The sequence below is a fragment of the Calidris pugnax genome, unplaced genomic scaffold (assembly GCF_001431845.1).
Source record: "Calidris pugnax isolate Ruff unplaced genomic scaffold, ASM143184v1 scaffold31, whole genome shotgun sequence".
Taxonomy (NCBI): Eukaryota; Metazoa; Chordata; class Aves; order Charadriiformes; family Scolopacidae; genus Calidris; species Calidris pugnax.
In genome coordinates this window covers 8,465,067-8,537,155 of record NW_015090786.1, presented here as the reverse complement: position 1 = coordinate 8,537,155, position 72,089 = coordinate 8,465,067, and the positions used below count along the sequence as shown (strand labels likewise).

At 37.6% G+C, this 72,089-nt stretch overlaps 2 protein-coding genes across 2 annotated transcripts; one reads left to right on the top strand and one right to left on the bottom strand.

Moving 5' to 3' along the window:
• Positions 1 to 30,082: 30,082 nt before the first annotated feature.
• On the bottom strand, positions 30,083 to 38,072 carry NDUFAF5 (NADH dehydrogenase (ubiquinone) complex I, assembly factor 5). Its single transcript, XM_014966327.1, has 11 exons — positions 37,638 to 38,072; positions 37,446 to 37,486; positions 36,514 to 36,577; positions 35,848 to 35,895; positions 35,636 to 35,739; positions 35,048 to 35,087; positions 33,119 to 33,316; positions 32,536 to 32,596; positions 31,175 to 31,258; positions 30,713 to 30,795; positions 30,083 to 30,582 (listed from the first exon to the last, which is right to left on the bottom strand). Exons 1-11 carry the CDS (start codon positions 38,070 to 38,072, stop codon positions 30,496 to 30,498), a joined length of 1,245 nt encoding a protein of 414 aa, XP_014821813.1. The 3' UTR covers positions 30,083 to 30,495.
• ESF1 (ESF1 nucleolar pre-rRNA processing protein homolog) lies at positions 37,949 to 69,856 on the top strand. The gene is made up of 14 exons (XM_014966433.1): positions 37,949 to 38,077; positions 38,620 to 39,316; positions 40,040 to 40,392; positions 41,168 to 41,281; positions 42,113 to 42,213; positions 43,799 to 43,951; positions 45,401 to 45,515; positions 46,479 to 46,617; positions 53,335 to 53,496; positions 61,246 to 61,367; positions 62,718 to 62,808; positions 67,308 to 67,375; positions 68,219 to 68,365; positions 68,925 to 69,856. Exons 2-14 carry the CDS (start codon positions 38,620 to 38,622, stop codon positions 69,222 to 69,224), a joined length of 2,562 nt encoding a protein of 853 aa, XP_014821919.1. The 5' UTR covers positions 37,949 to 38,077; the 3' UTR covers positions 69,225 to 69,856.
• The last annotated feature ends 2,233 nt before the right edge of the window (positions 69,857 to 72,089 follow it).

Genomic DNA, 72,089 nt, shown 5'->3' with positions numbered 1-72,089 from the left:
TAATTTGTATCACATTAATGCACTACTGTTACAAGTATAAATAGCTCTATAAAAATAAGATATTATATATGTCTAAAATGTTATGTATTGAAATAAAGCTTTTTAACAACCAGTGACATTCCATTAGAATGCAGCCTGACTAAAAACAAGCACAGCAATACCTGAATAAAATACTACATTTAGCTTTAATAGTTTTCATAAGTACTAATCTTTGATATAAGCATCTCTTTGAAGTACTTGTAGGTTTTAACATAACAAAAAGAAAGGAAGCTATATGCAAGATAATGTTAACTTTTAATCCTTAAAAGCACACACAAAAATAGCTGAAAATCTCATTTAGAACTTGAAGATGAGGGAAGGTGGATTGAGAAGGAAGAGGCTTCATAATAAGGCAGCAATTTGTACTTCTCTAGCAGCCATTCACAGTACAAACGTCAACTAAAAAATTCAAGAAATAACTTGTGGCGGTGTACCCTCACTCAGCTTTATTACAGAAAAACAAGCACCCAGCATGCTCAATAAGAAGATAAGACACATGCATTGAAAGATTCCAGTACCTAAGGCACCTTCCAATACAGGGCTGCTGTCGGATGCACAGCACCCTCTACAGCGAGAGCACTTCTGGCTGTAGCACCCTACACAGGAAGAATACTCCTCCACTGAAACTTCTGCAGTACTGTTGCCAAATCCTTTATCAAGTAATAACAACACTGAGCAATTTTATTTCAGCTAGTGACAAACATTTGAAACCACCACTTTCAGGGCATGTATTTTTCCTTTTTAAGTAAGTACTTACTTATTCCCCTGAACAGCTCAACTGACTACCAAGGTGCACAGCAGTTGTGTAGCACACACACAGATATGTGTACATACTCTGTCCCTCTTCTTTGTCCTCAGAGGAAAACTCCATGGGACTGGTAGAAACAAGGCCTTCAAAACTCTGTACTTTCTACTTAGAAATCAAGCTTCAGAACAACACAACTCCCAGCAGAGGAATTACTGGTGATAGAATGGGGGGAAAATGTTTTTTTTCTCTTCTGTTTAATCCTCAAGCACAATTTCCTTTACACCAAAGACAACTACCTTATAGTTCTACATAAAGTTTGAGTTGGCAGTGCTGATATTACCAAGAACACTGGGTGTCAAAAGAAAGAACCACTTCAACCTCGGTCCCTTGTTCTTACCCCATGCCATCCTCTCCTCGCACTGGCACAAGGGTTGACCTGGGTGAAGAAACAAATCTGGGTTTTCAGTAACCTGGCAGTACTTCACTGCCCCGTCTTCTTTAGGTTTCTGCAGCTTTCAGTGTAAATCCAACTCTGCCTTTAATAAATGCAAAGGGCTCCAGGAGCCCTCTCTCTCACCAGAGGCTTTATGCAAGCATGAGCCAGACATTTTATCTCTACAAGTTAGCTTCCAGTTCATCTTTTTTATTCCTTTAATGTTATTAGCCCTAACCTCATGTTAATATTATTGTTACCAAGTAATAGTCACATTATGTTGAAACTACTGCTCTGAGAGTGTGGGAGGAGAAACAGAACTTGAAAGATGTCTGTTGCCAAAAACAATGCATTGTAGTTAGCTCGCAGCCACGGAATAACAGCTATTGCTGTTCAGACCAGTGCTCTGCATTCTCTATCACTACATTTAAAGGCCTTGGGAAACATTCACATTAAATGAGTGAATTTGAACCCTACAATCTTGAATTAGGCTCTACCAATGCCAACAAAACAAATCATGTGAAATTTGAATGCAATGGAAATAGCAACTCCTGAGATATTCTTCAGTTATGAAGGCCTTCTGCACATAATGCCACTGCAGCTGTGCTGCTCTGTGACATCTTGGAGAAAAAAGGTTTTTATAAAAGCCAGGCTAAAAGTACTAGTTTAAATTTTCCTTTTAAGTGTATAAAGCTTTAATTAGCACCACTCAGCTTGAAAGCTTATAAATATTTGAATAGCAGTAAGATGTAGTTTACTTTTACATACATCTTAGCATAAATTGGGGTCATGTGTAATTATCAAAATGACAGTATCCTTTTTGAGATCATTTTAAGAGGATCACTTTCCCTGATCAGTGTTGGGAATAACTAATTTTAATGAGAGCCACTGAACCTTTAATGTGCTTCCTTTTTATTCTTTAAAAGGATTGCTTATGTTCAGAGCTTCATTCATATTAGAATAGGCTGTTCCATGTCACTTTGACAACTACTAGAGTTCTGTTTTATTCTGGGGTTCCAGAGATAATTGGCAATGTTTAACTAAATATTAAATATGATTCCCCATGAAGGTTTTAAATTTTGAGTGAGTGTACAATGTGAGAGTTGTTTTGATTCTTATTTCAGATGTTCTGTGCTACCACTGAAAACTATATTTAGCTGTTGAAGTTAAAAGTTTGTCTTTAAATGCTACCAAGGTCGAAATGTTTTCCTGTGGGAAATGTTTTCCAGTGGAAAAAAACCATTTAGCTACGATTTAAAAATTTAAAATATTTTAACTTATGACAATGGAGTCTTTCTGATTTGCTCAAGTTTTTTACATACCAGATGTTATTGACAAGAATTTTGGGCTGAGTAAAACTCCTTTGTGACTACATATGCACAAACTACATGAGTTACAGGGATTCCCTTAAAAATACTGCATCGTTCCCAGTTGCTGTTTTCTGATGATTCATACAAGATTCATGTCCCATTACAACTTGCTATAATTTAGTGTACCTCCAAGTCCAGAGCCAGCCAACGTTATCACTGTGAACACACCACCGGGGATCTCATTACGAACAGAAATCAAGGCACTCCAGATTCTGTTAATTTCATTCATAATTATCAGTGGCTGAGATCCTCAACTTTGTACGTCTGTTAATAGCTTCCTGGATGTTTCTCACCGTAGTGTTTTGTATGGACTAATATTTAGTCCAGCCTAAGCTAAAGTGTTTTAATTGATGCCTGATTTCAAGAAAAGGGGGATTCTCCAGATGCCAAAGATGTACCTGTATAACCATGCTTATTTGATGCAAGACACAGAGTAAAGAAAATGTGAACTAAACTTAGCAGAACTCCCTGTCACTCAAGAGGGTATTTTAACTGATACTACTATATTCCTGTTATGCCTTGGTATTGCTCTTATCAAGGTTTTGCATTTTGGTTGCATAAATTTCCTTGTGAAGAATACTTTTTTTTTTATTTGCTTCAGATCCCATGGCAACAACAAGATGAGTAGACAGGGTTTCCAGTTCAAACTAAGCACCAAACACAATCTCAGATTTGTTATACATCTGGGAGGTAGACATTTGAAACAAATGCTTCGTGTAGAAGGTCTATATCCTGCATGGGACAACTTCCAACTTTCATTGAGGTAACACATCTGTTTCTTAAAGTATTCCTTACAAAAATATTCAAGAAATACCAGACTGATCCAACAGGAATTCACAGCACAAATGCTGAGATTTTACATCATCAGTCTAAAGAAACTGCTGTAACATTCAGTTCACTATAGACATTAACATAATTGCATATTACAGATACCTTCCCCTCCTGCTTTCTGTAACATCCTCACATATCCAACATTGCAGTGAAAGTCAAGTTCAGCAACTAAAAACCTACTCCAAATGCTTTGTTAGATCTGTATTTCTGTATTTCTAAGTAAGGATAATTGTTGAAATAAAAATAAATAGTTGGGAACTGTAAGCAACTTGATATATTAGAAGCCTGTCAAAATAGTAGGTAAATGCATTATTACTACAGGAGTTTTTCACATCTCTTGGATGAAGATAGTTGGGTTTAGAACAAAAGCACAAAGACAAGTCATATAGCCATTTGGCAGTGGGTGCCTTGTTTTTGACTCCAGCAGCTGCATAAGCCTTAGGTAAGCTTGCTAGGCATTGTCTGTTTTGCCTCTGTTTTGTTTTTGTTTTGTATGCTTTCCTATTTAGGAAAAAGGAAAGGACTGGCATATGTGATATGCTGCAACTTGTTGCCATCCTTCTGGGTTTAGGATGGAGGGTCTTGCACTGCGGAATCATCTGTGCTCTGCTCTTACCAGAGTGCAAGCTTTCCCATTTGGATTTAAACAGCGTATTCTTCAATGTTACTACTGGTTACCCGGGGACAGAAGCCCTCCTTCCAGCGGGCACGGGTTATACTACTAGCTGAAGAGCTGTCACTCTCCAGTGTGCCTCCCAATGCTTAAATGACACTCTTGATCCTATTGGAATCGTATTCAGGATGGGTTAATTTAATTTTTTTCCTTTTTGTTCAATTTCTGTCACAGTAACCATGGTGATAAGCTCTGCAGGAATTAACAGAATAATTTCAAATATATTAAATAGATAATGTTACCCAATATCCATTTTCATGTGTGCCATCTGTCAGATACTATCTCAGAATACTGTTAGTGTTGAGGTCCAACAGACTTCCGTAAATACTATTCAACTAATTGATCCATCTACTAGCAGTATTAGAAGACATTTGCTACTACTTAAAGTATAGTATTTCACTTTTTTTGGACCAGTTCCAAAGTATAGCATTGCATAGGGGAAGTCCCATAGCTTTCTATTTTTTTATTAGTTTAAGAGGAGAATTAAATCATAGAACGAGAGCACAGTTATTGCAGTTCTGCTGAAAAGGTTTTAAGGATTTATTTGGCAGTATCAGTAGTAGTTCTACAGACTGCTTCTCCATTTTATGTTCTTTGCATTACTATACAGTGTGGGTTTTTTTTTCATAATACTATTGTGCTATTTGCATTCACTTGGGTAGGTGACTGTGGTGAAATGTAAATATAAAATTATTCAAGGAATGCATACATACCTTGCTATATTTGGAATGAAAAATGAGGAACAGAGTTTGCAAACAAGAAAACAAGTAAGCTAGATATATCATAAACAGAATACAGGAAAAAAAAACATTCTTTAATCACAGGCAGCAAGGCATCATTATCTTGGAGTTAAGGTTGCTAAGCAACTTAACTGTTCTAAAACCTACACTGCAAAAACATTACTGTTAATGAACTGTAAGTATGATAATGTCCAAAGTAACATAGATTAAATGGATAACATTATATTTCATATACTCCCTTATCTGTACAAACCAGGTAACTCATAGCAGAAGTATGTAATCTTATACCCAGTTTTCATGATATTATTTTTTAATTGTGTTCAACCATTTATTGCTGAGCAATAATACGGTATAGAAAATACAGTCCTAAAGACAATGCATAATGGATAGTAGAACAAATATCAAGTGAGATCAAGCAGATATCTAGCAAAATTTAAGAGACATTTTCACTTATCACACATATTATAGAAAGCGTCTTACCTGGGGATCTCCTGTGTGCTGCTTCTTATTTCACCAGTCCTGTAGCTGTAGAATTTGAAGACCTTTTAGGAATTTTGGTCTTCAGAACTCAATCCTACTTTTCAATCCAGGTTCATCAGTTAATTTGTCTTAGAGGCATAACAATCACTCTTGGAAACGATTAGCAGAAAGATAAAACAAGTAGATTATAATAAATCCCCCTAAAACACTCTGTGGACATATTACATTTGTCCCAGTAATTACAACTTGTGTTCCATGTATTTACTTAATGAGGACTTGATTGGAAAAGAGCTAAACACATCAAAATGGTGACTAGAGAAGTTCATCGTGTAGCTCTTATTCATAATAGAATAAGTCAAGATACGTGAATCACAAAACAGGAGTGGGAGAGAAAGGAAACTCTCTTTTGATTCGCATCAAAACAAAATCCTGCAATTTCAGGAACTACCACCCTGGCTTCCTTCAGCATTGCCCACATCCTCGCACATTAAGTTTGTATGGAGCTGACAGTGGTGTCCCCAGAGCTTGACTCTCACCACTTGGAGGCTGTGGCATTGAGCTCTTCCCAGTGAGCAAGCTGCTTAAGACAACCATTAGTCGTCCCGGAGCAGAGCTGGGTGGGCTGCAGCTGGACACAGCCTTTCTTGTACCACATGCTCCTGTTCCTTACCTGCAGTCTGTATTCTAGGTTATTACCACAAGTCTTGTGGGAAAATAAGGCAAACACATGACAGTGTTATCCCATGAAGGTTATGTCTCAGAAAAGAATTCCAGAAGTTCAAATGATGGTATTTAACACTTCAACATTCGATTGCTTTATCTGATGAAATATGAAGGTGTATTGGGTCGGTGTTCAGATTCTTGGGCACTCTGTTCTGCAGTCCAGACTGTAGGGATAAGTGTAACACAAGTAAGAGTAAATGCATTTAAAGTTGATTTAGAACTTAAACAACCTCATTTCACTTATAGCTTTGAACCATCCTGGTTGTAACAGTACTTACACTAACATTCTCTCTTAGCTGTAAGGCTATGATTATTTTTAAGCTATGAACTATGTAACTCTTCAGATTAATTTTTCTGGATCCTCGTTGCCTCAATACTCATCCTACGGGCTTTTACTGTGGAGCATTTTTCCTCAGCCAGTTCACTGACCATAAAGCATTACAGCAAGACAGGGAGGGGAAGACATTAAACATCCGATGAAAGATTTCTGCTGACTTCAGTAAACATGAGATCAAGCAAATAACCATGCATCAAACTAAGTTTTGATTAATGGGTTTCAGTGAGAACATATTTCATAAGTAAAGCTTACAAAAAGAAAACATCCATTCTTGTTTCTCTGAACTACCTTTTAGAGGATGGAGCATGGAGTTAGAGCACCTTAGCAGCGATCTTTTCTGTTGGTTCCCAGCAATGACCATGAGCAAGAGAACTATTACACCAATTTCTCATATAGGAACCACAGAAGAGGTCAAATAACTAACTGTTCAGGGAGCATCGGCTGTCTTTATGAAACCTTAAACTGGATACAAGTCTTCTGCATTCCAGCCAAATGTCTGAGCAAACAGATTAGTCTTATCAACATAGGAACAGCTCTCTCTTTAATGGGCATCAACTGTCTGGCCTCTCTAACCTATCTTCTTTAACCACACAGCTTTGAATAACTTGTTTTGACTGTTGTGCCATGTGTTGTCTCAGGCAGTTTGAACTTCCAGAAGCTTTGGCATGAGTCTAGCCTTCTTCAGATAACACTGATTTGAATGCCCCTTTTTCTTCTTTTACTCTTGTGCTCAAAAGGAAAGACTATCAATCTCTTGTGATATTACTCACTCAAATGTAGGAAGTTTGGTTAATTTGGACTAAGAACTTTCCAAATACATGACTGGAAATCATTTGTGTTAATAGCTGTAGACTGTCCTCTGTGGATTTTTTTTTTCCTTCTTCAATATAATTTATAAAAACTACTTATAACTAAGCTCATTGTTCCACCTTATTTAAGAGCTATTTAACATAATGGGTTTCCTGGTTTGCTCTCTACATGCTCAAGGAAGGAAGCCCATGAAAAGAAAGAGAACTGTCATTTTGATAGCTCTGCAGTAATGAATAGTTATTGCTACCTCTAGACTACTTAGGTAAATGACCCATCCAGTGATTACCACATCTCTGGAGCTGATTGAACCTGTGATCCCTGTGTGGTCTCCCCTCAAGGGCACCTGTTTAACTTTCAAGCAGAAGCAGTTATCTTTCTCTGATCAGAATCTGTTCCTTCTCTTCCTCAGCAGGGTATTGACCCGAAGACTCCTTGTAAATCATAGTGATCGTTCTCCACTGTTCTGATTGCAATTCAGCACCTGCAAAACTCTTCCTTCAGAGGATAACTGAAAAGCAGCTGATCACTGCCTCACTTTTCCAGAGCAAAATAACAAGATTAGGACAAAAGCGCTAGGGAAAAAAAAACAACTAACCATCAACAGATAAATGACTGTAAATGACTCATATACATACTAATCAAATCAAGATTTGTATCAACTTTGCTCACTCCTGGATTGAGAAAGAATTTCTTTCCAAAGCAAGGGCTCTCTCTCCACTCATTTTGCCTTTTTTCCTTCCTTCTTGAGACAGAAGAAACAAGCATTTGGGGCTGAACTAAATCCACCACATACTCGTGCAGTTCTGTTTGCTCTTCCCTATGGAGTTCACATTTCAAAGGAGTGGGATACCACACCTGGCACAATTTGGTACCTACCCCATGACTGCATCCCATTTCAGAGAAGCTGATGCAAACTGCCTTGGATGGCATCAAGTGGAGAGAAGAAAAGGCACCTGTTGGCCCAGCACCATTTGCCTCCTTCCCTTGTCCCTGCAAGTCAGACCTGCTCATTCCATCTTCTGTGCGCCAGCTTTTTTGTCAGTAAAACAATTTCACTCACCTACATTTCATTCAACGCACCCCACAGACAGACACCTGGGGCAGCAGCCCCTCTTGGGTTCATCCTATCAGAGCTCTGACACTGGATGGTTTTTTCCCCTCTTTGCTGTGACACTTCTTTGTCACACATATTAGGGATTTGTATCAGCTTGTAACTTCAGTTCCTACAAGAAATCTGTCTTGTTCAGCCAGGAACTAGAAGGTTTGTATAATGGGAATTCACTGTTCCTCAGGTGCTCCGCACTCCCATAGCATCTCACATAGCAAGGCTTCTTTTGAAACTTCTGCCTGGCAGCCTGCTCCTGTCTCCCGCAGAGAACCTGAAAAATACATTTCTTTTCCTGTAATTCCTTTGAGACATTTCCTGTAGTTCTACAGTAGACAAGATTAAAAAGAAAGGAGATGTCATGACCAACAAGGAGTTCTGTACTAGGTAACAGTTTAAGCTGCAATTGTACAATAAAAGATTGTTAGGATAGTAGTCGAAAAAAACAGCATGCCATGTTGCAGTCATATTTAGATATTGTCACTCTTAACTATGAAGCTCCCATGGCCTTGGTGAAATGTCTCTCAAGTGCTTCAGCATGCTTTTTCTTTATACTTAACTAAGATTTCAGAGTTCAAGCTGTTGAAGTTCTCTTTCTCATTTCTATTTCTTCCTCATCTAACATCCCAGCATCATCTTTTTAAACTGTACAAGTGTTTGGGGTTTTTTTTTCCCCTCTGAACCTTCCCTCTTGTGTGGGATGGTGGGCTGCAAAGGGTACATGAATTATGCACTCATCTTTCCCCTTCATCCATTTTAAACATTCTGAAGAACTGTTTCTTCCTTACAAAAATACATTACATACATAAAATGAAAATCAATTAAATCAAAGTTTAAAAAAAAAAAATTTTTATCTACAAGAATGTTTTACACACTGCTATTTCCTTGGGTACATGGAAGGAGGTTTGCTAGAATATCTGCTGGAGCTGTTGTAGATTTTTATCCTTCTCATCTCATAATCATCATCATTAATGTTTTTAATTCCAGATGGTAGCTAATGAAAAACTTGGAATACATAGCAAAAATGACATATCCCGGATTCCATATCAGTTTCCATTACAGGCTTGATCTGTGAGTTCCCAGCCCGTATGATTATGTGATTACATCCATTTCTGAGCCATTGCCATCAGCTTACTGGACTACATCTGGTTCAAGGTTGCCTACACAGGAAATAATGGCAATGTTTTTGAGGTCTCAGAAACATTTTTATTCTAGAGTAGATCCAAAACTTGAGGTTTTGCAGTTGGATTTTTTTGTTTGTTTGATTGGTTTTTAATGATGAAGATAACTTACACAGGAGGAACTTGGATTTCACCACCAACCTATTAATTCTTTTCCCATTCTTCATCAGAATTTCCGAAGTGTGCCTAGAAAATCTTTACTAAATCAAATGGGTATACTTCTTCCTGCCTATGAAATCTTTAGTAAACCAAATAAGTATACTCCTTCCTGAGAAATGTTTCTGGTTTGAGTAGCTGACATATTCTAAGAAAAAAAGTAGCAGAGCTTCCACCAGACAGAGTTTGATGCATTTTGTGCCACTGTAGACCTGCATCTCAAATTTCAACTGTGCACTAGTGCTTTAAGCCAATAAATGAATCTGACTGTAGAATTTTGCAGCTTTAATGGCTTCACATTTGATTATACCTGCACCCTATTTAGTCTTGCAAAGCATGAGAGAACCACATTTAAGATTTCATAGAATCGAGCTCAGCCAGCAGAGCCATAGCTCATGAGACCCGTACTGCTCCACTGACATTATAAGCAAAATCTGCTCAGCCATTTGAGTTACGAGTTCCCCAAATACTTTTTTCTTTACAAATGACTGTGCCCTACATTAGCTGCAAGAGTAGGTGTTAAATTTCATCATACAATTTAAAACCATAGTATTGCGATTTATTTAACAGAGCTGACTAAGCTTCCTATGGGAACTGGTGAGGAGTTCCATTCTACAAGTGGCAGGTGGGGAGAGCCACAAGCAATGTTGACCCTGATACTGAAGTATTAACTAGAATTTTCCCTAATCTCAAGATTATACTGTACTTTACAAAAACACGTAGCCATGTTGTACCTTGTCATATATTTTAACTTTAGAAACAATTTCAGTAAGCTTCATAAGAAACTGTTCTTATAATGGCTGAAACCGTATTTTACCATTTGAAGTTAATAAAATCAACCTGAGTTTTCAAATATTATTCTGTTTTCTTCTAAGATAATTTCATCCTTAATGTAACATCAGTAGAATGTCAAGTTTACATGAGTAAAAGGAAAGCATCTTTTGCAAACCAACAGTCCTGAACTAGTTCCATTAGTGTAGCAACAGTAAATACAGAGCTCAGAGAAATACCCTACTTTTTGGTAAATATGATCATTATTTCTTATTTCTTGTTGGCTTTGTATCTGCAGCCACATGAAGGGCAAACTGTTGAGAATTTGCAATGTAAGCCCTGCCACTGACTGTTTTTCAAACTTCTAGTTCTTACCTTTTGCCTCACAGGGAGCAAAAGAGTGGAGCCTCTGTCTGCTTCTCGCATTTTTAGATCCAGCTTCTGTTGTGCCATTAGCAAAACAATCAGTGTGATGATTTGTTAGAGGCTTTTCGGTAGCTTTTCGCATCGAGCCAATATACTTGGGCACACAGGACCAGGAGGCAGGCCAGTTCTCCTGAATCATGCTACAACAATAATAATAGAGCCAAGGCATTATTTCTTAACAAGCCAACCTATTTACGTATCTTATGAATCCTATTTACATATCTTCCCCCATTCCCCCATAACAACCCACTCTGTGCTGACTTGTTCAGGAACTTTGCCATCAGTAAGAAATAATCCTACATGAAGATACTGTCCTTGCTTTTCTGAAACATCCTATAATTACCAGGAGAAATAAAGAGTATTGGAAATATTTTCTTGTGCATGTTTATTCTTGTTACCTGACAAGTTAATGCAGTTTCATTATATTTAACATGAGCTGGCTGTTCTTATACCTCTGTTTTACTATATACTGCTATTTCATGTCAACTTCAGGTCTTACAGTTTACAAACAACTGCTGTTAGGTTAAAAAGATTGAAGATACACTAGTTCAGGTTGAGCCTTTAACTGCTAAGCTATGCATTGGGTAACAGAGGGGGACACTCAAATATTTTGTTAAAAGCATTCCAGGGTGTGGGTCAAAAAGGGAGCAGCACAAAAGCAAACACTGATTCAGGTATTTATGTGGATATGGTTTAGCCCTCTGCTCTAACAGAGTTTCCTGAGTTTTGCTCAAGATAGTAACTGTCACACAGAAAGAACCTTTGATTTTTATTTTTTCAGTCATTCAGACCTGTGTTTCAGGCACAGAAAAGAACAGAAACCAAGGAATCACCGGAAAGTATTGAGCCACTGGTTTCAACTGGATCTCATTCAGATCCATGGACTCATTAGGCACTCAGGATATGAACTTCTTGGGCACAGATAAATGTGTTTGCACTACTACAACAGCATCTCTCACAGAAAAAGTCATGGGTGCACTTTCAAAGTAAATCTCCTGATTGTCCCCACCTATCTGCTTTGGTTCACCATTTTTGGTGTGCAGTAACTAGACTGCTTTCAGATGAAACTAAGTTGGAAGTGCACTTCAAACAATTAATGGGCATTTAATTCACAGAATGAGTTCTTAATCAGTCAGATGTAGCCCTCCCCACCTTTCAAAACACATATAGTGAGTACACTGAGCCTGCAACGCCACCTGTTTGTTTCTGCAGACCTGTATCCCCTGCTCCACACTATTTGTTAACACAGACACAAGCTACAGAACTGAAAAGCTCACAGAAGAGCAGAGCAGATCGCGTTTGAAGAGTTTTTGTAGCAGAAGCTAGTTCTTGTACTTGTTTTCACTGTGCTAAGAATAATGAGACGCCGATCTAGATCCTAAGAATTGCTAATACTGCAATAGTTATAAAACCCAGAAATATGACAAAAAGATAGCAACCTGCAAATCTGGAATCCCAGTGGCTTCCAGGTCTCCAACTAAAGGGGGACTGAGGCTGCCAGACAGAACAAAACTAGGAGAAAGTTCTTCCTCATTTCAGTGCTGTAGGAAAAGCAATTAAATCAGAGAGTGAGTCTCTTCTCTTTCCATTCCTGCTGTCAGAAGAAAAGATGGAACAACTTCTGACTTACTAGGTCAGCACAGTCCTCAGGGCTTTGCAAAATAACAAAGATGCAAGTACTTTCTTATGCCTAAGGCTTGCCCTCTCAAAAAGACAAATATAAATCATACACACATAAACATATATATCGATTATATTTTATACTTTGCTGAGCACTTTGGAGATATTATCATCAGCTGGGCAGAGCAGGGAATGTATTTTAAGTGGCAATACCTACAAACACTAATGTTTTCACAAAAAGTAATGCATATTCCATATATACCACTTCACTGCAACAAGCATTTCAGATTGCTGGTTTGTATGGTTCTAGTAGAGTTAACCTGACCTTGTTCTTCAGAGAGAAGTCTTTTCAGCTGAAATATGTAACTGTTCTCATATGACCTCAAATTCAGGCACTTTCCACCTCCCACACTAAACTATAGCTATGTTGTCTTCATGAATCTCTGTTGAATGGGACTGCATGTGCAATAATCAATTTTTTGCAAGAAATTAGAGATTAAGCACCTAATTCAGGGAAATCCTTTTTTGTGCATTTTAGTACTTTTAAATCCATATAAAATGAATTGAAAATGTACAATATATCAAGCTTGTTTCAGCTTTTGGGGGTGGGTAGGAAGACTGTTGTATTTTAAAGAAACCTTTCCACTGTTTAACAAAGACAGCCAAAACAGGGCATGCTAAGGATACAGCATTTGGGAAAAGGTACATATTATTTTAAGGATAATTTGATAAATTGCCATAATTAAGGACTTCATAATGGCTAGGTCTAATGCAGGTAAATAAGAGTAGTATGACACCTGCTCTTTGTTCTTTTTGAGAAAATGCAGTAGCTTGACTCAAGCACTGGTGACAGAATGGGCTGATTGCCACTACATCACAGCCATGTAGGATGGAAAAAGGTACAAAAGAGTAAAGGGCAGAGTTGAGCAGAACAGAGACAGCACGTAGGCATAATGGGAATTGTTTTCTTACGTGTGCAGTAGTACACTAGCATTCTTCTCACCTCTCCTTACCCTTGATGCTGGGAAACAGAGTTTAGCTGTTACAAGTCATGTAATTAGTGACTCAGCTTGAAGCCAGATAAATTAGCATTATTGAGAGTATTATCCAAAGAAATCTATCTAGGATACAGATTGAGATAACTAGCAACATACACTTCATTTATACTTAAATCATACCTGAACCAAACTCGGAGATGTGCTGTGTATTTGCCAACTGCTTAACTCCAGATAGAGGACTGAGTTACACTGAGCAGTTTGGTTACACTGAGCTCAGCACTTTGCTTGTATCCCCCAACTCCAGGCATTAACAGGGGCACCCTGATCAGGAGTACAGCTACTTTGCACTGCCTTATGGTCAATATAGGGACAGAGGTGCTTTCGAGGGTGACGCAAATCTTAGATGAGGATCAAATCTCCAGAACAACTAATCCCTCTCTTATTTCTAGAGAGTCTTAACTAGAGAACCTTAGTTAAGTGACCGATGTTAAATGGGTTGAAATCAGATCTGGGACTCCAGAAGTTCATATGAAGAAAGGTTTGGGTCCTCAGTGGTTGCCTTGATCAAATTTTAAAGCCTGCAAGAGAATTTTTATAAGTAATTCTCATAGACTGATTTGTCCCTATGTAGCTAGTGGAAGTAGAAATGTTATACATATATATCTGTTATACTTAATGAATTAATACATAAAACCTACTGTATTTACATTGTTTTTTCTTTCCTTGAGCTCTACTAATATTTAAGTTTGCTGGTGTCCAGATAACTCATATCCAACAGAAATCTCTGAAGGAAGTCATTACTACTGAAATAATAAAATAGGCAAAGAAAGAATTCTCTTGAAATGGAATTCAAGTGGAAAAGAACAGAGCACATTTCATCTGTGGCACTTTTGACTTTACTGTCACATCCATAAGGGTAAGATATACTTTTTATTTTGACCAGATGTTTCTGGAAAAAAACCATCAACATCAAAGTAGCACTTCTGTCTTTAAGTAGTTCAGAATTGCAGCTGAAAAGGTGTCGTTTCTTATGTTTTTAATATAATATTTCAGTATATTTGATCTGCACTTAATTACAAGAGAAACCATATAATTCACTTAATGAGAGAGTTGAATATAGCAGAAAAGGGTACTATAATATGTAATGAGTTTTGGTAGCTGCTTATATTTAGGGAAATAATAAATTCTATCCAAGGAGCTGAAGAATTTCTTGAAAGAGGAAGCAAATTCTCATTGTATGCCTGAAGTTTGAAGGGCTATTCGCTAGGGTACTAACCATCTTCAGAGCCAATAGCTCAAGATCTCATTAAACCATAGAATAGATTATGCATATTAAACCACTATGTTTTGGCTGATTGCTCAGATGTGTTGCAGAAGTGTAAAATCTCACTTAGTTCTACTGATAGGTTTCTGTCCAGCTTTGCCAAATGTGCTTTTGAACTGGAAAGCTGCTCTAAGAACTTCTGTACTGCACATTTTCTTTCCCAAATTGGTGAAATCAATCCACCTATGGTTTGGTACTGCAAACTGCGGTTATTCTGTCATCAAAGGACTTAATCTTGCATCAGTTCACAAAATAAGATGTAGTATAAAGCCTTAAGCATATTATAAATGATGGACAGGTAGGTTTTCACATCCTCAGGCTGTACAACCATACTACTCATTTACATAATCATCGTACATGGATATTCTTTGCACCAAAAGTTATCTGCCATGTATAGTTTGTATACCTACAATCAGTAAAGCTGTGAAATAAAAAAGTTGTCTTTAGCTAAATCAATCTTTTCCAGAAAAAAACAGTCATCTTTTTCTCAAAAAATTGAAGGAAATTAAGCATAAAAATTGAGGGAAACAGGTAAAAAGATGTTCCTTGTTAAACATGTAGTACTTAGTTCAATCAAATACTATTTCAAGAATAAGCTGCTCTAAAAACACTTACTTGATTCTTCATCCAAGTGTGTTAAAATATAATTTGATCACCATCCGTTCTTGGATAACTTTTGACTCCGAAGGGCTACAGCCTAATACAGCAATCCATAATCAATTCAGCAGCCAGAAGGTCAAGATTTAAGGCTAAAGGTAAGGCTCATCTTTGTAAAAAGTGAAATAATTAACCATTGCAAATAAGGTCTGTAGTGGGTTCTCTGGAATTTGAGCTCTTACATCAGGATTAAATATCTTTTGGGTCCTTTACTGAAGTCATTCAAGTTTCTTTGGTATTAAGAATGGCGCCCCTGTGAGGTGATGGCACAAAGATGGATATCAACCCCCTGAAGTAGTCAAGACCCCAGGCACAATCAACACAAAAAACCCCAAGATATTTTCAAGCAAACAGGACTCCACTGGAGCATTCAAAAACTAATGGACTGTATCGTATGAAGTTGCCAACATGAGGCAGATTAAGTACTTCCTCACCTGTATCTTTAAATCAATCCATAATAGTAACTCCTACTGCTGGACTTAACTTTTCTTTCTAGTTAGTAAAGTATTTACTCCAAACCCAGAAACATGCTTTCTCACCTGCCCACTAAAAACAGGCAATTTTGCCTTTGACGACTTCTCAAGTTTCATCCCTGTGTGTGTTCTTGCCTTTGTCTAGCAATTAGTATGGCATCTTTGCTCACTTTTATTCATTTATTAGCAAAGCACGCAATTACCAGGGTGGGCAGGCGAGGGGGAGAGGCAGAAAAGAAAATAACCTTTCAGACCAACGGGATGGAAAAAGCACAACACAGGAAAGCAAAGAGAGCCAGACTTGCTAGGTCTCATAGCAGTTGCCATGGCACTGTCTCTGACTTCTTGCTGCAACGGCTGCAGACTTAGTCACTCTCAGGCAGGCAGAAGCAGCCACAGGAGTCACTTTTCATCCTCTCTAGAAGAAATTTATTTTCCCCTCACCTCTTGGTTCACAGTGCTGAGCAATACCGAGCTTACCCTGACTTTCACATAGAGCAGAATCAGCCTACCCCACTTTCCACACTGCCTCTTCTCTCATTTTCAGTCTCAGATTTACTACCCAGCCTGTCCCAGTGAACCTCTCTCCAAAACTCAGTGTTTTGTATAGTGAAGTTATTACTGTTGCTCCACTAGTTTTAAACCTTTTGAATCTACAGCATAATTTCCCCTTTCCTTCACTGAAATTTGACTTATCCAAGCAACCAGGAAGACACTGACAAAGTCCAAATCTTATCTTCATAATATTTTTTTAATCTTTTGGATGATTGCACCTATCAATCTCTATAACGTCAAAGAAGAAAGGAGAAGTAATAACTCCTCTTCCTACAACCTAATCTCATTGAATAAGCTGATAGAAGACAAATTTCCTTTTCCTGCAGCCTGGAGGGGAGGTCTTTGGGTGCATTTTGTCTCTTTCACCTAAATGACATCACCTAGCCTCAGTATTTCCAAAAGTCATTGTTGCCTTTGAGTGATCTAAATCTCTGCTGGCTGTACTCCCAGCTCCCACTTTTAGCAGTAGAATGGAAGGTGTGCCTTGACACCTCCAGCTAACAAAAAAAAAAAAGTGTTTCAAGTTTGTTAGATCTCTTTCTCTTCTGTCAAACTTTTTCTTTTCTTCCACCATCAGAACACTCAAACCTATTTCTCCTTCAGCTAAGCTACTGCTAAATCCCATCTGCTTTCCTTTCACGTTGTTCTCTAAATCTGTTTTCCTCTCTCTCTGATCCTGAAACCATAGTAGATACTTTTGACATCACCCCTTTTCCTGCTTGTCGCCCTGCATTCTTTGGTTTATCAGGAATAGAGCTGCTGCTGCCCCCTGCCCTTGGCACCTGGTTTTGGCTTTCCTTTATCTTTCACATCACATTCAGGTTTTTCATTCTCAGCTTCAGGGCTCTCCAACTCTCACCTAAACTGACATCTAAGGCTTTAGTTTAACCTATGGTACCATCTGAGTTCTGCACTCCAAATGCCCTGTTTCTTAGTCTTTTTCATTGAGGTCTGCCTGTACTTTGACACCTTTATCTAATACTATTCTTCTCTTTGGAATAACCTCTATTTAGGTTTTAGGCTGACTTTTTCTTTGTCATCTCACTTCTATTGATTAGAAATCATAGGATTCCTATCATAGAAAGTGTAATTCTTCATGTATCTTCATTTTAACACCAGGTAAAAGGAAGAAAACTTTGGGAGGTTCTGCAGGAAAACAAGATTAAAACTTTTTTCTTAGAAATGCTTTCTACATTTGAAATCAACAATTATCACTCCTACATTTGCAGAACCGATTAGATTACAGTTTATCACAGCAACACTCAATCCACGTTCAGTTTGGTGTGTATCAACGAACATGATTTAGATCCTACCAGGAATAACATGAGATCATGGTGAAGCTGAACATGCATAAAATTAACAAGGACAAACCCAGTAATTGATAATTTGAAATTTTAAAGCTGATTTATTATGATGATTTAAAAGGCTGGGGGAAGCAGTCTTGCATATGAGGGAAAATTAAAAAGGGAGGATAAAGTGGCTACAAAGGACAGGTACACACTGAAATACATGTCATTAAAAAAGTCAGTCATGTCCAAGTCTTTTGGCTCTTTGGTTCTCTGATGCTGCATGGACTATCCTCTCCCTTCGACAATTCTCACTTAGCGTTTCCCCAAAAAATGAGGTAATTGCTGTAGAGTCAGTATCAAATAACTGGGCCAAAAGGAGATGGGATGGTTTCAGGGTAGCCCCTGTGTCATCAACTAAGTCAAGTCTAGCACAGCTGCCTTCCTCTAGGGAACATGGGGAAAACAGACATATCTTTAGCCTGTCTCAACCATCTATCCCCTCCAACTTTTATATTAGTCCAGCTCCAAGACCTATTTGCAAGGGCAGATCAGTCATTTTAAAACAGAACTGTAAACCCAGAAAATCTGAATCCAGAGTTGTGTTCTGGATATATGTATAGTATTCTAGCTCTACCATTCAATGAGGAAAGGGAATTTGCTGACTCCTCACTCCAGTTAGTCTTATGGAGCTAATGTAATTATGATAAGTTCAGTGGGAGTCCATCCACTTTCAGTTTTTTTCCCCGAGTTTTAAGTAGTTACACCTGTGTAATCCCATGAAAGCAGTAGTTTCCCTGGCATAGCTGCAAACACTACTAGTTTAATAATACTTTGAGTCATGTCCCAAAACAAAGGCTTTGCCCTCAGAAGCCCCTGTACTTTCAAACTGAATATATAACTATAACAAATATGCTGTTCTGGACAGCTTTCATTCCATCTGGGGGGAAAAAAAAAAAAAAAAAAAAAAAGAGAGGCAAAAACTTTCGAGCCACTTTACAAGCTTTGCACTTCAGAGCCTGCACAACAAGGGGCAAACAAGAAACTATGAGCAAGATTAATTGTTCCAGTTCTTTGTGCCTCCTGTTCCTCCTTTCATCAGAGGCACCACTCATCAGGAGCCTGCTGCCTTCAACTGGAACTTCCAGCCCTACAACTATCTAGGACCACTTAGAACAATGGCATTGTTTATATACTGGCCATAAATGCCAGCTTCACTGTTTGCAGCTAAACCCTTTACTCCCTTTCAGAGTAGCATATGGGAATAATCACTGCCTTTATAAAACAGAAAGAAATTCATCCAGCAAAGGCAAACATAGACTGCGATAACTCAGTAATCTGGAGGTCAAAGTTCCAGACCTGGGCTCGTGTGTGACCTAATGTCAGATTTTACATGCAACTGTGCAACTAATTTCTGCAAATGTAATAAAAAAAGCTGAGCTCAAGCAAGCCACAAGGCTTATATCCACATCTGATCATGTTCCAGATAAAAAAAAAAACAAAACAAAACAAAAAAAACAACACAGACCACAGTTGCGTTTCCAATTCAGAAATTTCTAGTTTGTTTTTAGTTCTGGCTGTTGCAGAAAGTACTGAAAAAAACATCTACAGACTTACATTTTTCAGCAAATTTGCTTTAGTCATACTGGGGCACTTCTTACATTGACTTTCCATGAGTGCTCAAACAATTGAGTTTTCCTGACATAAATGCCTGTGGAGAGGGAATGAATGTCAAGGTCTTAAGCCAAAGCATTTGTGGCAACCAAACTTATCATTCAATCCAGAAATGATGCGCACTCTTTCATTTAGTAAATGAAAAGAAACACACACACCATTGTGATTTATGATTATCTCTAAGCAGCACAGCTTGAAAATGACAAACTAGCAGAGAGTTGTCTACAGTATATAAAGGGGAAGGCAGGGCATGAAAATGGAAAAATACATATGGAAATCTGAATTATTAAATAGGGTAAAAAATTTATATTAAATATGACTTTTTACTATTTTTTTTTTAATCTTGAGTTGGTAATACCTTTAAGTCTTTGTCACTAGTTTTGAATGGGAGCTTCAATATACAAGTTGTGAGCCATCTTTCTTTCCTTAGTTTCCTTCTCTTGTCTTTGCTATTCTAGTTCTTGGTCAAAGGGGCAAGTCTTCATGGTTATCACACACGTTCATCTACTACAGCTGTACCTTTTCAAGTTACACTTATCTTCCATCACAAACTTCATTCACCTGTGGTCAATTTATACCACACTGTTGAGTAAAATTTACCAGAACAGGGATTTTCACACTTTGTTTTAAAAATAATTATGCGTTTTTGCCTTGTGAGAAAAAAGTTAAATATAATCAGCAATATAAAGTTAGGTGTATTCCACAGAGCTGGACAAGGTGCAAAAGAACTTAATGCAAGTGACAATAATTGCAAATATAGACACTTAAAAAAAAAAAAGAGTAATCACATTCTATATTTCTGCAAAATACATTATTTTGCAGAATAATAAGAACACAACAGATGTATGTTTACTAAAATACAAACCGTACGTGGCCCATAGAACATCAATTTTAATGTCCTCATTACTGTTAAATTATTTTCCTCTCACATGTACCATTAGTAAAAATATTGTAAGTTAATGGCACTGTCGTAGAGTGTTGGGTTTTTTTTATTTAAATCAAGCATGCTCAGAAAGTCTGTTCCAGAAGAACACTGCTGAAAACACAATTAGTAGGAAAACAGTGAGATTAGGTTTATGTAAGATTTTCAATGGGTGGTTGATGGGGGTCACTGTAGGTCCCTGTTGCATGAAGAGGAGCGCACACACGCACAGCTGTGTGCCAAGGCTGGAGCTGCAAATCTTGAACTGTAACTCCTACGCGACCAAAACCTTGTGAGAACAACTCCACAGAAAAACTCTCACCTAAGTTATATGAACGGAGATTCTTTTAATGTTCCCAGCACTGCAACGCTGAAGCATCTTTCCCAAGCAGTATCTCCTTAACAACTTTCTCATTTTCACTTAAAAGTTAGTTGTGTATGGGTATTAATAACTTTTCCCTCCTTTAGTTTTAACTTACCTGTTACATAAGAGAAGGCAAGTGGAAGACAGAACTGATACAGCACAGACATGTATTTCAATAGATATTTACATTCACCACAGAGTAGAAGTGTTCTACTTCCAGTAGATGGTGAAAAAAATGTGCTAAAAAAAAATATATCACAGAAGAGAAAAACCAAGTATTGGACAGCAACACAAATATTCTTACAAATAATGTTGCTTTACTTACTTGCCCATGCAGCCAGGTTCCAAACTTACCCATGTGTCCATTTTTAAAATCTGAAACTTGTTGGGAAAAAGGGCTTTGTTTTGTGCTTACATCTACTTCTAGTTCGTCAACCGCAAAGCATTTTACAGGAGGAATACATATTTTAATTTCCACTTTATTAAGGTCTTTACTCTTTAGCTGCTAGTGAAGAGAGAGATGCACTGATTTAGTGGATAAGACATGAATACACTCTCTAAAGAGATTTATTTAAAACTTTGACCTACCTTTTCAGTGACCCTCTCCAAACAAAAGACCTGAACAAACTTCTCCTGCATAAGAATTTCTATTTTAGAAGAGTACAGCTCAGTTTGAGGGAGGCCAGCAATGGACTGCTTCATGCTTTTCTCCCCTCACTGAAGGGTTCACGCTGAGTTCAAGAACTAGAAAAAAACCACTTTTTTTTTTTTTAAATATTAATGCCTGCTTTTAAATAATATTTCTTGAATAAACTAAAGTTAGAAGTCCCACAGGATTAAGAATCCTTGGGTCTAACCCAGAACACAATTGTTAATCCAAGACCAATATGAACAACCAAAATTATGTACTTAGGAAACTGAAAAATCACCTTTCTATAATGTACACAAATAATACATTTCAATTAAATAATTAACCTTGCCCTGAGTTAAATCCTAGAAATGTAAAGCTACATCTTTTAATGGACGTACAAACAAGTAAATTGAACACACTGCCTGTTTTGTTTGGTAGGCTGCTAGCCACAGAGTATACTTAGTGGTCCCCCAGTCCACAACAGCAGCCCAGGATCAGGCACACTACTCCATTTGCTCAGCATTAAGGCAAAAGAGGAAGGCAGGCAAGGGCGCTGTACAAAATTATGAGGGAGGAAAAAGTGTGGTAGGGCATAAATCCCTAGGAAAGTGAGTGCCACTAAATTGGTGTTCTAATGCAGGAGAAGTAACTTGCTGCTACTTTCACAGTCACAGTTATAATTTTATTCATTGTACTTAAAAGTACTTTTGTTACATCATTTTGTTAAAACGGATGCACTGTTGAAGTAATTAAAGCATTTTCATGAACAAGAAGTCAACCATAGTCTTTTACATTCAGCCCTGTTTCCAGCAACGCCTGCTTGTATAGAAGAGGTGAAATCAAAAGCCCATCATGGAAACTTACTTTGAAAAACTCAGTTCTATTCTTCAAGTCTCATGGTTTTTTGTTTGTTTATTCATTCTCTTGGGAAGAGGCAAAGTAGAGTAAACATGTTTTACTAAGTATGTATTATCATGGCCAGGAATTTTCACCACTTCAGTCTCAACAGATCGCTGCAACTTAGCTATGTCCTCCTCAGTTTTCTTTACTGTACATTATGAAAATATGGTGACAAGGAGAATTTCCTATCATAAACATCAGTTCTAGAAGGGATTAAAAGTGTCCTTTGGAGCAGCTGCCTGAATCAGTTTGAGAATCAGTAGCGCAACTCCAGCACCCCTTCCCCTTTCAGTAGGGTACATTTTTTAATCTTTATCATCTATGTGTATATTCTTCATTTAGAAGAACTGATCCAATTATTCTTATGAGGCTGCACATACAGAACTAGCCTGATACTAGCCACATCTTAACACATATTAGAAGTTTGAATATAGTCATTAATTCCATGTTAAAAAGGGAAAAAAACCCTACTGCTTACACAGATTAAAAAAAAAAAACCACCTTTTTTTCTTGAAGGAACTTTCAACCTTTCAACTCTACTGCCATCCCTGTTTGAGCCAATACTTTAAAAACTCCTTGTGCTGAACAGATTTGATTGGTATTTTACAGTAATGCATTTTGTCAAGGAAGCATCCAATGGGAGCAAGTTACTATATAGACTCAAACATTCTTCTAGTGTTTTCAATGTCCACACAACAAGAAATTGCCAATTAAATTTATAGACCAATTTTATGCTAACTGTACTCATTACAGTCTGTGAGGAAACTAGGTAATTGGGTTGTTATACTTCTATCTTTAGAAGGAAATTAGAATTACTGCTTAGTTAGAATAATTTAAAATGTCTGACTGTGCCTGTTCTAAGCATCCATTAACAAACACTGGCTTCTACTCGACTTCCCACTGCATTAAACAGGCCATTTCTGCACACAAGACAAAGTAGCTAATCAACTGGAGGTTGAAAATAAATATGCAGGGAGCAGGCATACAAACTGTAGTGTTAAAATACATTTGTCTTATGCCAAGATTAATTTGTAAATTCGTCTCAAGTGTTATACTTACTAAGTCATGTTGATGCGTTTTCAAGATGGTTAACTGCTAGAAAACAAATAATATTTACAGTGCAGTTCAACGGAATGAGTTATCCAGCAATACACAAAAGCAGAATCTGAAAAGATAGGTGTACAGAAACACTTGAATGCTGCAGTACTCAGTACCGTAACATCTAACCCAGACCCTTTCACAGCTAAGGGACTCTAACTTTCATGCTCAAGATTTCTACAACTATGCAGAGTCCCTATGTGACTATTCAGAGCCCTAGGACAGCCAGTGTAACAAAGCCAAGCTGTCCAGTAGAAAATACCAGCAAGATGTGCAGAGACAGAGTAATTTGGTATTTGTGAAGATAATATTAACTCTCTGCAGAAAGCTGCAGGGAAACACTTCCCTGCACTTACGAAGCCTTTGTGTTCATAAACTTGAATCTTTTCCTGAAGTAGAACAACTAAGTCTATTCCAAACACATCTCAGAGGCCAATAAATAATCATACTATTATCTTTTAATTCTGTATCTTTGAGATAAGTAACCACAGAGTTATAGAAGCTACAAATTAAATTCTATTTTCTGAATAAGGGATGATTAACTCCCAGCTACCAAAAATTACCAGCCACCGTGCTGTGAAATGTCCTGAATATAGATGCAATCACCCAATCCATTCAGTGTTCAAAGCTCCATTTTCCATACAATAAAAATTCACTGAGCCAGAAGGAAAGGAAAAAAAAAAAAAAAAAAAAAAAAAGAAAAACAAAAACATCAGAGGCCAATAAATAATCATACTATTATCTTTTAATTCTGTATCTTTGAGATAAGTAACCACAGAGTTATAGAAGCTACAAATTAAATTCTATTTTCTGAATAAGGGATGATTAACTCCCAGCTACCAAAAATTACCAGCCACCGTGCTGTGAAATGTCCTGAATATAGATGCAATCACCCAATCCATTCAGTGTTCAAAGCTCCATTTTCCATACAATAAAAATTCACTGAGCCAGAAGGAAAGGAAAAAAAAAAAAAAAAAAAAAAAAAGGCAAACCAAAACTGTAACCCATTCTTTGGAAAGCTCACATATAAATAAAACAACAAATGTTTTAGTCTGTTTTGTGAAAGGTGGTAATCGAAGATAAGTCATCCACGCATCAAACAAGTGCTCCAAGTCTGCTGTGACAGCACCATGGCTCCCCCTGAGAATGCCTTGTAAATTCACTCCTGTAGGCAAAATAATCTAAGGATTGCTTTGTTTGAGGTGTGACTAACAAAACCTCTTGGCAGCAGCTGCACCTCTGCTATTCCTTGGCATTCCAGAAATAGCTATAGGTTAACTGAAGAAATTCACAGACACAAAAATTAGGCATGGATAGGATGTTATGTAAATGCATGTTATGTGGATACTAAGCTAAGATTTTGGTTTATATTCTGAACATGGCTACCTGTGTATTTCACCAATTAAATTTTGCTACAACCATTGTCTTGGAACAGTGATATTACTCCTCTAAGACTGGGCATTCTCCTGTCAAGTCAGAAAAGATACTGACTGGGAATATAATCATCAAAATTACAGTGGTTCTTTATGGGAATTACACTTTTAATTAAAAAAGTGGAAACAACTCTAATATTAGGAAATAACCTCAGAAGTCCTGTATCGAATATCAGTAAGTTCTGCATCAAACTAAAGCAGTGAATAATTCTAGAACTGAAATAAACTACTAAATCTTCACAAAAATAAAAATATAGTAGAAAAGAAGTGGAAGACTTCTTCTGAACATCCCTAAAGTAGCTTTTGGTAACAATAGATGCATCGGCCACCTGGGTGCTAAAGCAGTCTATACTTTGCAGTCATGAGATGACGGAGGAGCTAAAAAAAGGGTCATTGCTTCCATCTGTCAGTGGCTCAGGTCAGAGAGAAGAAAAGAATTCAGCAATTCCAGTATCAATAAAAATTTGGAGTTACTACCAGTTAGATGTACACTAGATGTAATTACATGCTAACCATTAGATTCCCTTAGTAAATGGTTCATTATGGATAGTATTTCCACAGAATAAGTAATTTCTTAATATTGGGGCACTTATAAGTTTAAAGATTTTAAAATATTGCATGCACTAAGTAAAACTGTAACTTTTTTTTAGATTGTTCATTTAGCTAAAAAGGTGGTATATAAAGCAGAAATGCATCCAATGCATTTCTGTCCCTGTAGTTTTGTCATCCATGAAATCAGAAATTATATTTGATTAGAAGTATCAAAATCTTCATGGTAAATAAGTTTGTTCATAAGGGTAGTTTTATTCTTTATTTTGTGTACTCACACAAACTCTGGGTGCAATATCAAAAGAATAGGTCAATGACCATAAGTCACACAAAATGTGCAGATCCCATCCTCAAGTTGCACATCTACGTGTAAAAAGGCATAAGGAATCCCTACAGAATGCAGAAAACCAAATGCATGAATTGGAATTCGTTAGTGCTGTAAAAATGAAACCTCCTTCTTTTACCCATTATCATTAGAAAACTGCTATATTGTGATACATTTTGGCCTATAATGAACACTTCGAGACCCAGTAAGATTCCCCACTATTCATCATGACTGCTCCAACATAAAATTCCAAACAGAAACATTTTTTCTAAGAAGGACTTTGTCTCTTTATGAATGTACCTTGTACCCTAAGCAGCAGCTCCAAATGGTGAGGGAAATCCACATAGCCATCCCTTGGTAAAAAAGCCTGGACAACATCAGCTGCCAAGATAGAAATCCAAGTGCAAAGTACCAGTGCAATGTGCCTGAACAGAATATCCAAAACTGAGAGGGTGTTTGCTCAAAATCTAGTAAGACTGTAAAAGTGAAGACAACCATCAGCCACATTAAACACTGATCAGGCAGTTACTAAGACACCTTGGGTGGCAGGGGGAAGACTCAGCTTAAGATCAAGTATAAAAAGCAATAAAATTCCTAACAGTGAGGAGAAAGAAGCAGCCAAAACCTGGTCTGACACCGAGAAGACGCCCTACTGGCATCTCAAGCTGTTGAGGCCCAAGGGAGCACCCTCCCCAGTCACCAGGAACAGCCTTTGTTCTGGCCAGTGGGCTGACAGCACAGGGGACAAGCAGCAGTGTCTGGGTGTCTGCACATCCCCTCGTGGGGTGCTATCCCAGCAGCTGGGGGGGTTAGTGGAGCGTAAGGAACAGCACAGGTACACGTGCAGCTACAGCACCCACATCTCCAAAGGAGACACACATAAATAGGGTTAACACGCCCCTCAAAGGGTGGGCTCTTGTAACCCAAACCTCCTGTTACAGGGATAGAGATGAGCATGTAACTGCAAACTTGTGGGGGAACTGATGCAGAAGGGCGTTTAGATATCTGAAGGTGTGTTTACGAAGGTTTTGTAAGGGTCTAGGACAGTCATTTATCTGTTATATTGCAACTATTACTCCTAAATGTATAGCTCATGGACTAACAGTTAATTACAAGTCAACAAACGACTTGAATTTTAACTTGATTTAAGCGAAGGGTTGTTTTCCCCTACAACAAGCACATGGACTCTCTTCAGTGTTTTCTACTTCACATTAATATGCAGCCTTCAGCAAAACTTACCAGTCTCAGGTAAGTTTCTTCTTCTTTTTTAGTTCTTTTTCCTTCACCTGAGGGCACCTAAGATATTCAGGAAAACAACCAACCAGCTATACAAGTCAGATTTCCCTCAGTACTCAGACTGATTCCAATCAAACTACTACAATATCTGTAGTGCCCCAAAATAACGTCTCCAAAACCTGGACCAAAACAGATTGTCTCTGAAAAGTGAATGTTAAATTCTTGGGTTAGAGAAATGAAAATTGTAAAGGTTTAACACATATCCTAGCTTTTTTAATATGGTTTCTTGAATAAGATACTCTAGTGAATTTAATCCACTAGATCAGATCTTTGCATCAGGAGATTCCAATTAAACACCATATGAAAAATTAGTGTGTTTCTCCCCCTGAAACTGACAAAGTTTAGTTTTAGCTTAAAGACAACATTGAAAAAAGTGTAATTCGTATTGATCTTTTTCAACCAGGGTAAAAAAAAAAAAAGTTAATTTTCTATGGTTTGCTTCTGAACATCTGCTGATGACATTTTTACAAATTAGAGGTAATCAAGAATCCTTTCCCCTGTTTTAACCTCACAAATTCTCAGTCTTCTGAAAGTATAGGAACTGCGAAACCTAACACTTGGGTTACAAAATGTAGGACCTCATTATTATCCCTATATCCTAAGCAGACGTGCATAAAACTCTACATTGACAGATCTTGTAACCAAAGAGACCAAACAAGCCTACTCATTGATCCGCGACTTGGACCCTGAGAACCTTTTGGAGGCTCAAAAATATTAATGTTCATTGAGTATAGATGTACTGCTTCTAAAAATTTGGTTTTTGGTATTTATGGGCTCTTAACTTTTGATTAGTCAATTATCTCCCAGAATTCTTTTTCCTTTATTCTGTAATTAAGATTAAAGCATTCTGTATTATGCATCAGGATTTTTAAAACTAAGCTTAGAAGAGACATTATGTCACCTTAGCAATTACTTTTTAGAAGTCACCCTGCAAAAGCTCATTTTAACATGCACTTAGGGTTTAAAGTAATTTCTAGACTAGCAGCTGGCAACCACATTCTTCTTGATTACAATTTCAGAAAACCATAAAGACTTAAAGCTAAGAAACCCAAATAAAATATAAGTCTTATGTGACAAAAACACCCATTCATAGTAAACTAACTTTTTTCAAATCTATTCTTATAAGTGTCATACAAAGCAAGCAGCTAGAGGAAACCAGAGTAATCTAGAAATCCAAGAAGAAATACTACAGGAAAAAAAAGGCAATTAAAACCACACATAAAAGGCTACTATTCAAATGTAGTCAGCCAGGGAAATGAACCCCTTACCTGTCAGTTGCACGCCCCCTAATTCTAACCAACACTGCTCCAATGCCATATTACTCCCCACTTCTACTACTCCCCAGCCCTTTTCCAAATTAATTGAATATACTTTTTTTCTTCCAAGTGGTAGGAGGAAAATTACTCCTCCATTTCTCTGTCCAGAAGGTACCTTCCCCCATTAACAACAAAATTCTTACCTACTTTACTGTTTGTATATTCCATCCATGGAATCAAAGAGCTGGAAATTTTTCTTTTTCTCTGTAACTTAACTGAGCACTTGAAACAAGCACAGTAGGAGCCCTTCTCCAATTAACATTTACCCAGCACATTCCACCTCCTCATTCCCTTAACACATCTGAGTCACAACCACCAGCTCAAGCGACTGGAAATTAACCTACTAAAGCAAAAATGCATTAAGTTACACAGTCATTTGACACGTAACTGCATAGAAACCTACATTTGGGAAAGTAGAGAGTTTCCCCTTTAAAAAAAATGAATTTTATTGAAGACAGAGAGGACATGTAGAGATATGCAGTATCTTAATACAAGATTCAAGTCCATTGATGTACTATGAAAAAAAAAAAAAAAGGTTTTCAGAGAGACAATCTCTTCTTTTAGATTTAGTCTTAACATTAAGGGTTATAAAGCTTATCAGACCACTTACAGCCTCTTGTCCTTTTCCCAGAAGGGTTACTCTTCTAAGGAAAATGAAAGATGAAGTAATTCCCCTTGCATAATAATAAATTAGGCTTGTAAGCAAATGCAGGACAGATGATTCCTTCACCCCCTTGTCAGGATCTTTTGTACCTTCTGCGTCCATTTCTTATTTAAAGTCAAAGCCTGGTAAATTTAATAAACCCCAAAATCAGACCTTTAAATTGGTCTTCTAGTCAGCTGAATACTGGATGAATAGTTTCTTTTTAAACAGCATTTCTCTTATTTTGAAAACTGAGTATTGGAGGTAACTTTAATATCTGTATTTGTCTTGAATCATAATTCTATAATCCCTAACAGAATACAAAGGCTTGTTCCTACCTTGCCTACTTGGTCTGTGCCACATCATTCTGTCAAACTCCACCTGCTGGATAATCCTCTTACAACAAGCCTAGAGAAGCTTTCGTTTCACCAGTATTGATACAACACCTAGGTAGAATGATAAAACTGATTGAACAGTAAACCTGATTATATATATTCTTCATGCTTTTCCTCTCTCCCACTCTCTATCAGTTCTATAATCAAGTGAAATCACTGGGTAGATTATTTTTTTATAAACACCTCAGGTTAATGGGCCATATTTGTAACTAATACCAATTTCTGGTAATGCAGTTAGATACAGGACAAGTCATAGCTCCATGTCACAGCTAAGGAGAAAAACTTCATGCTTTTCAGCCTCAGATGGTAGAAACACATGAAGTAATGTGCAAACGTAATCTGAATAGTTTTGGTGTAGTTTTAGATGCTATGAGATAAAAGAACAGCTTAAAAAATGCCTTGGAACTCCAAAAGAGTACAAACTCCAGAGAATGCCAATTCTAAGATAACTGGTTACTTTGAAACGTACAAATCCATCTGAGAGCTAAGTGACTCTGCTGCTCCTTTCACTAAATCAAGTCAAATCATGATATGTACCTTCTGTTAAAGCTACAATGAAGCAGCCAACTTTTGCTATGGCTGAGCTCTACTGCTCATGTCCAGAAGTAACTGAATTTGAGGGCTGTAGGTGAAAGGTAGCAATCCAAGATATTTTTGCAATACAGAACTTAACCACTTCCTTATACGAGTCAAACATTCAAATTTCTGATAACTGACAGTAACTTTTTACCCATAATTTGTAACCCACAAAACCATAATAAGTTAGATCTGTGCATTTACTGCTATTTTCTCTTACAATATGTCTTACAACACACTTGCCAGCAAGTATTATTCTTTATTACGATCTACCATCCTTAAGGAATAATTCAAAAGCAATGCAGGGTGATAAACACTCAAGACTTGCAAATCATACCTGGAGTGGTCTGTGATACTGAAATACTAGAAGAGGCATTACATTTGAGAATAGTAATTTAATCAGAAGTTGGAAAAGCATATATTCACTTAAAATACTGCTGACATGTTTCTCTAGAAACAAAAATTGAACACCGCTTTGCACAGCTGATATAGCACAGGCAGTAAAAAAACCCCAGAAAACCCTTTTGCAAGAAGATTATCATTTCCGAATGTCATCACAAAAGAGGGACAAGTGAAGACTGTCTGCAATGAGAAGCTTTATGGAAGCTTCAAGACAGCTATTATTTCTGATGAATAACTATTTTTTTCCTCTTGAAAGAAGTCCATCTATTTTTGCCAGATCTCCAAATGAAACTGTTGCAGAACCTCTCTGGGCTGGTCTTGCCTAAGAAAAAAAAGAAGGAAAAAAAAATACACAGGGCTAATTTTAAGTGAAAATATTTTGTAAAAAGCTTTAGAAAGAATCAGTATTTTCAAAGTACCTTCAAACAGAAAATAGTTCAGCTTCATATTACCTGTGATTCATGGAATTTCCAGCCAATCATGTAGTAGATCTGAAACGTGGCAGGTACTGAGCCATCGCTATTTCCATACATTTCTGTTAGGGCAGGAAGGGAGAGAAAGAAAAAAAAAAAGTACACAGAACATCAGTTCCAAGAAATATTTAGTTTTCAGAGCATTAGAGATAAGTATGACATATTCATCATAATGACTCTTGGTGAAAGATTTGGGACAATAAAAATATCTTATACTGGTGCATCAACATAGTTCAAATCCTGTCATTATAATTAAGGTTAAAAATATCTGTGAAATAAGATATTTTGTTATATTCCAAAACTGTGGGGTGTTTTTATTTAGTTGGTTGGGTTTTTTTGTTTGGTTTTGTTTTGGTTTTTTTTACACAGAGGTCAGAGAAAAAGACATAGAAAATATGCTCTTAGTTACTTCAGATTAACTCATTACCCTTAAATACTTACCTCGGTATATTGCAGCAGCTGCCAACATTGTCTCCCTGTGTAGTAGAGGTTTTCTATTCCAAGAGCAATTACTCTCCCCCATACCTAAAAATATGTTTTAGCTTTAAGAAAAAGAAGATACAGCATATGCAATGAGTTAAGTGTCATGCACTAACAACAGATTTTTATTAAACCAGAACAAATATAGAATCCTCTGAATCTCACTGTAAGAGAGAACAACATACCACAAATAATGAGGCGAGTTTCCTACCTATAAAAATCTAAGCCTTTTCATGCAAATGCTTTGCTATTTAAGGTTCATATTGCTAGGAATGATTTCAAGTTATTAATTCTTCAGCCTAGCCTAAGTCTTCAAATATTTAGGTTTTCTAGTACAATTTATTTTAAGCATGAATATGCTGTTTATTCAGACACACTATTCATATGTGGTTTTTTTAACCAGATAAGCATCAAAATGACTATAGCAAGAGATCCTGAATAAGAAATAAAATAACCAAAATTCTCATCTCTTTTATCACTTATTGCATCTGAATGGTTCTGCAGAGCCTGAAAGTTTTATTTTCATTTAGCAGCTGATCCAGAGTAAGAAGATGCCCTGAATTGCTCTGTAAGTAACAACTAAGGGCATGCAAATTATTGCTTTACGATCCATGACAAATGCAATCAGAATACTAACTCAGTTGTTAAGCATCTCAATTGTTTTTTGCATTCTTATCTTGCATCCTCAGCAGACTTCGATGCGAGGGTCTACTTATTCTCATGGCAAATCAGTTTCCTGAGCGTCCCAACACTTAGGGAGGCTTGCAGGAAAAGTTATTAAGTGGGATATATGCTTCTATCTCCCTTTCAGGGCTTTTCAGCAGCTTCCGCTGAACAAGCTCACAAAGAACAGGAATACACGGGAAACAGAAAATTCATAGCAGGCCACAAAGTAGCAAATCTTTGACTTCTGCTTCCCAACACAAATCTGCTGACAGGCAGGTCCTGAATCACTAGAGATCAGGAAAAAAAAGTAATGCTTCCACTGTTACAATAAGCTTTATTTATTTATATTTAAGGAAGAATTTTTTGACAAAGATGGTGGTGAAACACTAACACAGGTTGCCCAGAAAGGTAGTAGATGCCTCATCCCTGGAAACATTCAAGGTCAGGTTGGATGGGACTCTGGGCAACCTGATCGTGTTAAAGATGTCCCTGCTCACTGCAGGGGAGGGTGGGTTGGACTAGATGACCTTTAAAGGTCCCTTCCAACCCGAATTATTCCATCATTCTATGATTCGGAGTTAAGAAACGCACAGTGAAACCCTTCTGTGTCTGCACCACTGATATACAAAATACATTTCCACAAAGTACATACTTGCCTTGCAAGTCTTCCATCACCTCAAACAACCCTGGGTAGTTGACCTGAATTTCATCAGTATCCTAAAAGAATTGAGGAGGTTAGATTTAGAGCGTATCAAGCTAAAACGGTACCAGTACGCTAACCTTCAGAGCTGCCAACAGAATAGTCATCTGCTACTTCTGTTCAAACTGCATATTTCTCAGAAGAATATACTGTCTTGCCATTTCTTACAAGTTTTGTTTAGCAGCTCAAATGCATTAAAATTTTAATTAAAATGCGGTTATTTTCTTCTTGGTTTAGAAGAAACAGCAAGTGTCTTAAGTTTTTTCAGGCAAGTCTAACAGTCTCTGACATTTCGCCAAGAAGACCATCCAAATTCTACTGGGCCAGTAGCCAAAGACACACTTCAGTTGGTTTCATTAATCACAGTAAAGCCAAGAACAGAGGCAGTGCAGGCTATTTCAGAAACTTACTCAGCAAGGTGCACGACATGCAGAAGGAAGCACTACATTATTAATACATTCATAAATAGTATTTTTTTTTAATATAGCAGCAGCTCTGATGTGCTGGATCGCTCTGATTGTTCTCTTATTTATAATTACCACAGTCAGGGTGTTAAAGCCAGCTCTTGACAGCAGATGTCCCAAATCAGAGACAGCAGTGAATGGCGATACGTGAGGAGAAAACCCCCCTTCTCTCTCCAGTTCTGCCAGCTGCAAAGAGCAGCGAAGCTCATACAGAGTGTCTCCCCCAAACATTGCACCAATGAATACTCCATCGGGCTTAAGAACTTGGTGAATCTACAACACAGGAAAAAAATATTAATTATTTATGTTATTAAACTTATGTAGCTAAGAAGTTCTTAGGACTTTTTTTTTCTTTTAAAGGCACCTAAAAGCAATCATTGTAATAGTTATCACAGATTTTTAACATTGACTGTATTCCACAAGGCAAGCTGCCCCAAAGCTTTTGGTAACACTGCAAGAGAAATAATCTGTCTGAAAAGAGACTGTTTGCTCTTAATAATGAGTGAATACCCAGAAATTACACTTACAGCCAAGAAACACAAAATGCACTGTGGAAATCTAGAGTAAAACTATTTTCAATGGGATGCTCCTAAAACAATATCCTCAATTAATTTACTGCTGAAAATAAGGTAGATTAAGATAGTTTCTGCTTACTTTTACTTTCTCAGACGAGGGCAGCAAAAGTACTTTCTAATGGCTTGATTTAAGAGCAAAGGAGGCCTCTGTTCTCAGTAGTGATCTTTGCACTTCTGCACAGAGTAATGTAATTCTTATAATGTCTGCCCCCACTTATTTTTTACTAGCCAGAAGAGCAATATCGTGACTCAAATGCCAAGGCTGACAAGCTGCTTGCTTGACTAGTTAGTCCTAGCCTCCTTCCTACTGAGAAAACCAATGAATTCACACTTTCTTTTTTCCTTAATTGGCAATGGTCCCTGCTGTAGATATCAAGAAGAGCCACATTACATAATCAGGCTAACGAGACAGCAAAAAGCTTCAACCAGTTTACCTTACTGATCTGAAACAGAATTCTTTTAAACTGGTTTTTAATTAAGCATTAATCGAATTACCTTTTCTACACTAATAAAGAAGACTACAATTGAAATTTAAGCAGTTGAAGGCAGTTTCCATTAGTTAAAGCCAGTGGTCCCAATGTAGGAAATGAGCATTCATGATGAAAGCTGGCCAAGAACTCCAGTTCCCTCCCCTTTGTGGGACATTATAATGTGTCACTTATTTTTACTGTGGGGGGTAAAAATATTTGACACTCCATAAAACACTTACATTCCAGAGAAAATGATGTATTTGTTTCCAAGACTAATTTGTTTTAAGTACTGAAGGCATTTGGATTTCTATTTTTATGATTTCCATAACAGCAGGGTACTCCTATTCATACCAAGAAGTGATAGAATAGCACTGCAATGACTGATCAATTTGAAATAAATGAAAAAACAGCAAACTGTTTAAAATATCCCTTGCTCTTGCTCCAAAGTTGACTGATTTGAAAAAGGTTTTCACCTGCAGGAAGGAGCTGAAATAATCCAAAATAATATTTTTTCAGTAACAGTTTCAGTTTTCCGTCCTCAAGAATCAGAAATCCTTTATCTGATTAAAGTTGTATTTCAAAATAAATAGCTGAGACATGAAAATAATAGAAGTTCCAAAATCAATTCCAGAGAAGTTGATTTAGAAAACTCTTGTACTACAAGTAGTAAGAGCTAACACACAATAAAAATCAAAAGCATTGCCTCATTTTACATTAGTTACCATGATCACAGTGTTGAGAATATAAAACATGTTGCTTCACAGTTATTTATTCCAAACTGATCTGATACAGTAAATTAGTAGAAATATCAACTGATGTTCCTCAAACTGCCAAAAATACCTGTGTGCAGCATGACCTAGTTCTGTGCCTCTTATTTAAAGAAGACTCCGAAGTGTAGAGCATTCTGAATGCAAGTAACAGCAAGTGTTGATTTTTAGTATTAAAAAATGGTTTCTTACCTCTCTAAAAGCCTTAGGAAGGTCATTCACCCAATGTAAACTGAAATAACAGAAGTGTACATTTTATAATCACATATTAAATAAAATTTAGGGAATGTAAATAATTGTTACATTATCCAAATATGTTTCAGAAGCCAAAGCAACAAAATAGTTTCTCAAGCTGCAGGAGTTCTGAAATGCTTGCCTAAAAGCAATACTGAATAAAAACTAGCTCATATAAACAGATTCTTGGTTTTTGTGGGTGGTTGGGGTTTTTTTTGAAGCTGAGAAGATACAAGTCCTGGAAACTAGTCAGTAAAAAGGCAGGAAAGAGAAAAGTTACAAGTGTCTTGAAGGAAAACAAACAAAAAAGTAAGAACCATCAGAACAGCAGTTTTTCCTAACATATACTCCTACTAAATAAGCAAGTACATTTCATACAGCATGACTTAATTTTTTTTAAATTAAAGTCATTAAAAAAAAAGCAAGTCATTAAAATTGTTTAATGGACTAATTATCTATCTTTTTTCTCCTTAAAGTTACTCTTAAAGAACATTATTTGACATCTTTAACCAAAAAATAAACCATAAATAAACTATTAATGCATACCTTAAGCTGCTAACAACAAGATCAAACGTATCTTCTTTGAAAGGAAGGAACTCCTCATCAGCTACAACACTGATTGTAGGGATTTCAGACTTTACAGTATTTTTCTAATGTTGGGTAAGAAGAAAAACCGTATCAGAAACTCACTTCTTTTGCTTTCCTGTGGAATTCCAATTATAGAATTCAAGCACATTAGCATTCAGAAAGCTACTTACTAAAGCATTCTCTGCAATATCAACTTGAATAAGTTTTTCAACTGTTTCCTGCAATAAAATTTTAAAAGTCTATTAAATATTTAAGTTGCTTTATAAGTTGACATTAGTAATTTTTTGGAACACACAGATTTATATTAAGCTGGAAGCAATCTCCTTAATGCTTGATAAAACCTCACATAAAGCAGAAAGCATTTTCTCCTCAGCGTTAATACTTAGTAATTGCTCCCAGGGAGAATAGCTGAGGAAGAAGCAGTAACAGAAAATACCTTCTGCATTTTTAGATATAAGTTCAGTCAGATACAAACCACGGATTAACAGCCAATGAAGTACCTTTATTTACATCACACTGCATGAAGGTTAAACTGTTCACCATTTAGAAGTCTCCATAATGATCTCCCTCTTTAACAACTAAGTGCATCCAACAAAAATTGAGTGAAAAAGATGCATCTCCCTCCTCGAGAATAAGGGTTAATGGTCATACAACAGAGAGCTCCCCTTGCACTGCTATCTGTCTAGTCTTCAGTGTTGATAAACACAGAGTAACAGCCTGCACAACACAGGTCTTTGATACAGAGGATTGTTTTAAGTTATAACAGAGTGCTATTTGAAAACAAAGGGATAAACATGTACTTATTTTAAACGCTTTTAAGTATGAAGAGCCAGTACCTTGGTTAAATGTTGAGCTATGTAACCTCTTCCAGAGCCAACATCCAAAGCCAGAGGAAACGTTCTAAAGGGTAAGTTTAGCAACATAAAACATAATCAAGACTTAAGCTGTTTTAAGTTCTAGTCAGTATTAAGCATTGTCTACTCATTTCCAAATGCCTTTTCGAACTAAGCACATCCAGCATCCTTCCCTAGTTACCACTAGGGTAAAGCGCAGAGAAAGGCGCTCGCAAACCAGCATTTCTTGGGGTGCATCAAGAATAGTGTGGCTAGCAGGTCGAGGGAGGTCATCCTCCCCCTCTACTCTGCCCTCGTGAGGCCCCATCTGGAACACTGTGTCCAGTTCTGGGCTCCCCAGTTCAAGCAAGACAGAGAACTGCTGGAGAGAGCACAGCAAAGGGCCACAAAGATGATGAGGGCCCTGGAGCATCTCCCTTACGAGGAAAGGCTAAGGGACTTGGGTCTTTTTACTCTGGAGAAAAGAAGGCTGAGGGGGAATCTGCTCAAAATCTATAAATGCTTAAAGGGTGGGTGTCAAGAGGATGGGGCCAGTTATTTTTCAGTGGTGCCCAGTAAGAGGACAAGAGGAAATGGGCACAAACCTTAATATAAGAAGTTCCACCTAAACATGAGGAGGAACTTCTTCACTTTGAGGGTAGCAGAGCCCTGGAACAGGCTGTCCAGGGAGGTGGTGGAGTCTCCTTCTCTGGAGACATTCAAAACCCGGCTGGACACGTTCCTGTGCAACCTGCTCTGGGTGGTCCCGCTCTGGCGGGGCGGTTGGACTGGATGATCTCCAGAGGTCCCTTCCAACCCCATATCATTCTACGATTCTTCCCAAAGGCCACCTCCCTTGGCCGCGATCCCACAAGCTGCGGAGGAGCGTGTGGGAGAGGGAGCGGCGCCCCGCTTCCCCTCGCGGCGAGGCTTACCTGGGGATGTCAAACACCCTGTCCGCCATCCTGCTGCCGACCTAGGGGGAAAGCCCGCCGGTCAGCGCCGCGGGGCATCGCCCTCCTTCCCCCCGCGGCTGTTCTTTCCCTCCCTCCCCCGTCAGTCTCCGGGCCCGGCTGCCGCCTCGCCGAGGGGCCCGCCCCGGGTGGCTCAGTCACCACCGCCCCCACCTCCTCCCGCAGGTAGTCGCACTTGCCGGGCTCGGCCTGCAGCGCCGCCCAGTTCTTCTGCTTCCGCTTGAGCCGCCGGTCGAAGGGGCTCAACGCGCCCGAGCCCGACGAAGCCCCAGAGGCCGAGGATCTTCCTGAGGGCGCCCACAGCCGGCGACACCCACCGCCCCAGCCCGGCCGCACCACGGGCCGGCCCAGCCCCCTCAGGGCTCCCGCCGCCGCCGCCGCCGCCATCGCCTCAGGCTCGCGCCCGGCGCAGGCGCGGGAAACCCCACGCTCACACTTCCGGCGGCCGCGCCGTCTGATTGGCCGGGAGAGGTTTGTCCTGCCGCGGCCGCCGTCGCGCCGCCGGAAGCGGGTTGTGGAGGCTCTGCGTGAGGGAGAGTAGCCGGGTGGCGAGGAGGAGGAGGAGTGTGCGGTGGTGGTCGTCGCCATTAACGGTCGGTGGGCTCAGGGTGGCCGGGTATTTCGAGGGGGGTTCCCTGTTAGGGTCTGGTCCGTCTCTGAGGTCGGGGAGGGGGTGGGTAAGGCTTTGGTGCGGCGGCGCTCAGCTCTGCCGGTGGCACCCTCCTGGGCTGGCCTCTGGAACGCCGGCGGCCTTGCTGGCTGGCTCCTAAGCGCTGCTTTAAAGCGTGAAATACCCTCGTCCTGAGGCCTGGCTGATAATGGAACTCTTCAAAGTCCTCTTCGGGGTTGATAGGGGATCATTTAAGGTGGTGTCTGCAGCCCGTGTGAGCTTTATAGCTGCAGAGCCATTACCAGAGGAAGCTGAAGTGTGTGGTCAGCGCTGTGGTAGTTACAGGATTATTTGTGGCTCACCTGAATTGCTATATGTGCTTTGGAAAGAACTTTTTAGGTATAAGTCAGAAACCTAACTTTGGATAATTCTTTAATTTTTTCCAATTATGTATCTAAGTCTATGTTAATCAGTTTTTTAATCAGAAGTGGGCCTTTTTTTTGTTGTTCTTTTTCCATATTGTAGATGTCTAAGTCTTCAACAGCATCAAAAATGTCATCTCAAGAGGAAATACTGAGCGATGGGCGGTTTAGCCGCATTACGAGGGATCCCAGGTTTTGGGAAATGCCCGAAAAAGAGCGTAAAGTCAAGATTGACAAACGGTTCCGAGCTATGTTTCATGACAAAAAGTTTAAGCTGAAATATACAGTGGATAAAAGAGGTCGCCCTGTTAACTATACTTCTACAGAGAACCTCAGGAAATTTTATGCCCTGTCAGAATCTGACTCTGATATTTCAGAAAGTGACAGTAAAGAACTTACTGAAAAGAAAAAAAAGAAAAAAAAAGTGAAACCTAAAGGTCAAGCAGATTCTGCAAAACTATTTTCCGATAGTCTCCCTAGAAAGGAGAGAAAAACAAACAAACAAGGAGCGGACCAAACACATGAAGCTGTGACAAAGCTTGATGACCTTAAAAATGAAAGACAAAAAGCTACATCTAAATTCAACTTGAAAGAGGACTCTAAGAAAACTGCAACAGAAGTTGATCGCTCTCAGAGAAACAAGGGCCTTTTACATGAAGAGGACAACAAACAAGGAGATGCATCAGGAGAAAGATCAATTTCCATTCAAAACAAGCAAAAATCTTCACAGCCAAGTGGTACTAAATCAGTAAAAGCTCCCAGGAGGGATGGTTCTGTAGGAGGAAAAACAAAAGAATCAGGTTAGTTGTTGAAGTAACAACTAGAATTTGTTATGTTTACTTGGATGTTGTTGTTTTTGTTTAATTCATGGGACATCTTTCACAAGATCAGTCATAGAGTAGCTGACTGACTGGGATTCAGTGTTGCTGAAGAATTGGGGTTGGTTGGCTCTTTGCAGAATTGGTGCTGATTCTTCAGTAAGATTGTGAACATCCATGTCCTGTTAACTGTTGGAGCTGAAATTGTTGTTGGTATGGTGGCTAAAAAAGCAGAATGTGTAGTAGCATATACGTTATTTATCAAACTGAATATCAAATATAAGGTCTGATACCATGAAGACTTCAACACTTATTGACTGAAAGAGTAAGGGTGGCAGCATCAAGCCATTACTATGAGGGCATTAGAGAGAACAGGTGACTTGAAGAGAAAATTTCCTTATATTGCTTGTGCATGCCTATAGCCTACATTACTGAAATGTAATTTCTATGTATTGGTTCTGTGCATATAAATAGAATAACAGAATAATGTGTTTTCAGAGTTTGGTAATACAATTGTGGACCTAAAGAGCAATAGATTACACAAGCCAGTACTGATGGTTTATATTGTTTGCACTTCCCTCATGTAATTTGTTCCTGCATCATTATTCATTCCAGGGGTTCTGTAAGTCTGAGGTTTTTCACATATTTTTAAAGTGTCATATGTAATTGCAACATAAAAATAGATATCTCATGTTTATCTTTCAGTGACGGTGTGCCCAGACACCTGTGGTCGACGTGACATCAGTAAAAGCCAATCAGAGGAAGAAATTTCTGCAAGTGATGATTCTGAGTACGCAGAATCGGAAGAAGAAGAGCCAGAAGATGACAGGGAAACAGGCGAGGATGAGAAGTTAGAAGAAGATGGCGAAACAGGCGAAGACGACAGTGATTCAGAAGATGATGAAGAAAGCGACAGTGGGCCTGACCTAGCTAGAGGCATAGGGAACATTGAAACGAGCTCAGATGATGATGAGGATTTAAATGATCTATTTCCCAAGGAGCCAGAGATAGAGCATTCATGGCGCGAGCTGGATAAAGATGCCCCTCGTGGAGACGAGGTAACAATAATTCTGCATGTGAGAAGTTGCTACATGACAAACTCAGAAATATACACTGCTATGAATTCATTATAGACCTTCATCCATGAGTCGTTTTTTGGAAAGTATTTTCCATAAAACTTTTTCAGCCTTTTGATTACAGAATGCAGGTGATAATGAAACTGGCCGAGAGTGAGAGACTTGCAGTTTTCACTGGTATCTCCCTTTCCCTCTAAGAAGAGGCTTAGCTATAGGTGGCTGGATAAGCTATCTGTAAGTGAAAGAACAAGCAGAATTTAAATAGCATTGCTTTTGTTCACTATTGATTTTTTCACTTCTTTTAATTTTTTTAACTTATGCTTTAAGGAATTAAGAAATCATTAGACAGTGAATTAGGAATTTAAAACTGAGCACAATTAAGTGTATAAAAAAATCACAGTACTCTAGTGCTGTTACAATGCTGTGATACCAGTTGCTATTGTGACTAACCATGTGATGATAAAAAAATCATAAGTGCTGATGGTGTAACTGCAATCCTAAATCTGTGATTGGTGCAGTTTGTTTTGTGGTGGTTCACTATTTATATCCTTTGTATCACTTAAGGTCAGAAGCAGCAATCACCAGAGATGATAAAAAGGAGGAGAAAAATGCTACCTTTATTTTTTCAACAGGGTTTGTTGATGACTTTCATTTTTACCAAGGATAGTTGCAAGAGAGTTGTGTATTCCCCACAGCACTCAGGAATTAAACCTATGAACTTTATGTCCTTCCCCCTCCCCCTGTCCCCTCTGTTCAGATTACAAGAAGATTGGCAGTTTGTAATATGGATTGGGACAGGTTGAAGGCTAAGGATTTGCTGGCTCTATTTAATTCTTTCACACCCAAAGGAGGAACGGTATTTTCTGTTAAGGTAAGACCTGATTTCTATAAGGAGTGTTGGCTTTTACAGGGGAAAAAAAACCAAAAAAATAAAAAACAAACCAAAAAACACAACCAAAACTCCAACAAAAAACCCCCTCCCAAACCAAAAGGGCTACAAATCTTAATAAAGTAACTCATTTCTGTAGAAAAAACAAAAGAGATATTATGATAAATGTGAAACTGTTGCAATTTAACTTGCTGTGTTAGAAATAAACACCTGCTGCTTTTCAGCAAAGGGCAGGTATGTGGTGGATTTAGATCCTGAAGATGTTAAATTCTAATTTTTATGAGGTTGACTCTAAGCGCTACTAGGGAGACAGTACATTTCCTTGGCTAGTTTAATCTTCAGTGGTCTTTATGGTAGACAACCCAACCTTAAACTTGGCTATTTCTAAATGCTTTCCAACCCCTTCTATCATTGCACAACACTTCTTGTTTTTCACCACTTTTGAGTTTATTAATAAACTAGTTAAATTCTGATCACTTAAGTTATATTTTTCCATTTTTGGAAATGGAAAAATGCCTGCAACTTTCTGAGAAATTTTAGTCAAATACCCCTTTCTGAAAAGGACCACAGTGAAATGAACAAAGTCAGGGTTCCTGTTATTCTTCATCTGTCTCAAAACATTCTAATTCCTAGAAGGCAGTTTGTTTATTCTACTGTCTTTTCTGTAAATTAAAATTAAGATGGTATTAAAGTGTATGAAATTGATCTCTTTACTGATTTTAGAGAAAAAAGATAAAGTCTAAAAGGCTTGGTGAGATATTTTTTCTTAGTTGGAACAGTTAAAAAATTACATTTCTGTTGTTGTATTTGTAGATTTATCCCTCGGAGTTTGGAAAAGAGAGGTTGAAAGAGGAAGAACAAAAAGGACCTGTGGAACTATTCGATCTTCCAGAGAATACCACAGAGAATGATGGGTATTAAATTTATCTTCTAATGAGAGACATAATATGTTTAATTCTCAGTGAAAGTCCTGATCAACTTCTGTTTCCAGAATTTCATGTGTGGAAGGCTCCTGTGGGCACCTTAATTTTGTAGCTTTTTCAAGGGATGTTTTACAGCTGACCCTGGTTCATTGTCAGTGCATTCAATAAATGCATTATAATGAAACTTGAGAAAATTTGTGTGCTGATAATGGAGATCCAGATTTTTGTTATGTAGCTCATTGGAATAATAAATGGAAAAAATGCCGGGGAGCTTAACATGGCATTTCTCCTCTACAGACTGCCATCCTTGCTGTAAACTTCCTTTGTTGCTTACTGTCAAAATTTTTATCTGCGTAACCAACAGGGACCTTAAATTAGGCCAAGAATTCCCAGATTGAGATTTCTTGAATGCCACCAGGAGCAGCCCTGGCTTACCAGGCTGAGCTCATCAGGCCTACCATTGTCCAGGCTTCTTCAGGCATGTCTTTTTTTCTTCTTTTCTTTTTTTTTTTTTTTAATTTTTCTAATTTTTCCTTTTGTTCTGCTTGAAAGTGTTGTCTGTATGGAACTTGAGAGGTTTTGCTGTTACATTTTTCTCGAATTTCCAGATGTTTGGCAGACTGACTGGGGCTGCTTTTGTATAATACATCCTGCTGGACTGACGTTTAGAAAATCTGTATAATTCTAAAATAAGTGTAGATTCCTCTGAAGAAGGTCTCTCGTGCATCAGGGAAGTGTATGGTGAACTTACAGCACGTCCTGAAATCAGCTTCACTGTGTGCATCACGGTGCATCCTGAAGTGTTAGATTTACTGCTCGGTGGGCTCTTAAGCATCTGGAATACAACACACAGAAATCCAGATGTCCCAGAGATACCTCAGTGATACCTGTGTACATGCCCTTTAAATTCACAGGACACAACCTCAGCTCTGTGATCACACTCCTGCATCCTTCTGCCAATTCATCCACTTCTGAATTTCTTTTATGCTTTTCTTTTCCTCTTGCTGTCATCTTCTGTGACACTACTGCCACCTGTGCTGCCCAAGTTGGTATCCTGATTCCTTTCCTCACCCACACCACTTTCTTACTTATCACTCCTCCACTGCCTTTTTCTCACATAAGCATCTGCAGTCCTGTCCTTACAGCCTTCCCGTTTCTTTTACGTTCTTAACAAATACTTTTACTTAGGTATGAACATCCTTTCCATCAGCCTTGTTAGGAGCCAGGGTAATTGCAAACAACTTGATAGGAAGTATTAAATGCTACTTGCTGTAGCCTGAACAGATGCATACAAATATGCTGTTTGGTGCCTTGCTCTAACTTTTACAATGCCTGTGGGAGGCAGAGTCAGTTTCAGAAAGTGTACACTTAATAAAACTGTGTGAATTAGTCTTTTCACTTGGGTAAAACTGAATAGATGCTGGTGGAGCTTCGTGCTGTTTAACAGCTGATCTTATTTTAAGATTAGGAGCGTGTTTGAATGCTGCATATTTTTAATGAGTTGAATTAAAATATTTTGCAAATGAAAAGTTGTTAAAGCCAGGTCACTTGATTGTCGTGTTTTCTACTTTTGCAGGCTTTATAGGGAAAAACTGAGGGAGTATCAATTTAAGCGACTGAAATACTTCTATGCAGTTGTAGAATGTGATTCTCCTGAAACAGCCAATAAAATTTATGAGGAATGCGACGGATTGGAATTTGAAAGTAGCTGTTCTTTTATAGACCTGAGGTAACTCCAGTGGTGACTTTATTACATCTTAAGTCAGGGAGGGGAGGGAGAATTAAAGCCACTTCAAATTATTTGGAGTAATATTTTCTTTATTTTCTAACGAAAATGAGATATGTAAATCAATTAAACATCCAGTGAGTTGCTGGGTTTCCTTTCGATTCTTTTTTTGTTTTTCTTCTTTTTGAGCATTTTTACTGGACTATGAAAAGTTTGAGAGGATCTCTGCATACAGAGATTATTCTCAGAAAAGTCAGGTAAAACATTCTGCATGCGTCTTCAACCTTATGGTACAATAAAGTAAGTTGTAGGATTTAGAAAACAAAACAAAATACAGCTGCTCTTCCCATCTTCTTCAGGGGCCCAGAAGTGGCTCTCTTTCAGGATTGCTTACCACAGGGTGATCTGCTGTCGTCAAAAAGCTGCAATAGATGACTATTGCAGCCTGTATGAATGAGCTGGAAGCTCTAATGTTTTAAAAGTCACGTTTGGGAAAGAAAGAATTTTAAATTATAGTTTATTGTTAGCATTTCCGTTTGTTACAAAAAAACCATCTAGTCTGGGCAGAAGAGAAGTTACTAAATCATAATAAGTTTTGACAGAAGCTGGCTTGGTCTTCTGGGGCCTGTGTTATGAGCGCTCTTGGAAGTCAGTGAAAGATAAGTTTTTTGCTTTGAATAATTTTCTAGAGGAGCTTAATTGATTTGCTTTGAATCCTTCTGGAAAAGATGATCTTTGCTAAATGAACATGTAACTTTTCATGCCTTTAACATAGAAAGATAATGTTTTACAACAGACACAGCTGTTTAAAATTTTCCAATGCTTTTCCTAATCTTCTGTTTTGTTAAATCCTAATGTTAAATAGTGTTCATCAGATTACATTTGTAATGATTTAAAAAACCACAAACCCATGTAATCTCTCGTGTAGTGTTCAAAAGTTTTGGGGTTTTTATCCAACTTCGGTTGTTACACATGAATTTTCTCTTTTTAACATTTTTCCCTACTAATTGTAATGTTAAATACGTAACAGGCTTTCCTAAAATGTTTTGTATTTTTTTATTTGTCTGTTTCCAAATTCTATTTTATTCACTTTATTCTTTTGAATTTTTAATATTAAGCTTCCCATAAAGATAATTCTTAAAACAAACAAAAAGACCCCAAAACCTACCCTTGACCCTGCTAATACTAGGCTGAAAGTTGTTTAGTTTATTTTCCCAACATGCTGGTGTTATAGATCAAAACCTTGTGGAATAGATGTGCAGAAACTGGACAGTTAGTCTTTCATGCGGGGAGAACTTATCCTTTTCTTTTCTTTCATTTTCAGGCTTACCAACTTTTTAGTTTAGCAAATTCTTTTGTGCTGATGTACCATACTCATGAAAGGCTTAGGCTGTTTATACTATGAAATTTCCCAGTGTATTTGAATAATAACATGTTTTATTTGCCTTTAAGATTTATTCCAGATAACGTTACATTTGATGATAAGCCAAAAGATGAAGCCTCAGAAGTGAACATAGCTGCGTATAAGCCAAAGTACTTCACATCTGCTGCTATGGGAACATCAAAGGTATCTCTACAATGTTATTGTAATGTTTTTCTAATTTGTTTGGTTTTATTGTCAGCTTATAAATTATATAAGCAGTGGGGGAAAGATTCCTGATTATCTTAATTTCAAAATGAAGGCATCAAACATATTGAAAGATGTAAGCTGGAGCCATAAGTTGCAACCCCATAAATAAGCTTGAGTTCTAGATTTTAAAGGAGATTTGGCTTCTTTGTTACACTACTTTTTGACCTCGTTATATCTCTATTACAAGTTGCAGATGGAATTACTTTATTATTCACAGTTAAATCTTCTAATTTGCCTAAAATGGGTATTTATGTGTAGTTCAACAAGAGCCTTTCTCGTGGTAGTCCAGGCTTAAACAGTTGCTTCCCCTCTTTGTAGCTATTCATTCCTACTCTGTCTTATGTGGTGGCCAAAACTTTCATCTGGCCGTGAAGTGAACTCGGTTGGAGAAGTGATTAGTTGAGAAATAAGTAGTTTCTGCTGGATCATTTTTCAGTCAAATCTGTTTCATCTTCTGGTTGAGGATGCAGTTGCGCAAACGCTTTCATTGTCCCCATCACAATTTATGCGTGATCCCAGGAATGAGTTCCTGCTGGAAGTGGAAAGGAGAGGAGCTGGTGGTGGCTTCAACATTGGTGTCTGCTGCCACAAAGGAAATTTGGCTCACAGAGGTTCCATGTTGCGTGACCTGCTATTACAGAGCCCTTCGGTGGATGAGGAGACTTCTTGATTCGTTCATATAGTTAAAACTTGAAACTCGTTGTAGAACAAATTCCAGAAAGTTGCAATTCCATTTATTTTAGGAAATGGTTGTTGTAGCTAATTGTGGCAGAGAACATTAGTAACAGGTTTACGTTGTTTCTTAAGTGGAAGGTATCAAATAAGGTTGTCTAAAAAGACAGATTTAAAATGTTTAATTTTAGTGTTTTAGCTTCTACAAGTGGCATTCTTATTTTTAAGGTAGATATTACATGGGATGAGACAGATCATGAACGAGTAACGTCACTTAGCCGAACTTTTAATAAAGAGGAACTCCTTGACATGGATTTTCAAGCTTATTTGGCTTCATCTAGTGAAGAAGAGGAAGAAGAGCAGCAAGGTACTTACCTTAATAAATGTTGTCCACAGAGTCATTAGGTACAGTATTTTGAACACAAGTTACTTAAATATGTAAATTCATTTTCTTTAGAAAATGCTTTGAATGTTGTCTTTTACAAGGATAATATTATGCTCGTTGTATAAAAGCGGTGATCAGTTCCCTATGAAAATAACTTACCTTTCCTTCAGAGCTAAACATCTCCAAAAGCTGCAAATACTTACTTTTTGTGTGTGTGACCTAAAGTGGAGGGAAATTGGTGATGAGCACTTTGCTATCTTTTGTTTGCTCTTTTCAACTAGGAAGTAAATGGATTGATGACAGAACATTGACAGATCAACAGATGCTAAAAATTTTTTTTGAAAGATTCATGTTAGGCATGTTGACATGAAAGCTGTAGTTCTTTAAAATTTACTGGAACTTCGCATTCCTTTTTTCTTTACTTCTTTTTTTTGTTTGAGGTAAATATACTTTTCCAGTGTTCTTTATACATGATAAGAAAACACATGTACAATTTCTTAAATTGGTGTCTCTAAATGCAAACCTGATTCTGATTCTCCAAACAAATAATGTCACTGATATGACCCCAAAATTGCTATGTTCTTTTTGGAGACAGTGTGTTAGCTGAATTTGGAGTCACAGCTTACTTAGAAGATTTGTTAGTGAGAGTTTAGCTTAAGTATTACCACCCTAGCTTTAAAACAGCTTTCTGGTTTTCATTTCTGTACTGTAAAATATCTTTACCTGAGGTAATTAATGTTTGATTAAGCCAAGTGTAATGATTAGAATTTGGGTGATTTCAAGTAGCAAGATCACGGGCGACCTGAATTGTGGCTTATTCTCTTGATTGCTGATACGATAATTCTGTTAAAGAATTGTTTTTCATTGTACATTTGAATGATCTATGTAGAAAATGTGGTAGCTGAATGAAGATGTGCTGCCTATCTGAGAAGTCTGAACAACACTGATCAAAAATTACCACGTGGTAGGTGATTAGGAGTTACCCTAAAGATGGAGGCCCTGAATAGCTGCTTTCTGAATAGGAGCTTGCACCTTTGAGTGTAAAATTATTTTCTTCCTTTTTTTTTTTTTCCTGAGGAAAAGTCCGAGTTTGAAATGTGAAGGTGGTTAATGACTGAATGAGTTGGGTACAATAATCACTGCAGAAATCTATTTATAGGTTAATACAGTGTTTTTTCCCCTTCACGGCTCTCTATACACATACTAAAGTCTCTGCAGAGCAAGGAGGTACTGAAGAAGCAGCCCTGAGACTGTGCTTGTTGGGCTGGCCTAGGCAGGACATCGAGTGCTCTCAGCCCTTAGAAGGTCCTGAGAGAGATGCAGGTTGCTTCACTCCTGCCAGTAGCTCTTTTTGGGTAACCAGGGGAGCGTGGGGGGCAGTGGAGAAAAGCTGTGCTGTGGGCCTTCTGGTACTCCTAAGCTATAGGTCTTACACAGTGAGGGGAAAGGTAAGCAGCAGAACATACTTAAGGGAACTTTAGAGTATAGTAGTAACATCTTTCAGGTGCTTTTTGATTCACATACTTCTTAAGAATATAAAGAGAATGTCATCTGACTTTGTAAGGTACATCAATCAATCTTAGGTGTATGGTGCACCAACATGTGAATTCCTGAATTACCTTGTTTGTTTTCACTCTAAAATTCAGTCTGCTCTTAATTAGTAATATATATAGCCTGAATTGCAAGACAATGTTATTAAGCCTTAGTCAGGTCTTTCAAACAGATGTTAAAATTGATTTATACTGCATTAAAGCAGGTTGTTGCAATCAGAGATGAGTTTGGAGCATACAAAAGAGCATTACAGATTTTTCTGGTTATAGAGTTGGGAAATATTCTGGCAGCAGGCTCAGCTTGGCAATTTCTTGGCAGGGTTAATGTCCATTTGTTTCTCATCTCACATAAAAACCCACTTACAAACTGCACCTCTGTGAGCTTTATTTTCTCTAGTAATGCTTGGTAAAGTATCTAAATGGGAGCAGTAAATGAAAAGGAAAGCATTTCCATCTTGTTATGTATGGGACTACTGCTGTGTTAAAGAATATCTGTAATAGGGTAGTGATGAAAGCGAACATCTATAAAAGTAAGTAAAGAAAGTAATTTTCTGTGGCTGGGAAGGAAAAGAAATTGACCGAAAGTAATCTTACCACACTAATAAATTTCAAACCTAGAAATGTCTAGATTCTAATGATGTTCTGAAAAGTAAGTTATTAACAGAGGAGTTGTGTTGCCATGTCTCAGCGCGTTGCTGACCTTTTCTCCATTCAGTTATGTGATACAGACCAGGATTCCATCCAGCAGAATTATGTGGAATGGGACACAATGGGAAATGCGCAAATGGGAAAAATCAATGTCAGCTGTTTGAATGGAAATGTAGGAGTGTGATAAGAAGGAAAAAAATGTTCTGGACTTTTATTCATTTTTTTTAACTTATTAAAATGTTTTATTTATAAACAGTTTTTTGTTGGCCTGTTCTAATCTGACTTTTATGGAATTTTTTGAGCTAAAATATGTGTGTCATGAATGTTAGTATTATTATTATACAATGGTTTTGTAACGTTAAGTATTTCAGTGACCTGGTATATTGTGGTTCATAGCATAAAGTATCTCCTTTGCGTTGCTTCTGAATATTCTGTTACTTGGATGCGTTTGTTCCAGTTAGGAAACGCTTGTGGTATGCCTCAAATCCAGCCTATAATTGCTATTTTGATGATGAGCACCGGTGGCTTAGTGTATGGCATTTTTAATGATGCTTCAAATTAAGCACTATGGGTTTTATGCCTAAGCTTTTATTCTGTCTTCTTACCTTTGCAAGAGCAACATCTTTCCTGCTGTTCTGTGTTGCACAGCCACAGAGAATACCTGAACAGACTACATGACAGAATACTTCCATCGGTGTATTTTTGATTAGCTGTTCCTGATGGTATAATCATAGAATATCCTGAGCCGGAAGGGATCCTTATGGATCAGTCCAGGTCCTGACTCCACACAGGACAACCTAGAAGCTAAGCTGCTTATCTACCAGTTGTCCAGACACTTCTTGGACACTGTCAGGCTTGTAGGGAGCTCTGGTCGACCCCTGCTCTCCACAGCAGGACTTTAGAAGGGAGCACAGTCTCTGGTGGCACTGGGCTTCCAATACAAGGCTCCTCAAAGATGGTAGATGTTTTGTGTTGCACTGCTGCACTAATACTGGAGGTGCATAACGAAAGAGAAAGAAAATGTAGTTGTTGGGAAGGAGGAGTTGCTAGGTGGAGTCTTACTTTTTTTTTTTTTAATAGTTCTGCTAATCTTATTTTCAGTGATTAAATAAAATCAGACCATTTATTAAATCTTTTTACAATTTGGAAATCTATTTGGTGCGATAACTCTGACTATATATAGAGATTTAAATGCATCTTTAATGCTTTATCACATGACAGTACTCCAAGGAGGACAAGTCCTCCTTGCTGTCTTAAAAATGATCAGTATTTATATGTGTTTATAGTTGCTAGAACTATTATGGAAGGTTAAGAAGCTGGAAGGTGGCAGAAGTAGATATGTAATTATTTAATATTGTCCCTGAATCCAATGGGTGTTTATACGGTGCATTGAATAGGATATTATTTGGCTAAGCTTCTGTCCCTTTTTCCTGTATAGCTGCCTTGGACACTCTCAGGCATTACTGCTGCTTTGATGGTAACAAGGATCTGGCTTTTTTAGAATATTTCTGTTGGGATACTTTTGGCATATTGCTGAAATATGTCCTAAGCAAATAAGCTAGCAGCAGGAATTAGCAGTTTATGATTTAGCCACATTTGGGTGGAATGTCATGGGACAGAATAGAAATCCACAACCTGGTTATTTCCTTTCTGTGAAGCATCAGGAGCTTGATACAACTCATGCGAGTCTTGGAGTGGTTTCCAAAGCTTGTTTACAGGAGCATTTGTGCTGAGTTGGTTTGTTTAATAAAAGCCAAAAGGTGCTTGGAATGCCAGGAACAAGGATCATCTCCGCTTTCCTTCTAAAAAGTTCATACGAGCTGTTGGAGTCCAATAATTTAAAGTTGAAGAGCACATCTGTGTGTGCTTTGCAGGCCAGTCTGTCCCTGCTCAGAAATGCCTATAGACACAGGCCAGCTCTGATTGCAGGCATCTTAATCTTGGTTTCCATCTGGCTGGCTCAGGAGCGGGGTCTTAGGAATGTCCAGTCACCTCTCACATGCAGCCAGGTTCTTAAAGGCTGCAAAAAAAAAATAGCCAGAACGTAACGCTTGCCATTGATTTATTGTTATCTGTCTGTCTGAATTCTCTGCTTCCGGTATCTGTCTTCCCCCTGAAAAATACTGTACAAAAAGATGTCTACTGCAATACCCTCTGAATAAGCTTATTTTGGTTACTTTGAATTCTGCATTTGTCCTCTTTTTTATTATCATTTGGATGAACTGCTGGGATTTGTACAACTTCTTGCTGAAAATGTGGGAAAGTGGGGTTAAAACCCAAAGTGTTTGTCCCTATTTTCTGGCTCAAGACCAAGTTCAATGCATTCACTTATTCAAATCATGCTGTAGTAACTGCAGTAACCTTTACTTTGGACTTGCTTCTTCAATGCTGGAGTGTAGAGCTTTTGATTCTTCATTCTGCAGGTCTACATGCATTGTCATTTTTTGCTTTTGTCTGTCTGAAATTGAGTTACTAGCCAGGATAAAATGGAGACATTTAGTGCACGTTTTTATGGTATGGCCATCAGCATCCAGATCAGTAGTTGAATTTTCTGGTGTGTCATTACATCATGCAGGGGAATTTTATCTTTCCATCTTTAAAAGAATCTCAGCTTTGCAACAGACCTCTTGTCAAATGTGCCTGATGTAATTTTTCTACTCTCTTTATAAGGCCGAGTTAAAAAAAAATAACAACATTATCTACTCAGCCATTGCAAGCTAATCCTAAACTAAGAATATGATCTTTTCAAAACACCAGTTACAAGAATGTCATCTCAGCTACACAGCTGCCAACCAGCAGTGTAATGTATTGAGCCTCTATTTGTTTATATCTTTTATGAATGACAGCTTTTAAAAACAAACCAAAGCCCCTACAAAATGTTGTATTGGAATGTTTCTGACTTGCCTCAGGATTTTAACTTTTTTTCTTTTTAATTCTTTTAGCACTTCTGTTACTACTCTCCTTTGAAAACAATAAGAATATACTCGTATCCTCTGAATTTCATCAGCTTTTGCCTTTTTTTCCTTCATAGGTTAAGCTTTTTTCTCTTAATTGTATTTCTCTTGCCACGCAGCTGTTAATGTACCAGAGCTTTTTGTTTTGTTTGTGTGTTTAGTTCAAAAAGGCTTTGAACAAACTATTGGCAGAAAGCATTACTGCCTTCACATCCATCAGAAAGTGGTTCCTCATGTTGTGCAATAGAGCGTGATACTTGAAGACTAGTGACAAGGTTATTTGAACTCTGAACAAACTTTGAGAACGTATTCAGCTCATTTTCCTTTCTTACAGCTGTTGTCAAGAGTTCTTTATTTGCTTACAGAATGAAAAGGCTCTTAGGGGTTTTTGGAAGGCAGTGTTGAACATTGACAAAAGAAATGCATGTTTTATTTAAATGGGAAAGTATGACAATATGCATTGCCACTTAAATTTCTGCTAGGAAAACTAGCAAAAAGAGAGTCATAAATTCAAATCAGTAGCTCCTTCCTTATCCAGTTTCAAGGAAGCATAAGGATTTCTTCAGTTCCCATCCAGTATAGCTTTACTTCTCGTTTGATGTGATACCAGGAAGAAGAAACAACGAAATGGCTTATTTTTCTTCTCAGTCATCAAAACTGAATGCCTTTTGCTTGCTGTGGGAGCAGATGCTTTCCTTCTAGCAGATCCCAGCTGATGCTGAGGAAAGTGGGAAAGTGACTGCAGTTAACTGAACAATAAAGATTTCTGCTCCCAGCCAACCACCAGCTTCTTGTGATGGTGGGATGTGGAAGAGAACAACAGTGTCACACCTAAGTTTTCACCAGAGACCAGAGGTGTGAAGTTACGGCTGCTCTTCATGCAACTTGGTACAGTAGGGAGCACAGCTTTACTGCTAAACCAGAGAACAAGAGAAAAGGAGCCTGCCCCAAACTAACTTTTCTGCAGTTCAAGGCGCTGCAGCAACTTTAAAGCCTTAAAAACCTGTTCTCTCTGAAACATTTGCTTAAAAGCTTATTGTAAGTCAAATTGTAATTGTGTTTTTCTTAAAATGGAAGAAAAACACCTCTTTCCATCTTGCTTCATTTGTTAATTCAGCAAGTCACTGAAGATTAAGGCACTGAATAATTATCTCTGTTACAGAATCTTCCAAGGTTTATTTGTTAAAACGTAGCACTCTATTTCCAAAATGCTTACACAACTGCTTTTTGAGATTTAGGTACTAGACTGCTGTAAGGGACTTTGAAACTAATAATTTTAAAATGCAGTAAAGGATGCTGTGTTCTATCAGTGATTTCCTTTGCTGGACAAATTTCCATTTTTCCAAATAGTCTCTTCATATACTATTTTTATTTCATCTAAGTAGGGGAATTCTAAAACTGGTTAGTCTTTAGGGGAATAATAGTTGAAATTATATTAGGTTGTTTTTTAGAAACAACATATGTGCCTTAGGTGTGTTTCCTAAACTTTAACTTCAGTTGATGACTTTTTTGAGGCACTCAGTGATAGCTTTACTCTCTCTTTCTAGGTGGTGATGTAGCTCATGAAATGGAAGATGACAAACCCAAGAAAAGCCAAAAAGATGATGAAGAGCAAATTGCCAAGTACAGAGAACTTTTGCAAAGTATCCAAGAAAAAGAGAAAAAACAGCAAGAAAAGGATATAGAAATGGAGATTAAATGGGTTCCAGGTAAGCTTTTTTTTTTCTCTTACTAGCTTGGAGGATATGTAGTATTGGCCTGCTAATAGGGATATAGTCTAAGGTGTCAGATTTATAGTGGTAGAAGCTGACCTTTTCTGCCCCCCCAATAATCTGAAATCCAGATGGATTACAATGAGGGAATTATAAGAAATAACATGACTGAACTCAGTTTCTCACATGTAAGCATTTCTTTGTAGCTTATTATTTCAACAGGGGTTTTTTTGTGCTTGCTTTTTCATTCATCACTTTATAGATTTTCTTGAATAGAATTCATGTGTTTGCCATAGAGTCATCAAACATACCTACACTTTTAGAAATGAAAATTGGTATGATTTGGAAAATTAGAGGAGAATGGTTTGAAATCCGTGCTTGCATAAGGCTGAAGATTTGGGGGAACAAGGAAGGGAGAAGTCTGACCTTCCAGTGAGACTGCTCTATGGGAAAGCAAGCTACTGGGAAGAAAAGTCGGGGGATAGTTGGTTGTATTTAGTGACATCCAGATTTTCATCTGGAAATTAAAAAAAGGTAACTTCACCATGGAGCATCCCAGCAGAACTCATCCGGAGACCTGAAAACCAGTATCTAGTTTCTTTCCTTTATGATGAAAAGACATTCAGACTGATTTTTATATTTTATTGGTGTGTGCTTTCCCAGTTTAACAGCTTGCTACATCCAAAAAGGGAAAGGTTTTCACTGTGGCCTCTCCTCCTCCTCATTCTGGCTGCCTGTACCAGCCCTAGAACGTTAGGTTTATTTGTGAGCTTAATTTAATTTGCTAAAATGGCAGTACTACTTTGGAAATGAATTAAAATATCTGGATCTTCTCTGCCGGATTAGTCATTCAGATAGGCAAATGGAAGAAGCATTTAGTGAATCTAATTATCTGATTTACACTAATATTCTGAATTCACTCAGGTAACTTCTACTTAATGTAAAACCTCACTTGTAAATAAAGCTTGCTGGGGTCTGTACTGAGTCAGTGAAATTAATTGAACTGAATGGAATAGCTATGTGTATTTGAAAGTATACACTGGCATTAAAAATAGTTGTGTGTTTTCAGTTGTGCTTAAATAATTCCAAGCATTTCTGGCATGAATTCTCCCAAAATTCTTACAAGAAAGCACGTGTCATGCAGGATAGGACAAGCTCTATCATCATGTTTTACTTCATCTGTCCACCGTGTGTCAGTATTTGCATTCTTGATGTTGCTCACTCGTTATCTTTAATTCATCATGTCACTGAGCATTCAAGGCAAATGAGTTAGTGTATGTAGGCAGTTATTACAAGGTTTTTACAAAGATTTGTTGTTGCCACCTTTTAGACTGAAGGTGGAAACCCCAGTCGAAACAATTGCTGCTGGGAATGTGTTTTGTATTTATACGAAATTTTATATATTTATACAAAATTTATATATTTGTTTAAGCACTTAGAAATGCTACCATCTTTTGTGTTGGTTTGGAAAGCACGTTTGGGGTTTTTTTTATTTGTTGTACAGTCTATCTTTTGAAGAATCTCGCAAATTGTATGAATGAAGTTCTGTAAATTAAGAAAGACTAAGCAACGTAACATGACATAGGAATCTAGAGCAAACCATTCATTGCAGGAGATGGAAAATTGTTTTAAGGGAAACTCTTTTTAGTATCTCTTGCACACGGAGACCAAGAAGTTTTCTGAAAGGCTCTGCCTCTTAAAACTGTACCTTGCACATTACAAGTAAATTCTTTTAACGTTTAGGAACTGTAGTAGGGATGGAATCCAGTTCCCCAGTACATGGGCTCCCTGTTTACTTGCAACTGAACTTGACTTATCCCATATTACATCTAGTCCAACTCCTTCCTTATTGCACCTTCTTCTAGGGCTCCTAGGACTTCTGCTGTATCCTCATCTCTTCTGAGAGAGTGATGGGAAAAAAAACCCACCAAAACCAAACACCCAAACTAAAAAAAACCCTGTCCTGATAAATGTGATTGACTTTGTCTAAAGTCAGTTGGATATCTTTGCACTGGGTCAGATTTGTTCATATAATCATGGGTCGAATATACACAACGAAGTTTACATTGGTAGTTTATAGTATTTTATGTCAGTTTAACAACTCTGATTTTGCTGACAAAATTAAGAGTATTATCAAAGAGCAGAAGTTCTGGAAATCATAGAAGTGTTCACTTTCCTTTGCCTGTTCAACTGTTCACCTCCATGATGTTAGCCAAGACCAGGGATGTCAGCCAACAGGACTAACCCTGTTAGCCCCTGGAACAGGGTTGTGTCTGAAACAAAACTCCAGAAAGTGAAGATGAGTGTCTTAACTTTGCTTTCGACTCTAATGCATGGGAATACTTTAGCCATTACTGATTTAAAGCAACATTTGGAGCGGAGGTCCTGCACACCTGAAAGGGAGGATTTGTTGGTTGGTTTGTATTTTTTTTTTTTTATGGTGGAGCATAGTCAGCACATGCTGAACAGTAGTTTATAGCTCTGGCAAAATATATGCAGTTGAGGCTGTGTTTTCTTATGGGAAAGAAGTACATTAGTTATTATGTTATTTTTTTCTTGAACAAACGTGCTTATTTAAATTCCAAAACAGTTTAATTATGTTCAGTTGGAGCATTCTGGGAATTCAAAAATAGTTTTTCTTATAATCTCTTAAGGCTGCTTAATTTTTTCAGAACTAGTTTATGTCTAGTTTTATTATCAAGCCCTGCCTTAATCTGCTTGACTTATTGCAAAATCTTTTTCCTGCCCAAATGTTTAATATACAGACAGTTAAAACAGTTAGATCGAGGGAGCTTTTCAATCGAAAGGCAGAGATTTGAATTAATTTAAAAATTTGAGTATTGGCACAAATATTTACACATGGTTATAGAAAGCATACTTTGTGAATGATTCAGTTATTCTTGAATCATAATAGTTTTAAATAAACCACAGTGCCAGCAAAAATAAACTAGATGTAGTTCCAATTCTCCTTGGTCTGTTTCTTTTAGGCACAAAATCAGTGTTATATTTAAGCATCCATCTGTTTTCTTAATCATATCTGATTTGAGCAGCAATTACTATGCATCCTTATCCAGCTCCCAAAGCTCCCTTTAGAAGGTGAAGAGGGAGAAGACCACAACTGCAGTTCTTGATGGTATTCAGCCAGATTTTCATATATATTTAATTGGACTTGAAAATTCTTCCTTCGGGAAGTATGAGATGTAAATATTTAGGTAGGCTTAAAGGAAACTTTAAAATTTGTTTTCAACAGAAGTAGAATATCAATCTAGAAGTAGGCAATCATGCCTCTGTAAAGCGCATAGCAAACCCCAGCTGTATCTTGTTACAGGTTCTGTGGAGCACAAAAATGCTTATATGGAACACGTATCTCAATGTCTATCACAGCTTAGCGTGTCCTCTGCCTGAGGCACTCTGATCCCTGGCAGCAGGAAGCAGAGTGTGCTCAGCTACGCATGGGCTCAGCGCCGTGCTCCTGCACGCTTGACATTTCAGCTGCCAAGGGTGCTGCGTTTGGTTTTTTTTCCAGGCAGTTACACTGTGTTAGGAAAACTGTCTTGACTTAAGGTGTCTTATCTTTGGGGGTGACAAATTTGAAAGTTATCAGAATATTCCTGTCTGACACTCCTTTTAGCTATTCGCAAGGAGGTATTTCTTTTTTTTTCTGGTGAAGTATTACATGCAAGGTGAACTTGCTGATTTAGATTTCCTGAGAACAGAGGAGTATCTTCTTCACTTCTAATAGTTGTGACAGTTGCATGCTGTTAAACTTACAAAAGTTTTGAAAACTAAGTGTTTAGAGAAGTAAAAATTCTGACGGGCCCACCTTTGCTCCCTGTCCTGCCAGTGCAAGAAGCAATATACTTGAGTTTGGTATAGTATTTATCACGCTTTTAATCCTTTAGCTCAGGTACAATTTAGTTGTATGCTATTATAGATTACCTTTTTCCTGTCTTTCCCTTGCCTTCATTCATGAAGATTAAGTAAGACTAGTGTGATTCATTTGTTATTTATTCTAAAAAAAAAATTTATATAGAATGGGCTTTTCTATGGCCAGTTAATAATTCTACCTAAAGTAGACAATTCCTTTCCCCTTCTGCAATCAGAAGCCTTTTGACCACTGAAATACACTCTTATTCTCGGGAAGTGGTCTGGACAGTAGTTTCTAAGCCATTCTAATCTGTGGAGAAACTCTAATGCCTTTCATGAGACTGCCAAATACCACAAGAAAGGGCTGCATTTTCCTCCAAGTCCTTCTGTGCCAGATGGATCAAATGATTCCATTTTCCAGGCAAATAAATCAGAAGTCTTGTAACCTCCTTTGAGATTTTGGGGGTCTTTTTCTGGAGATGTGACGTACATTTATTTATTTTTTAATTCAGTATCTACTGTCTTCAGAGAGAATCTGCAAGGTTGCTACCTGACCATAATTTTTTCCACAAAAGTACTGCAAAATAGTCTCCAAAGTAATAGTAGTACAATTTCTGGGAAGCTGATGACTCCTCTTTCATTGACTTTGGAGATGAAGAGGTGTGCAGTTGGAAATAACCAAATATTTGTTTTCATTGTACGAGAGAGTTTCTTAGTGAACCTATGCAATATCCCTCATTTGTCGTGACCCTGCATTTATTTGCTGGTTTAGTACCCAATTTTTGTGGCTGTAACAGTTTGTCACTTAGTGTTAATTCTAGTTTCTTCCTAGGGTAGTAGAAGGACACTGTATCTTTTCTTTCTTTTTTTTCCCCTCCGCTCTTTTCTTCATGTAAGGCATGGTTTAATACGATTTTAGATCTTGTCCACACTTTGTGTTTCAGACATGTTGTAACCAGCTCTCCAGCCTTTGAATTATTTTTGGAGTGCAGACAAGTGCAAGAGCAGGAATTGGTGTTTGCAGTTTTTCAGAAAACATTCTGCCTGCTTTTCTGGGGATGGGTAGAACCGTCCATGAAGGCTGCCCATTTTTTCCATTATTAACTTTGTTTTCAGTTCCTCGTTACTGAGTAGAGCTGGAAGGAATGGTGAGGAGCGGGGACTGGCCAACTGAAGAACCTGGGAGTTGGGAGAAAGAATGGGATCTAGTCTGAGTATGGTGGTCTGGGTCTGAGTAGGTCTGGAGAGTCTGAGTATGATTTCTGAGCAATAAAACTGGCGTGAGGGGTGGAGGAGTAGGATTTGGTTAGGTGAGGGCTGGACTCCGATGGCAAGAAGGGGATGCTGAAGAGAGACAATTAGAACAAGTGGAATTGGGGAAGAGACAGCAAGTATCAGATCTGGAGGGGGAAGCAGAAACACGATTCCTACACGTTCCCAAGATCTATCAGTCATGTCATAAAAGAGGATGATAACTGTGGGATATCTGACTCATCTGTTACAGAAGCTTAAAAAAAAGTATGTAGTGAACGAAGCAAGGAATTGCAGGTAGGAGAAAAAATACTTAATTGCTCAGGCTGTTACCTCCTGCCAAGGAAGTGGATTCTGTCTTTCTGTCACTGAATTCTGCTCCACCATGTTGCAAGGCAACTCGGTTCATCTCTTTACATCATGAAGTTTTGCTTTTGCAAGTGCCCATCTTGTGAACTAGGAACTGAAAATGTATTAGCTGCATCTGGAATTGGTAGTTGTCCTCACAACATGCAAGTGCTGTGTGATGTAGAGACTTGAAAAAGCATTCCTGGACCGTGTAGAATTTTTCCACCGAGAAACGAAGATTACTTTTAAATTCAGTGCTTATTCTGGATATAAGTATTCTAGATGTAAAATGGGGATGCTCCAGGAATTGAATGTGCTCTTTTTTTAAAGTGATGGTTTTGCACCATTGAGCACTGTCTTGTTATGTTATAGAAAACTCCATTCTGTTTCTAGAGTAGGGTTCCATTATGTTTGGTAATTTTACTATACATGATTATTTTCAGTAACCTAGCTATCCATTGAACAGTAACACAAAATACTGAGTAGCTACATGCTCATGATCAAATGGTTAAGATCCTCTGGAAAAGGTAAAATGTGATGATGTGATGAGAAACCTTCAAAATGCGTATTTACATAAATTATAGATCAGGACATACTTGTGTGTGCAACTTCCAGTGTAGGTTTTGAAACAGTAGCAGTCTGTGCTAAATTATGAAATTTAATGTCAAACTAATTAACACATCCAAATTTACAGTCCAATTCTGTTATGCTGGAATTGTTTAGAGCTGGGTATGTTGCACACTTACGGGGTATACTTTTCTAGGACCCTTGGAAAACTGCTGTGCTCTGAAAGTAAAGAGGAAGCTTCCTTCAGCAAAGCATTTAGTTACGTTTCCCAACTGCTGACAGGTCAGGAAAAACAAACTTGAGGGCTTTTCTTACACCATATCCATATCAAAAGGGTAAGGAAGAGGTGCCGATCTGAGTTCATGGTCTGATAGTTGCAGTCCCTCACTGAATCTGATGAGAGAATGGTACTTTTCCTCTTTGGCCTTTCAGTTCAAATAGCTGCTAAATACCAAAATTACTTTTGGTAACTTGGTGTGGGTAACCAAATAAGAGGATGGTTTATTTCTCTTGCTGACTTTTTTTTTTTTCTTTGGCTTGAGTTATTACAATTTGAAGTGGTAATCAGTGATAACAGAAAACATTCCTTCAAATATTTTTTGTTTCTTGGAGAGGCTGATCTGTTTGAAGCGGTCAATGCCCTTACTCTCTGTTTCTTTTTAACAAATACTTTTAAAAAAGAAAAGTAAGCTGTTTACCTCAAGCATTGAATCTGAATCTAGGTTTGCTGTTGTACTGGCAGTGTACTGTTTTTAATTTAAGATAGTTTACTGTTGTTAAAGCAGACTGGTACTAGGTAGCTTTAAAATGCTAGAAGACTTGAAAATAACTTGTCTAGTTTAACAGACCGTGTCATGTTATGGCATTAGCATATAATAGCATATAAATTCTTTGAGGTTTTATTTATGTTTTTCTGTGCTTTCTAGTTGCGGATTTCTTTTAACTTTAAATTTATTCAAATAATAGCTTATTGTTCTCTCTTACAATGATGGATGAAAAATGCACTGGGCATCAGAGATCCTGCAGCATTGTCATCGTACGATCACAGCGGCAAAGCTTCAGCAGTGGAGATGCTGTATGTAGCATCATTCTCATGTGAGAGAGGCATATGGATACAGCAAGGAGCAGATAACCCCTCTGGGTAAAATGGAGAGCACCAGCTATAGGGGTTCAGGCCAGCTGTGAGATGACCCTATATTCTGATAGTGATTTAACATTTCAGAGTCATCAAGTCATTTCATCTTTTGTACCTTGTTTTTTGCCATGCACAAAAAACGGGAACGACTGGACTGTATTCAAAGTGGGTTTGTGAATCTTAGCTAATTATAGCAAGGTACATTAAATATAAGTGCTCTGTATTTGTTGTTATTTTTATTGTGTTAATCCCTTAAAAAAGGGCATCTGTAGACTGCACAGTCTAATGTCTGGAGAGGGGACTTTTCTGAGGAGTAGCAAGAGTGCGGGGAATCAGAGATCACATGAGCAGTCTCTTCTGCTGATTCTTGTACGATTTATTACTGAAGAAATATTTTGTTTGGAAAAACACATATTGTAAACATCTTATTTTTAAATATGTTGTTTTAAACAATATTTATTTTTTTCACAGCCTTGTTAAAGAGAAACTAGATGATTCCTTTACAAAGGAGAAAACAGTTGATTTAAAAAAAAGTTCAGATTCATCTCATTTTTTTAACGTACTATTTTTTGTTCTAGGCCTCAAAGAAAATGCTGAAGAAATGGTCAAAAGCAGGTTGGAAGGAAAGGATAATCTAACTCCATGGCAAAAATACCTAGAGAAGAAGAAAGAAAAAAGAATGCTTAAAAAAAAGAGAAAGGTAATGTTTGCATTGGCCACTTGGGGGGAAGTTGTTGTTTGTTTGTATCTTAGGTTGCTGTTATTGTTTGTTTTGGATAAACTGAATAAAAAAGTTGTATAGCTTCCAGTGCTATTTTAAGATTGAATGTGCAGTGGTCACTCATGTGAAAAGACCGAGGGTGCCTCCTTACAGAGCAAAAGGATGTTCAGGGTGCCAATGATCGTATGTAATACGCTTACACAAGATTTTGTTTATCTACTTGTGTTGCTTTAAAGATAAATGAGTCATAATAACAGCTGTTTTTTAATTGATATTTTTGAATGCTTGAGGAAGAGTCTTTTTTTCTACAGTATGCATCCCAGCTCAAAGTTATGATCGTCAACCAAGTGGTTTTGGAAATTTTCAGCCTAAAATCATACAGACATATTTCCCGAAGCTGTAATGGCAAAGAATTACGAGCAAATTACAAATTACAAGAGCAAATTTGGTAAATAGTTCTGTGTATGAATAACAAAATGGTCCTATAGTAATGTGAAAATTGCTGTTGCTTCATCTTTCTACGTGCAGCAAGTAATTGCGGATTAACTGACTCCTGTGGCAGTAATATACACAAACAGGCAGATAAATGTTTGTGCCTGTGCTAGGGAAAAAAGCCTATGGCATACAAAATTTGGCTTCCCTAATTTCTTAAATTTTTCTGAACATAATTCAATTTATGAAATAATGTTTTTAATGTCTGTAACTGGAGTTACGCTGGGCATTCCGGTTAGTTTTGACTGGCATTTGATGAGTGACTTAAATCTTACAGAAGAGGAGTGTTGTGCGTAGAGGAAGTGACACTGTTAGGGAGCACAGCAGCTTTTGCCAGCCTAATTCTTATTCAGTCTGATAAAGTCAGTCAAGGGGCAAGGTGTATGAAACACTACTTCCAGGAATAAAATTTATTCTTTTAAATCTCAACTCAGTCTTTTTGAATTTCAGAGCACAAAATGAAGCTCCTTGCTCAATTTTTTTGCCCAAGTAGAGTTTTTGTGGAACGTAAAGTCAGGACATAAGGATGCTGTGATCCTGTAATTTATTGGTATGGGTAGCTAATGCATCACATGTTGTGGGTACATCTAATAAAGATCCTTGGAATATGTAAATAGCCCTTCTTCAGGAACACGAAAAGCTTTCAGTCTGTGAGACAGACTTTAAATTGTGGATTTGTCTTCACTAGTAATTTTAGTGTATTCTATTTTTATGATGTTCAGCATAAAATATTTCTGTTTTCATGTTAATAGTTACTAACAGAAGGAACATCTAATTCCAGTGAAACCTTAGTGGTTGTTTATGTGTTGATGAAATAATGCTTGTTCTTTGTTACAGGCTGCTGCTGAGAAAGACCTGAGTGAAGATGAACCTCCATCTGATGTTGATCTCAATGACCCATATTTTGCTGAAGAATTTGAGAAAGCAGGTGAGTCAGGAGGGGTGACTTATGGAATAAATCTGCCCTTTCTTTTAATAATGAGCTTTAGAAACAAAGTTGAGCTACAGTAAATGCAGAGGTAGCATGTTCAGAATGAAATAAAGTAGGTGTCATTTGCGTAATTTGCAGGTGCATCTTGTAAAATGATGCATATTGTGATATGTGGAATGGCAGGGTTAAAATTTTAACGTAAAGATAATCAATAAGTGTGAGTTCCTGGCTTTTCATCCTTTTGGGAGCTGAAACCTAAGGGTGGCTCATAGTATTGTATATGAAAAGAAGAAAAATAGAAAGTGAGGTGGGAGGAGAAGTCAGAAAACAAAACATCAAAAACAACAACAAAAAAGAAGATAGTAACAGACTTACAAATACTGCCAGTCTGTTGTTTTGCTTGGTTTTTTGAGTATAGCAGAACAGATACAAGTTCCATTTAAAAAGAGTTTTAATTTGATACTGGCCAGCATAAGCTTCTGTCCTGATTGTTTGAAGGTTATGGTAGGACAAAGTAAATAATTAAAAACCAAAACCTGGATAACTTTGTGTCTTCATGTGCTTCTGTATATGTCTTCATAGTCTGAAGTACAGAACAGTAGGATGAGTCCTATCTGTGCTCTATAGAAAATAATACAGTTTAAGGTGTCATACAATGCTGGTTTCCTCCGTGCTTTCCTGGCGAGTGGTGTATAGGTTATTTCCGAACTCACTGTAAAGATCCCATTCCTTTCACCACTTTTTTTTTTTTTAATTATTCTTTAATAGCAAGATTATAGAATAGAATAGATTATGTATCTATTATGTGAGAGTATTATTATGTAGATACTCTTACACTAATTTTTCAGCGTTCTATGTGAAATCTCTGAAGAAAATGTTTTCTTCTGCATTACATAAGGAGTTCTTTGTCACGGAGAGGCCCAGCAGAGAATGGTCGTATCTTCAGATTCTTAAACTTTCTTCTCTGTAATATGGAGAATAGACTTTTAGTGTTCGTTGGAGTCTGAGGATAGCAAAATAGACATAAAGGTTAAGAAAGTGAAGCTTTTGTCTGCAAGATTGCTGATAATCTACTGAGAAACAGGAGAAAACCAGACTGTGGCTAGCCCTGGAGTAGTTTTAAAGGGAGACACAGTGGATGGCTGCAAGCCAGTTGACGTTTTAACAATGATTACACAGCACAACTTTGTCTGGCGTTCACCAAGCTTACCAAGAACAGCCCATGTCTCAGAGATGGGGTTCCTTTTAAGCACAGCTAGCTTATCCACTTAGGGAAAGTGGGTTACAGTCGTCTTTGAACTAGGCTGTAGCTCTGCCAACTTTGTATTTAGGGTACAGGCAGCAATAACTTGAATGATCGTAATTCCGCCTTCCGCAATTCCCCTGAAAGATTGAAATGTCTCCCTTAAACTGTCAGATGATCTTAGCTTATGCTGACAAAGCATATGGCAGGATACATTTGCAGACTCAGGTGGACCAGGGCAGAGACCGAGAGGATGCAGTAGTGCTGTTGGGGTTTGGCAGTGGTGGGTTTGCTCCTGTGCTGGATTCACGTATTGACTGTAACGCGTGCGGGTCTTGTATCGGTCAGGTTTTGACAAGCTGAGGTAGTTGAAGGGAAGCAAGACAGCTAGGAGCTGTGAGACAAAGGGTGTAACAAACTGGAGTGCTATGACAAAGACTGGAAGTTACAGAAAGTCTACTTAAGCGTGTATTCATCAGGCTTGTCTTAGTTCCTGAAAACTGTTTGTAAAACCAGCCATGATTCTTACAGTGTGGATACCTCACCTTGGGAGAGGCAAGGTAGAGCAAGTTCTTGATGCCTGCTATACCCAAAGAGTGTCTGTGCAGGTTTGTGCAAATTAGAACTCCTGAAAATCATGACAGTGCTTGCTTTGCACAAAGCTTTCACATGCACATAATCCTGTTTTTTCAGTAGTACCACAGGCTAAAATGTAAAATGCTGCATATATTTGAGCCTTGCTGTTGCATTTCAAAAGCCTGATTCTAGTTTGATATTGTCAAGGGAAAAAAAATCACTTTCATTTTACATTGTTTCAGAAAAGTGTTGTAAATCTTTCATTTGGCTTGCCAATTTCAGCCTTACTGCATCTGTTTCTGTGGGGTCTCAGAAAAGGACAGAATGACTTTTGTAACTTAAACTGTTGGAAAATTAATAGCTGGATAGTGTAATTGCTTATTAACAAGACAGCAATGTCCTGCTTTTGGAGATCACTGAATAGTTCCAGAATGCTTTAGGCTATCAAACATAGTTTCTATTGATCCGTCTTTGAGGAAAAGATCTACATGTCATTACATATTATTGCAACTCCCACAGGTGCCAAACCATTTACATGCTTTCTCATGATCTAATTTATGATATATATAGAAATTGATGGCTTTTTTAACGCTGGAAGAAAGCAGTATGGCTGTGGGGATCCAAGTTGCAGCAGAGATCAGAAGCTTTTCTCACTGGCTGGTGGCAGCTCACAGTTCTACACAGCAGTGGAGATGAGTAGCTGCTGCTATAGGGGGGACCAAATTTGCTTAAATGATGGCAGTGAGGTGGTAGGTAAAATTGGAGAGTTTGGAATCAGCTGGAGAGGACTGTTATCATAGATTTTTACATTCACAGGTGTGTAAAAGCAGGATGTGGGGAGCTTCCAGAATGCATGTGGGGAGAGGGGCTATGTCAGGAAAAAGAAAATATTATTTGCGAATTGTGAAACCAAATGATTTTCAGCACGATGCAAAATTTTTAGTGCTCAGAGTGATTTCAGGTAACAAGCTGCTTTTATTAGCTGACTAGGGTCATAGTAAGAAATAAATAGTTTGATACTAGGGCCTGGTTCACCCCCGTCTGCAGCAACAGAGGTCTCTGAAGGCACAAATATAAGCTATCTTCACTTCTGTGATGCTACATATAGTAAAAGACACGTGAAGATGACTTGAGGGCCCTTTCTTGGGTGGAAACTGTAAGAGATTTACTGATTTAATTTCTAGAATAATTGTCTTCACTTGGTATCGCTGTGCCCTGTTTCCTTTTCTGTAGTTTAGCCAATTCGGGGAAAATATAAAAGATTTCATAGTTGTTGAAGTCTTACAGAAGACATTAATTTCTCCCTTTTACATATTAACATAAATTATCTAGGTTAGGTAACAATGTTATATCTGAATCTGATTTTCCTGCACATTTTCTGAAAATACTAAATCAACAGTTTAGTCCTTGAGCTGATGACATTGTGCATCTGCATAGTTTATTTTTTGGTGGTGGTGGTTTCTTTCTTCTAGAAATCCATTTCCAGCTTGGAATCCATTTAGAAATAGTCAAGAGAATAGTCAAGGGAGGAAAAATTGTTCTTCAAGAAATGCGTACTGTTCCAGAGTATTAGTGATATAACTTGACATTTTTCTGGCATGTTTGTATTTCTGGTCTGACTACAAATCTGGCTTAACAAAATGGAGCCAAATATCTTCCTTAAGAGTACCCCCAATGGACTGTAATAAATTGCCTGGGAATGTAATTCCAAGCTCAAAGGTCAGAGTATGTGGTTCAGGTCAGGAGATCTTCTGCTTTCCTGCTCCTTCTTGGTCGAGGTCTACAGGCATTCCAAAGAGAATAATTTGATTTTGTAGGATTTATAAATGGGTCTGTTTTCATTAAAATTTATGTTTGACTAATGTCTTCCGCTGTTAGTATTAGTTATGTCTGTCTCATCAGCACTGTTTATCTAAAGTAAATTCTAAGAGAGTAAGAAGGCTTCTTCAGAAGAACATTCAATTCATTCTGAACAGTGCCACTCGTATTTTCATTGCTGTGATTCTGCTCAGGTCTTTTTTGCGAGGGTTTTTTGCACTAGCATGGCTAACAGCACAATATGGTCTTTTAACCTTGCCTATAAATTTTAGAAACTTTGTCTTTTGATGTTGGTTTTTTGGTGGGTTTTTTTTGTTTTGTTTTTTTGCTGATGTACTCATTGAGCTGGCAGACTTCTATTCTGGATCCAGAGGAGAGACACACATTTGCTTTTTATTTTAAGTATTTACTACATTGTCTACTTAAGTATAAAGAATGAACAATTTGAGAACTGCAGGATGCTTCAATTACATTTATGAGTATATAAACTAATTTCTCTTTAAATTGCCCTGGGAGAGGAGTAGTGTCATATGTTTGCCTGCACTGTTGTGGTACTTCTCTCTACTGCTCTATGAAAAATACAGTAAAACAATTTTTTTCCTAACTCTTCTTTTTTGTTGACTTGTTTATGATATTTGAATATTGCTACTTCCTTAAGTTAAACAAATACTCAGTGGATTTTTATTGCTTTAAGTCTACTTGGTATTTTTCTTGACATTTTTTCAGCCTTTTTCCACATCTGACATTTAAGTATTGATTACAAGAAAATGAGATGCATTTAGAGGGTCTATTCATAGATAAATTATGCTGTCATGCATAAACTTGAATAAATGTGTACGTGTCCTATATTTGCACTTAGATTTAAAGAAGAAGCCAGAATCGGTCGAAAGTACTTCAGAAGATGAAGATGAAGTTGAAAAACAAAAGGTAAAGTGGTGTAAAATATTAAGACTTATAGATATTGCATTGCCTGAATTCTGCAAATATTTATGTTACACATTTGTGAGTGGAACCACTAAATTCCATAGAACAGCAACAGAAGAAAACTGTATGATTTTAATAGCGAGAGCTTTTGGAACAAAAATTACCCAAGAAGAACTGGAGACAGTCCGTGCTTTGATGTTTTAAGATTATCCCATGATATTTTTCTGGCAGATTATAGTTGAACACAGCTCACCAGAGATAGGTACCACTGAAATGTAAGGGCCCAGAAGCCATACTGGTTTTGCTGATAGTCCTTCTGGCTGTAATGCTCGCCCAGGATGGATGTGCGTTGGGTGGTACTGAACGTTTACTTTTAACATCAGCATCATATGAAATATCTGTGTGCTCAAACCTCATCCTGTAGACTTTTAACCTTGAAGATGGAATTGTTTGCTACTGCATGTTTGCTTTTCATTCTTTCTCAGAACAAGTTAACTAAATAGATTTATGAAATTGATATATGTTAATTTTTATTTTGCTATATAATTACCGATATAAAATTGTGCCCATTTTTGATTTCTAAATTACGATATACGGTTTTCAGATTAGATTATGAGTATGCTTGAAAGTTGAATGTGGATAAGTGCTTTTATTTTATATCTAATAAAAAGGAAATTATCACATTTAACGTTACACCTAAAAATGTTAGAAGAATGTTGTTGTGGATGAAATAATACTGCCCTGATGGCCCTATTTCAACTCATTTATTATGTATTAATAGGCTGTCCTGTTTTTCATAGAAAACTTGATTTCATTGTGTACATGGACTTTCTTATTTTGTAACAGGCTGAAATGGCCCTACTTATGATGGATGATGAGGATGATGCCAGAAAACATTTTAATTATAAAAAGATTGTAGAACAACAGAATTTGAGCAAGAGGAAAAAGAAACTCTTAATGAAGAAGAAAGAATTAATAGAAGATGACTTCCAGGTAATGGTATACTATTGATTTTGAGGCTCAGTGAGAACCCTTGGTAATATCAATTATTTTCAGGACAAATTTGGTCTCATATACTGAAGGAGAACAATGTAGATCTACCTTTTTAGGGACATACAGGCTATTTTCAAAAAGCAAGAAATATTCTGACACAAGGTTGAAGGGGGACAGATTCAAGCTGCGTTTAAGATAACAAGATGCTATTTATGCAAGGCTCTGTACAACTCGTTGCCTAAAATACTCATTCCTATGTTTGCTCTGATTGTTATCCACTGCTGCTTTCATCCTGGGCAGTTCTCAACAACAAACCCTTCCTTGGTCTGCCAATAGAGGCATGTGCAAGTGAATGCTTGTACACATTCTGTCTGTTTTACAAATAGTATCTTCTGGAGATCTGCATCACACTCACTGGGATTTTGTCACTGGGGCAGTTCCAGGAATGGTGAACATCTTCTGAGCTGTGTCTCCATGAGCAGCTCATTTTACTGTGTATGAAAGCTTTGCTATCGTGAGTAAAGCTTACCTAAAATAAATACTCTTTTTCTGCCTTCAGGTAAATGTTGCCGATTCAAGATTCCAAGCCATGTTTACTTCTCCCCTGTTTAATTTGGATCCTTCAGATCCAAATTTCAAGAAGACAAAAGCAGTAGAAAAGATTTTGGAAGAGAAAGCTCGCCGAAGAGAAGAAAAGGAGCAAGATCTTAAGGAGGCAAGCAAAGGGCCAGAGAACAAGATGGCAAAGAAAGGAGAGGTTGCTAAGAAGGCCATAGATCCTGCCTTGTCAATGCTAATAAAATCTGTCAAAAATAAAACTGAAGAGTTTCAGGCAAGGAAAAAGCAGAAATTCAAATAACCAAACTTTTGTTTTTACTCAGACTTTACTTCAGTTTTAATTCTTTTATTAAAGTTACTACAGCCTGCTCTGATTCCTGTCCACCTAAAATTTCCCAAAAAGTCACCTAATTATGGTGGTGAGTTTTGAAGTAACTACAGTAATAATTACTCTTTCTTTCTGCCACAACAAATACTGTTTTGTATTATATTTGAAAAACTACACTTGAAAAAACTATAAGTAAGGAATTGATGGGTTGGGGCAGTTTGTTTCGTATCATGCTGTCTCTTAAAAATAATAGAAGTGCTAAGATGGCTACAAAAGTCATAATTATGGTTTTATTTATAAGAAAAAACACTTCTGCAGAGGTTTAGAGCTGAGACTAAGTAATCTTAATGTTTTTAATTCCACAGAGGCCTGTAAAATGTATTTCTGTTGATAAAGATGGTAGTAATATAACTAAAAATTGAAGAAATTTTGTATACAGGTTTTTTGTATATTTTTAAACGAATTTATATATGCTTCATTAATTTCTCCTTTAAATACTTGAAGGCTTCCTGGATAATATTACATCTAATTAAGAGAAAAAAAAGCCATTTAAGTGTTTCATTAATATATAATGGAAATAAATGGTTTAAATTGGCCAAAAGGAATTGACTGTGTTTTCTTCTGCGACTAAATGAAACTGTCAAAATTAAACTTTCTGCTATTAATATTGTATTCCCATTAACACAGTTCCACTTACACAAAGTCTTCCAGCATTGTAAGTGTTAAAAAAAAAAAAAAGTCTAAGGTGGATCCAGGTGCTACAATTTTAGACATCATTTGTTTGGCCATGTTAGTATTAGTGTCAGCAATGAGCATCAACAGTGCAGGGAAAACACAGGGGGTAAAAAATGATGCTTCTGCCCTGGAGTTTGGGAATTGATTTGTCTAAGTTTGTTTTGGTTTGTGGTTTATGGTTTGGTTTTTTTGTTTGTTGCTGGGTTGTTTTTAAGCATTCACCGTATTGGCTCTAATGAAAACACAATGTTGTATCAAAAAAGAACAAAAATCTTAGAAACAAGAAGCTGAAGGTAATCTGTGATTGTAAAGAAGTATTGTTAATTTCTAAGACATTCTAACTTAAAGAATTATATTAAAAGAGGTTAGAAACTAGATAACCAAACTAGTGTTTATATGAAGTAATTATACACCAATAGGTAAAGGAAATGAGTGAATGAGATTTAGCTCATGAGAGGCTGGAGAGCTAATGGCCATAAATGGGCAAAGTAATTAAGGGACACAATATAGATATACAGATGGAGAATGGTTTTGCAGGAGTGCTTTGCAGTTATGTGCCTGAAGAATATTTACAGACCTTCAACATTTTACATGTAATTGCTCTTCATGACCATTTGAACATCCTCGGATTTGTTTTCAAGTAGCTAATAGAAAAAGTTGAGATATAACAGTGTCTTTTATACAGAACTTTGATCCAGCTTCTGTGGCTTCTTAGCCAACAATATGGCAGGACCCATCAAACCCATTTTGTAGTTTGAACTGACCAAATACTTCAGAAAATATTAAGTGTCACAAAAGTGATAGAAGTGTAGACAAACACTTCTGATACAGCCAGTGGATAAGGAGACAAGCTTCTCCCATAATGAAGGATCATATTAATTTTGTAATAAATTTTGCAGCATGGAAAACTAAGTAGTTGTCTTTAATGCGTTTTTTTTTTAAGACCAGCACATATGATTTTCAGGCAAAAAGTAGTGAAATCAAGCTGAAAGGGTCATATTTGGACATACCATGTATTTGTGCAGATTTTTTTCAAAGTGTGATTCATTGTGTGACATATATTGTAGGCATATGAAATGCACTAGGGACAGTAGCTTGAATGAGGATGGAAGGGCAAGTGTTGATATATAAAGTGTGTGGAAAATTGGACAGCTGAGAAGGAAAGCAAAAGGCCTGAACAGAAACATAAGTCAAAGGAAGATCCACCTGGCCCAGTGCCTCCTCTGGCAGTGGCCAGTAACAGGAGATAATAATGGTGCACTTACGATGTTACACCTTGTCAATGGGGAAATGGGTAAGTTCATAATTGTTTTAACTGATTCTTTCAGAAATACAGCTTGGGTAGGACTAATTGTTGTAGGTTGAACACGCGTTGAAGAATCTCTGCTGATCCAGAACGCCCAGATATGCTGAATGACTCGCTGCCACAAAACTCTACAACAGAAATTCTTTACCTCTGCAATTTATCTGTCCCTTACAGTGACTTTGCTGCAGAACTAATTTTGGGGGAAAAAAAAAAAAAAAAAAAGGTTATAAAATTAAGTTATAAATAGTGATGGCTTCTTACTGAAATCAGATGGTGTAAGTTACGTTGTATCCCTCCTATCACATACATGTGCTGGCTTCCTTTTTTCTTCCACTTAGGAAGCCTCGCCTGTAGGTAGAAGTCATAGCAGGACAAAATGCATAAAAATATCAAGGCAGACTTAAGAGTGATTTTTAACTACTGGTTGAAAAAATTTTGGTGTGTGGTAATGTACATTGGGTATCATGTAAATGCTTAATGGATGATAATTTTAGCTAATCAGATGTTCTTTTCTTTGTTGTTGTTTTGTTCTCAACTTGCCGAGTCCTGAGGGGTATCTTGGGAAGAACTGCAGGATCTGTCCCAGCGTGCATCTCAGATGGGAAATTTTTGGTCTGTTTATAAAATTAATAGGTCTAAATCATCTTCCCCCCACCCCCTTTCTTAAAATCAGGTTAGTAATTACTAATTGCTTATGACTCAAAGCCCATCATCTAATCTCCATGATTCCAGCATAATGCTAACAAAATCTGAAGTGATTTCTTTCTGTGTCTCCAGCAGAAGCACACTGGAGATGT

Excerpts from the sequence above, each read along its gene's own strand:
- NDUFAF5 (XM_014966327.1), bottom strand. The coding sequence starts at position 38,072 with ATGGCGACGACCACCACCGCACACTCCTCCTCCTCCTCGCCACCCGGC. Across the intron at positions 31,259-32,535 it reads GGTGATGGAAGACTTGCAAG|GTATGGGGGAGAGTAATTGC; the intron begins GCAAGTATGTAC and ends ACATATTTTTAG. Across the intron at positions 30,583-30,712 it reads GGAAATTCCATGAATCACAG|GCAAGACCAGCCCAGAGAGG; the intron begins GTAATATGAAGC and ends TTTTTTTCTTAG.
- ESF1 (XM_014966433.1), top strand. The coding sequence starts at position 38,620 with ATGTCTAAGTCTTCAACAGCATCAAAAATGTCATCTCAAGAGGAAATA. Across the intron at positions 67,376-68,218 it reads ATGAAGTTGAAAAACAAAAG|GCTGAAATGGCCCTACTTAT; the intron begins GTAAAGTGGTGT and ends ATTTTGTAACAG. Across the intron at positions 68,366-68,924 it reads TAATAGAAGATGACTTCCAG|GTAAATGTTGCCGATTCAAG; the intron begins GTAATGGTATAC and ends TTCTGCCTTCAG.